At 42.0% G+C, this 72089-nt stretch overlaps 1 protein-coding gene across 5 annotated transcripts; it reads left to right on the plus strand.

Annotated features, from left to right (window-relative positions):
• The first annotated feature begins 21615 nt into the window (after positions 1 to 21615).
• IRF4 (interferon regulatory factor 4) lies at positions 21616 to 46020 on the plus strand. 5 transcript variants are annotated; one of them, XM_035030705.1, is made up of 9 exons: positions 21616 to 21692; positions 23031 to 23302; positions 24589 to 24775; positions 25556 to 25644; positions 26363 to 26507; positions 29286 to 29393; positions 31821 to 32174; positions 35341 to 35453; positions 37717 to 39165. In XM_035030705.1, exons 2-9 carry the CDS (start codon positions 23087 to 23089, stop codon positions 37858 to 37860), a joined length of 1356 nt encoding a protein of 451 aa, XP_034886596.1. In that variant the 5' UTR covers positions 21616 to 21692; positions 23031 to 23086; the 3' UTR covers positions 37861 to 39165. The 5 variants fall into 5 exon arrangements, with proteins under 5 accessions (XP_034886596.1, XP_034886599.1, XP_034886595.1 ...); XM_035030708.1 differs by lacking the exon at positions 37717 to 39165 and adding an exon at positions 44144 to 46020 and having other exon boundaries at positions 21616 to 23302; XM_035030704.1 differs by having other exon boundaries at positions 21618 to 23302.
• Positions 46021 to 72089: the final 26069 nt, after the last annotated feature.

Genomic DNA, 72089 nt, shown 5'->3' on the forward strand with positions numbered 1-72089 from the left:
TACAGATGTGTAGCAATCTCCTTCCCAGGACAGTGGGATTCACTTGGAAACCACAAGGTCTGTAGGCAATTTCTGGGAGGTTCATCGGGCATTTGTTACAGTCCTTCAGCTCCCTGGGAGAAGCTATGTGGCCCATGGGCCATGGACAATGGGATGTGTGTGGAACAGTTTGACAGAGTCAGGTGGCCACAAACATGTGCCCTTCTCAATAGCCTGCCGCTGTCCTTCCTGGGACATTTTGCTGTCCCTGCAGTATACTGTATATCCTAGAGCTTCCTTGATGAGTTGACCCCTCAGTGTGGCCTGCTTCTGTCTCAGAGGGAGGTCCACTGAGCCCCCTCTCCTCTAGGACTTATCTCCTCATCCCCTGAACCCTCCCTGCTTCCCCACTACATCCTTTGTTGCACCCACAGAACTTCATCCTGCAGGAACTTTCTGTCATTTCACTTGTCACACTGTGTTATGCAGTGTGTGTGCATGTGTGTGCATGTGTGGAGAGCCCCTTGAGGCTGATTTGGGGTCTTATCTCAGCACCCCCAACTTCTAACATGTTGCCTGGCATAAGGGTAATGAATCATACATTCGATGAGTGTAGGATTGGGGTGATTCTAACCTGTGTACTTCAAACTTTTACATAATGCATTTCTGTCGAAGGGGAAAAACTTAAGCTCACCCTTCCCATCCCCTGGGATAGGGTTGAAATCATTAGCTAATATCTTAGAGTAAAACATGTATCTAGTATGAAGTTCAATGTTAATGACAGAGGGTGGAAATATATTGTATTCATTTACTTGAGCTTCTGTAACCAACTACCACAGACTTGGTGACTTAAAAAATAAACATTTATTTCTCATGTTTCTGGAGTTTGGGAAGTCTAAGATCAAGGCACCAGCAAATTTGATGTCTGGTAAGAACCCTCTTCCTGGCTCACTATGTCTTCACATGATAGAAGGGGCTGGAGTCTATTTTATAAGATACTAATTCCATTCATGAAGGCTCCACCCTTATGACCTGATCACCTCCTAAAGGCCCCACCTCCTATTACCATCACACTGGGCATTGGGGTTTCAACATATGCATTTTGTGAGGATATAGCCATTAATTCTACAGCCACTATATTTTGTTTGTTTTTATTTTTTAATTTAATTTTATTATGTTATGTTAATCACCATACAGTACATCATTAGTTTTTGATGTAGTGATCCATGATTCATTGTTTTCGTATAGCACCCAGTGCTCCATGCAGTACATGCCCTCCTTAATACCCATCACTGGGCTAACCCATCCACTGAACCCCTCCTCTCTAAAACCCTCAGTTTTTTTCTCAGAGTCCATAGTCTCTCATGGTTCATCTCTCCCTCTGATTTCCTCCCCTTCATTCTTCCCTTCCTTCTCCTAATGTCCTCCATGCTATTCCTTATGTTCCACACATAAGTGAAACCATATGATAATTGACTATCTCTGCTTGACTTATTTCACTTAGCATAATCTCCTCCAGTCCCATCCATGTTGATGGAAAAGTTGGGTATTCATCCTTTCTGATGGCTGAGTAATATTCCATTGTATATATGGACCACATTTTTATCCATTCATCTGTTGAAGGGCATCTCGGCTCTTTCCACAGTTTGGCTATTGCAGACATTGCTCCTATGAACATTGGGGTGCATGTGGCCCTTCTTTTCACTACATCTGTGTCTTTGGGGTAAATATCCAGTAGTGCAATTGTATAGCAACTATATTTTAAATAGCCATTTTGAAACTCTTAAATGTAGGGGGTTGATTTCTTGTCAGATCTTGTCATATTAGTACCAAATGTTTTTAACCTGAAAAGGCAGCTGACAAAGAGCTTGTACTCAGGGGAAAACAGGCTCTGCCATTTTCTATTTGCTTGCTCTTTTTTACTACTGTTTTTTATTCATAGTTTCTTTCCAAATAATTCTTTCTGAGGTTGTCTACTTAACACCAGAAGATTTTACCTACAAATCCACTTAGGGAGGTCCCTGCAGTGCACTGAGATCACCAGGGAAGTTACCATTGCCAGCATCTGCCTCAGGAAGGCCCACCTCCTGTTACAACCCTGCTGTGTGGATCACAGAGCATGGTGGCCACCTGGATGGCCAAAATGGGACCATTGTCACTAAGCGAAGGATGAGTTCAGCATTAAAAAAAATAGAAACAGATATTCTAATATATTCTTTTGAGACCCCTTTCATGCTCTGCTCACTAACAATGTAAGCTCTAAGGGGGCCAGGAGTTGCCCTATACCTACTGCATACCAGCCCCTAGAATAGTACTTGGCATGTGGTAGATACTCAATACATGCTTCCTGAAGGAGCAAAGGTATTTGGATTGAAATCAACTTTTCATGAACCAAAGACTGACATAGAAGCAGGTAATAAAGATTCAGGTGGAGTCCTGACTTCATGTCTAGACCAGTCTTCTCAAGGCCGGAGCTCCTTCTAATCTGAGAGGACCTCGGACCAACTCCCCAGACTCTCACACACTGCATCCATTGAGTTTGAACAAGTTCCCTATAAATTAACAGAGGGGGTTATGGAGTGGCTAGTATCCAATTTGGAGGCCTTCAGATTCACAAAGAATTCACTAAAAACAAAAGTTTGGGGGGCTCCTGGGTGGCTCAGTCAGTTAAGCATCCAACTCTTAATTTTGGCTCAGGTCATGATCTCAGGGTTGTGGGATCAGGCCCTGCATCAGGCTCCGCATTCAGTAAGAGCCTGCTTGAGGATTCTCTCCCTCTTCCTCTGCCCCTCCCCCGGCTTGTTCTCACTCTCTCTCTCTCTCAAATAAATAAGATATATCTTAAAAAAAAACTTCGGTTATAGTTTCCCAAATGGGGATAAAGGCATAAAAGTAATAGTCACAGCAGCAGCAGCAGAAGTAGCAATAAGAGTAGCAACGATGGCAGTGGTAGAAGTAGCAGTGGTGGTGGTAGCAGAGGGATAGTTGTAGTAGTTGCTGGAGTAGAGATAGCAGCACTAGAAGTGGTAGCAGTCGAAGTAGCAGTGGTGGTGGCAGCGGTAACAGTAGTAGCAGCAGCAACAGTAATTATGGTAGCAACAGCATCAGTAGATATGGTGGCAGAATGGCAGCTGTAGTCACCCTTTATTGAATACTTCCTATGTGCAAAACACTATCCTAGATGTAATCGAGTTTAATCCTAAAAATCTCCATGTTAAAAATGCTTAGAAGCTTCAGTTGCCTTCAAAATCATGTCTGAGCTCCTTAACTGGACTTCCCACACCAGCATCTAGCCCCACGTAGCTGTCCTCTAGCCTCATGCTACACTGGCACTCAACCTGTGTCCTTCTTTCAGTTCCTCTGCACATCCTGTCCACTCCCCTGTGCATGATACATGGGAATAGGCACCAGTCCTTACCATTTCCAGCCCCCTAGCCCATCCCTTATTCCACAGGCTTAGCATATAGGCAATCCTATCAGATGAAAGCACCTCAGGCATGGTAGTGCTGTGTTGTTGTAATTGCTCATTTAACACTTTATCTCCTCCTATGGAGTCAGAAAAGGATGAAGCACTCAAAAAAGAATGGGGACATACCAAAAGGGCATAAAAGTCAACCTGATAGAGCTCCCAATGGCAAGAGTGGGAAGAGCTGAGAGAAGAAAAATAATTATAATCATAATATTGGTTCTAATACATAGAATAAAATAAATGTCCGTGGGTCTCTATTAATATAAAAATTGTAGCAATTACAATTACTCATGACTAAGTAATGAGTCTCAGACTCGTAAGTCTAAGAGTGACTTATGCTCCCCTAGATTCTGTTGCATTTAAAACTGTTTTTAGAAAAATGAGTACAGAGAGTTGGTTCCTAGTTTCAGGCTCCCCAGGCTGGCAAAAACTGGAATTGCTCCAAAGCCACCAATTTCTTTGATGGCCAATCACCAGAATTCTCTACTGGGTAAAGAGAAGTCCCCAAAGGAGATGGGAGTGGGCTCCTAAACTGTGTGAGGGGCTGCTTTGGGTGGTATGAAAATAGCCATGACCAGACAAGCAAGGTCCCCACTCTCCTGGGGCCAAAGTCTCCATGAGAAGTTGGTGACTGGAATGCAACTATGATTGGGAAGCAGAGATTTAAAAATGTAGAGATGGATTTTGTGGAGAAGTGGTTGATTCCAATATACAATGGAATATTATTCAGCCATAAAAAAGAAAAATCTTGCCATTTGCAAAGACATGGGTGGAGCCAGAGAGTATAATGCTAAGTGAAATAAGTCAGAGAAAGACAAATACTAATTGATTTCACTCATAGGTGGAATTTAAGAAACAAAACAAACCAACAAAGGAGAAAAAAGAGAGAGAGAGAGAAAGCAACAAACAGACTCAACTATAGAGAAAAAACTGATGGTAACCAGAGGGGAGGAGGTGAGGGAAAGTTAAGTAGGTGTGGGGGATTAAGGAGTGCCCTTGTCGTGATGAGTACCAGGTGATGTTTGGAATTGTTGAACCACTATATTGTACTCCTGAAGCTAATATGACACTGTATTTTAACTATACTGGAATTAAATTTAAAGAAAAGAAGAGGTAGTTGATTCCAGGTTTGGAGCAGGGAAAATGCCAGATAAACCTGAGACTTGTGGGGCCAGAAAATAGGAAAGTGTTTGAAAAAGAAAGGGAAGGAACAAGACACAATTTGAATGAGCTCCCATTGGCCAAAATTGGAATAATTTGAGATTAAGGGATAATCCCACAAATAAATAATGGATTCTAATACATACAAGTAATGTATTCTAATCCACAGAAAAAAATATTCATGAGTCTATAGTGATGTAGATATATAGGTAAATGACAGAGAAGGAGCAACTCTTCCTTACATAAGAATTCAAGTTAATAAATATGGAAGGAATAAGGGAAATACAAAATCACCAATAGACAAATATGATCGTAATAATCATTGCAAGCAAGATTCTCTGATGGATACAAAAATCACTGGGCTAAGCCTGAGAAGAAACAGGATGTATTCAGTCTCAACTTATTTCCCCAAAGAGATTGATCAGTTAGAAAGAGAAAAATAGTAACTTTGCAGTGGAGAAACTCCGAAGCCACCTTAACGAAGTGCTTAAGGAAACATCACCAAGGAGATCTATCAGCTGGCATACCCCTGATATGAATGCACAGAGGAGGATGCAGCATCATTTCCATGGGATCCCTGCCAAAAATGCATCATCTCCATATAATCAGTAATGAGAAAACATCAGACAAATCCAAATTTTGAGACATTCTATAAACTGACTAGCACCATCAAAAGTGTCAAGGCCATGAAAAGCAAGTTAAGACTGAGGAAACATCAAAAAAACATTTCTGGTGATCTGCTCTCTGAAAAACAAAATAGGAAGAGTTGGATAAAGAGATGCTTAATCTTAAACTCTGGCAGGAATTGGTTATCATATGGAAAGCTTGAGAGTCAAGTAAAATGTATCTCTGAGGTTTCTATAGGGATAACATGAAGTATCAGAGAAAAAGCACCTGAATTTGGCCAGTGTAGATGGACAGTTAAGATAGTGCAAACCCAAATATCTTATTTGTCTCAATAGCAGGTTGAAAAAATAATCTTTATTTGAAAAATTTCCCAAGTTCTCATTTTCCCTGTCAGGTAGCTTACTTTGTACAGAATGCTATTTTAAGTCCTATGGAAAATAACAAAGACATAGAAAACACAACTCTTGCTCTTAGAACTTTTAGGGGGAAGAAGGATATTACAAGAGAAATACACAAATCAAAGATTAAAAACATGCCTATATTGAATGGATAAAGAAAATATGGTATATACATACAATGGAATATTATTCAGCCTTTAAAAAAGAAGGAAATTCTGCCATATGTGACAGCATGGATGGGTCTGGAGGACATTAGGCTAAGTGAGATAAGCCAGGTGCAGAAAGACAAATACTGTATGATCTCAATAATAATTAGAATCTAAAATAGTCAAACTGATAAAAGCAGCAAGTAGAATGGTAATCGCCAGGAGCTGGGAGGAGGGGGACAGAGGGAGGTGGTGGTCAAAGGGTACAAAGTTTCAGTTATTCAAGATGAGTAAGTTCTAGAGTCCCACTATACAGCATAGTGCCTATAGCTAATAATACTGTACTGCATACTTAAACTTTGCTAAGAGGACGAATGATCTTATGTTAAGTGTTTTTTTTTTTTTTAAGATTTTATTTATTAGTAAAAGAGAGAGAAAGCATAAGAAGAGGAAGTGGCAGGCAGAGAGAGATATTATTATATCTCTGATTATATCCCCGCTGAGCAAGAAGCCCGATGTGGAACTCGATCCCAGGACCCTAAGATCATGACCTGAGCCTAAGACAGAAGCTTAACCAACTGAGCCACCCAGGCATCCCATATGTTAAGTGTTCTTACCACAAAATAATAATGATAATAATAATAATAATGGATGGGAGGAAACTTTGGGAGGCGATGCATGTATTTATAGCCTTGATTGTGATGATGATTTCACAGGTGTGAAACCTGTCCCCAAACTCAAGTCATATACATTAAATATATATAGCTTTTTACATGTCAATCATACCTCAATAAGGTGGTTTTTAAAATAAATAAATAAAAACTGACTTAAAAAAACATGTCCATACACCTGGGTAGCTCAGTCGGCTAAACGTCTGCCTTCAGCTCAGGTCATGATCCTGGAGGTCCCAGATCGAGCCCTGCATCATGCTCCCTGCTCAGCAGCGAGCCTGCCTCTCCCTCGGCCCCTCACCCTGCTTGTGCTCTCTCTCTCTCTCTGTCTCTGCCTCTCTTTCCCTCTCTCTCAAATAAATAAATCCAATCTTTAAAAAAAAATGCCCACAGATAGTACACATATTCTGAGATATAACCTCGTGCAAAGAAAAGGGACAGCCTATTAAAGGTGAGTGGGACAGGCAGGATCAGTCTAGGAAGAGGAAGTTGAAAGCTGTGGTTCAGTGGTTGAATTATGGCTGTGAAGAGAATATTCCCAGATGCAGAGAGACCTGCCTTTTCCTGCTGAAGACAGAGCACTTGAATTTTTAAGATATAAGGGTATGGTAGAGGTTAGAGGCAAACTTTGAGGTTTATTTTTTTGGTTGAAGAGGGCAGCATAGGCCACTGGGCCCAAGGTTATGAGAGTAATTGGTGTCGTGAAGATAAACATCTTTGAAGTACTTGGTCAGATAATTGGGGTTGATTCAAGAACATTGTGAGGCCTAAAGATTCTGAGAAGCAGGAAAGGAGTTCAGTTAGAGCCCAAAGGATTATGAAAGCTATGGTTAAGGGTGCAGAATGCTGCTGAAGACCAGACTAGGTGGGATGTCACAGAGAAGGGGCTGGTCAGTATAAGCAGAGAAGCTCACAGGCCCAGAGGCTCAGAAAAGGGATGAGGCCTTTGGATTTTTGCCAAAGAATATCATTGGTGGTTTAATAAAAGTAGTTCCTCCAAGGTAAAGACCAGAGAACTAGAGTTACCCAACTGAAAATTTACTGAGGGAAGGAACCATGCTCTAATATATCTTTGTATTTCCCCAAAATACCTAACCCAGAATGTCATCTTCGAATTTTGACAAAGGAGTTCTAGATTTCCCTGCCAAGAGCTTCAATGCAAACCACATTGCAAGCAATCCAGAAAAAGACACATATGTGAAAATAGGAGTAATTTGCATCAAAGATGTGTTTAAGGAATGAATTTTATAGTAAGAAAGAAAAAAATGGAGGGCTGGTGTAGATTGAGGGATTGAGTAAAAGTGAAGGTCAAGAGATATTGTCATAACATTTGACATAAATCAACATGGTCAGTCAATCTTAATATGTGTTAACTTTCTGTTCTTAAGAAACTGTTTGATGGTTTCGATTATAATATCTTTCTATGCCCCTAAAAGTATAAACGTCAGAAAAAAAAATGGAGATAAAAACAATTTATATAAATAATGTGTGACCTCACCACACATGTTGGGGTTTTCCCTAACTCTTGTGCGTTTTTCTCAGTTAAGATTGTATCACGCATACGATTTTGCATTCTGCTCTTTTCCCTTAACTTTATATCATAAGCATTTCCCCCAAATTAACAAAAATTTTCATAAATAAATTTCCCAACTGTGTGAAAGTACTAACATCTATTTAATTGTTCCTCAATGATTAGATATTTAAATTAATTCCAAGTTTTATAGTAACAAATGCTGAGATGAACATTTTGAAGAATGTTCAGTTGCTTTCTAGAAAGAGTGTTTATTTCAGCCATACAGGTGTTGTTTCATATGGTATCATTTTTTATTTATTTATTATTTAATTTAAATTCAAGTTGCCAAGGTATAGTACATCATTAGTTTTTTATACAATGTTCAATGATTTATTAGTTGAATATAACACTCATTGCTCATCATATCACATGCCCTCTTTAATTCTCATCACCCAGTTACCCCATCGCCCCACCCACCTCCCTTTCTGCAACCCTCAGTTTGTTTCCTGGAGTCAAGAGTATCACATGGTTTGTCTCTGGTCTCATTTAAATGGGCATGAATTTTCTCTTTTTAATGATCATTTACTCATTTATTCAGAAAACATTTATTGAGTATCTAATATGAGTGGAAATTGTTCTATGTGCTGGCTATGCCAGTTGGCAAGAGCATCAAAGTCCCTACCTTCACGGGGCTCATGTTTTAGTAAGCCGAGATAAGCCATCAACAATGTCAACAAATGTTGGAGAGGATGTGGAGAAAGGAGAACCCTCTTACACTGTTGGTGGGAATGCAAGCTGATGTAACCACCCTGGAAAACAGTATGGAGGTTCCTCAAGATGTTAAAAATAGAGCTACCCTAAGACCCAAAATTTGCACTACTGGGTATTTACCCCAAAGATACAGATGTAGTGAAAAGAAGGGGCACCTTTACCCCAATGTTCATAATAGCAATGTTCACAATAGCCAAACTGTGGAAGGAGCCAAGATGCCTTTCAACAGATGACTGGATAAAGAAGATGTGGTCCATATATACAATGGAATATTACTCAGCCATCAGAAAGGATGAATACCCACCATTTGCATCAACATAGATGGAACTGGAGGGGATTATGCTCAGTGAAATAAGTCAAGCGGAGAAAGACAATTATCATATAGTTTCACTCATATGTGGAACATAAGGAATAACACAGTGGACCATAAGGGAAGGAACGGAAAACTGAAGGGGGAGAAATCGGAGAGGGAGATGAACCATGAGATACTCTGGACTCTGGGAAACAAACAGGGTTTCAGAGGGGAGGGGGGTTGGGGGATGGGGTAGCTGGGGGATGGGTATTAAGGAGGGCACATGTTGTGATGAGTACTAGGTGTTATATGCAACTAATGAATCATTGAACACTACATCAAAAACTAATGATGTACTATACAGTGGCTAACTGAACATAATAAAAATAAATAAATAAATAAATAAATAAATAATAAAGTAAATAAAATAAAATAAAATGTTAACATTTTGTTTTAGGTGTATGGGAAGTCTCTGTACTATTTTTTGCAACTCTTCTGTTAAATCTAAAATAAAAAAGTTAAAAAAAAAACCAGTGTCAACAAGTTACGGAAGTAGATTGTGAAGAACCATGTGCAAAGATTAGGCAAGTGTCTAAGTGTTGGCTCGGAGGGTAACCCTGTATAGTGATCTTTGAGTAAAGGCCTGATGAAAGGCGGGGAGCAGGCACAGATAAGTGCAGAGTTTTCCAGACAGAAGAGTTATTAGTGAAGCTGAACATTTTTTTCAATATTAATAATATTGGGCTCATTTCATAATGAGGCATTTGGCTAAGGGCTGTCTTCACTGCTCAGCTCTTTCTGTTGACATCAGGCACCTCAGCTCATAATGTCCACTTCACTTCTCCACCAGGTTATAGTGACACATGATTGAAGAATCAGTGAAGAAAGCCACACTTAGTAAGCTGTAGACCAGATGTTAGGTTGGCTTCTTTGCAGTTTGCTGCAGAACAGATCCAAAGTGGCAATTTGTGGAGACTTCTAACCTCCCCCACAGTGCACCTAGACCAGGCAAACAGGTCCCTGACTGAATGCATGGCTCCCAGCCTCTCTCATTCCTGGGCAAGGTAGAACATTTTCATGTTTCAAGAACAGTTTGGGAGAAGAATCCTCCAAAAAGTCACTGTATTCACAGGAAGCTCCCCCAACTTCCTTCCTTTGCCTGCTCACACTTGGCACCTGACTGTTTTCCTTCTTTCCCTCACAGCTCCCAACAAGTCTGCTCTGACTGGGCATGGCATAGAGCAGCACTACCTTCCAGGGCAAAGGAACCTACAGCAGCCTTTAAAGGAAGTTACCTCGGGTCGTTCCCACCCAGAGCCACTCCACAGCCGCACTGAATGAAACCTCCTTGGAGGGAAGTGATCAGCATCCATGGTCAGAGGAAACCTAGTTCCTCCTGACCTCCCACTGCCCCCAACTTTACAAGTTTGGGGCAGGCAAATAGAGAAGCCTGCTGTTAACTGAAATAACCACTGTGTTTAAGATAGTTAATGAGTCCTCCGCTATCTCCCTGTCTGCCAGTGGGCCATATATGCCTCGTCCCCTACCTAACCTGCTTCCAAAGTTGAATTCCAACTACTTTTTACAGGACAATCTGCCCAAACATCCTTCTAGTGCCTCAAGCCCCAATTCCCAAGACACAGTTAACACCCTCCATCCTATATGTCACTCTTTGTCATCATTTCCTGTTCCTTGTTCTCAGTATGTCTGGTGTCTCCCTCTTTTGCCCATGCCTCAGTGAGCCATGACTCTCTGCTCCAGTGCCTCCTTCTCTGTGACCTCCTTGGTCCTCAGGGCCTGCCCCAGACCCAGAAACACCTAGACCTTCCACCTGCATGCTCTTGTACCTCCAATCTATGTTGTACCCACTGCAAAGTTGTCTTCCTGAAACTTGAGTTGGGTTGAGGCACCTCCTGCTCCAAAACTGTTAATGTACCTCCCTGCTGCCCCATGTTGTCCAAAGTGTGTGGTCCTGGAACCTCTGAATCAAAATTCCCACTGTCTGATGGAAATGCAGATTCCTAGGCCTGCTGACTGAGTCTGAATCTCTAGGATCACAGTGATGATAAAGAACCAACATTCTGCCAATAAAATACAAATTTCTTGGGGCGCCTGGGTGGCTCAGTTGGTTAAGCGACTGCCTTCGGCTCAGGTCATGATCCTGGAGTCTCGGGATCGAGTCCCGCATCGGACTCCCTGCTCAGCAGGGAGTCTGCTTCTCCCTCTGATCCTCCCCCCTCTCATATTCTCTCTCTCTGTCTCATTCTCTCTCTCAAATAAATAAATAAAATCTTAAAAAAAAAATACAAATTTCTTAGTTGGTCTCAAGACCTTCCATGGTCTCCCTTAATGGGCTTTAACTCTCGTTTCTGTCCCTTTTACCCTGAGTCCTTACCTCTACCCTGGACTATGCTCTTTTACCAACATCCCCTCTGTCATATTTCAGGACTTTGTTCTCATTGGTCTCAGCCTAGAGTGTCCTTTTCTCTTCTTCTATGATATTGAAACCTTGTGATTTCAAGGTTCAGGTCAAATGCCATCTCCATGATGCTCTCTAATTTTCTCAGTTGCCCTTCTCCTTTTCCATTTTGTCATAATTATATTTCATTCTGCTTTGTGTTTCCTCCTGTGGGTAAATGGTGTGGGCACAGTCCAGGCCCATAATGTGGTGGGCTCCATGTAGTGGTTATCCTTATGTCTTCCTTGGTGCCTGGTGCTGTGTCTCATAAAAGCACCTTATCTGAAATAAACCACAGAGTCTCAGAAGAAAATCATGCTTTGTTGAGATTCAGGATGTAATTCAGCTTGAAATGGGTACAAGAGAAATGTTGTGTCCTTGCTGCCAATTTCAGGACTCTGCTCTAGCAAGCTCTGCCTCCCCAGGAGAGGGAGGGAACCTGTAGCAGAATGTCTTATTGAGAGAGGATGGGTGCCCTAGACAGTTCACACAACCACTCTGGAGAAGGGACTCGAAAAACACAGTGGAATGTTTACTGCCACGTGGAGAGAACAGCCCATGACACCATTAAAGAGGGAATGAATGGTGTGGTGGGTGAGTGGGACTTACAGTGCCCCGAAATCACACAATGAAGGCAGCTGCTTATATTTCTGTAAGAGACCTGGTCTCACAGTGGGGTTTGCAGCCCCTAGAAAAATAAGTGCCTCCTGTGGTTATACTTTTGCACATTAAGATATCTCAACTGGACAAATGGAAAAGTGAACAGAAATCTCTCTCAGACAGTCAGAAAGAGCTATGAGGCTGGGGGTGTGGGCTGAATACACCTCAGCAGAGTTCATGGAGTCCCATCACAAAATACTAGGGAGACATGTATCTACAAAACCCATGGTGAAGAGAGTGCTAAAATTCCTGAGATCTATGCATGATAATTCAATATTTCAATAATAGACTTTTTTTTTCCTGAAAATTATTTGATAGGTTAATGCAAAAACAGCACCTACAAAATATACATTCATCTAAGGGGTGTTTTAGCATGGGAATCAAACATATCCTGGAGCTTAATTTTATTGATGGACCTTAAACTTGATTTTCAAAAGGAAGAAACACTGAAGGAATTGGGAAATTTCCATGAAAAAAAAAAAAAAGAATATCGATCTCAAATTTATAAAGATGGTGGCAAAAAAGAGTGTATTGGGGGGACTTTTGTTACAAATGCTACAGAAATAAGCCAATAAACAGTAAAAGTTTACCCAAACAAGGTACAGCATATTAATTTATAAAATAAAAAAGTTCATATAATCACAGACTCACAAAACACAGCATGTTAAGCCTCCCAAAAGTTCTATGTAGGTCGCCCAGGATGAACACACCCAAGTACAACCTGTAAGAATTCATTTATGAACTGTGACTCCGTAGTTAGGGACTATAGTGACACATTGATTGTTCAAGATAAAAGCAAAGTACATCTGCCAAAGAAGCTTAATTAAAATGTTCACAGCATAGCCCCTCTGATGCCTTATCTTTTATAGAAGTTGGTTCCTTTTTACACTTGACAGATGATACCAAATAAAAACAGAGTATCAAATTCAGTGAGCAGAAAAGGACAGACAAGTCCATGGGATTATTCAAAATGTACTGCCTACTTGCTTTGAATAATATTTTGCAAAGAGTTGAAGAAAAGACCCACAACATTTAGAGGAAAAGGGGAATTTTTGAAGGGAGTTTCAAAACCACAATTTCAGTTTAAACTGGATGAAGGACACAGGTTAGTTCACTAACAGAGGTTAGTTATTTCTGTGAGCTGGATGCCTGGGAGGTGTTGCAGGAGTACAAAGACAGCCTGAATAGCGGGGTGGGGGGGGGCGGCTAACAGAGGACACATAGGGATGGGAGGAGAGAAGGGCTGATGAGGCACTCACAAGGTCAGCAGGGAGGAGGGCTCACATCTCACTGGAGATCTTGGGAATTCCTGAGCAGAATCAGCCTCCTAAAAGCCCTCTGCTGTTCATAAAAAGTGCCATTATCTGGTGCTGTAGGATAAGTGTTATGGAAAACAACTTACAACAACACATGCCCTTCAAGAATGCCCAAATATTTTGTGCAACTGTACCTGTCAGTTGAATGCCACCAACATGATTTATGTTCATCCCTGCAGGTCCGCGAGTCCCTTCACTAGTCTTACTACCCTGCTCATACGTACCCTTTCAAAACTTTGAAGGTTTGAGGTGAAATGGCTAGGCAGAGTCCAAACATATATCTTACCAAGCACCTGGGCCTGACTGCAATGGATGCTCAGAGGGAAACAGAACAAGCATCGTGGTGGCGCCTCCAGTCATTCCTTTACTCACTCATTTGGCTGTATCAACAAGTTGTAAGTGGAAGCAGTAACTCCCTCTGGGACAGGAGGACAGGGTGGAAAGGAAGTTGACTGGGCAATCGCATCTCCTGCCTTGTCTTCTCTGCAGGGGAAGGAGGTAGAGGTGACGGGCAAGTGGGGCAAAATCATGTAGCACTCCGCACTGTGAGGAGTAAGTTAGCAAGAAAAATGCAGGGGGCAAAAGCCAAGCCTGCAGGACTACCAAAACACAAGAAAGGACAAGTGTGTGTGGCTTTGTTTCCTCAGGACCACCCTGAGGAGAGAAGGGAAGCAAATGGAGGTGGCAGAGGTGATAATCTTGGGAAGGGACCGGCAAAATGGGTCGGTGCCAAGTCAAAAACAGGGGGTTGCGGACATCAGCAAGACATGACCGAGGGCTGTCTTCACTGCCCAGGTCCTTCTGTTGACATTAGCACCTCTAAAAACCCCTTGATCTCAAATGTTCCTCTCTAAAGTGGAGTCATAATGCCTGCTTAACTTCTCCCTTGGATTATAGTGAAAAATGATTGAGGAAACGATATTCAAATATGTCACAAGCCTCTCTGAAGTAGCAGAAATGAGGCCTGGCATTGCCAGCAGGCTGACACTGGTTGACAAGAGTCTAGTGGGAAAATTCCAAGCTTCACCAGTGAACTTGAAAGGACAGAAGTTCTAATCTGCAATCAGAACACGTCTGGGGAGTGGGATGGGCTTCCAAACCAGACGGGGCAGGCCTGGTGTTGCCCTCTGTCCTCCTCACAAATATCCAGACTTGAATGAGTGTGTGGCCTTGTGGGCATGTGCCATGCCTTAGGGGAATACCCACTCCCCCCCAGGCAGACACAGAAGGCCCTTGGAGGGTCAGCCCTTTATTCTAGGTCAAGATCCAAAGCAGGGATCTCACATCAAACTTCCAAAGGTGTCCATTTTGAGCTTCTGGCGGCTTTACAGGATAGGTGGAGAACACATCAAAACCACTGTCCAAATCCAATTGCCAAGTGACTTAGCCAGGATAGCTCCCTCACACTTCTGAAACAGGACAAATGAGCTACCTTTATTAATGCCTTGGAACATTAAAAAGAAAATATTTTTTAAGCTAAACATAGGTAGAGGAGTGTTGAAAAGAGGATTTTTTGAGTTTCCTAATATCCAAGGTAAAATAAACTTAGTCACTCTTGCTAAAAACCACTTAATGTGTGTAAAGCCCTTAAACTCCTGTGTGATAGAGGCCATTCTAGCATATAAAGTATGGAGCAAAGGAGGAACCAACAGTTTCTCACTCTAAAATACCCTCTGTGAATCCTCCCCAAATAGCCAGAGGGATGACTCTCCTCTCCCACCCACTCCTCCTCCACCAGCTCCAAGTGCCAAACCTTCCTCCAGTTCCTACACCAGGTCTTGGGTTCTCTAGCCTGTTGGTCATTGTCCACAGTTCCCCTACCTGCAATATACTTCCACCCTGCCCTGCCTGGGAAATCCCAGCTCTCCCATCAGAGTTCTGTTCTAAGATCACTTCTTCCATTAAACCTCTCTGAAACATTGGCTGAGGCCTTTCTAGTAGGCATTGCATCTTAGCTTCTCTTCCTGCCCCTCCTGCTTCCTTCTCCTGACTCCATAGGTATTTAGCCTGTGGGTATTTACTCCCTAATTCCTATAAGTCCCACAACCTAACCTCCATTTTCAGGTTTGCTGCTGTTTCACCATTTAGAAACTCCTCAGTCTTCAACTGAGGATCCCATTGTATTCTTGTCCCCAAAAGCATCCCCTTAAAGGCAAGACACATTCATTTTTAGAGCTCATTGCTATAAGACACTCAGCACATTTAGATGCTATGGTTCAAAGATGAGCAAGAGATAATTCTGTGCTTCCAAATGCTAAGGGATCAAAGAGACAGTGACCCCAAAGGAAATACAGCACTTAAGCCTGGATGTTGGGATGTCATTTCAAATGTCCCCTGTCTACTCTCCCATAAACCTCTTCCTCCTCCAGACTTCTTTATTTAGGTTCTTGGTCATATCATTCCTCCAATCTCTGAGTTTGGAAACTCTAGTTATCTCTGACTCCTACCTTGTCATACCACATCCACAGAACCTTTTATGTACTCTTCTTTCTTCTAATTACCTCTCCACCTGCCCCTGTCTGAGAACTCCTTGTCTCTCACCTGGGTCCTTCAAGGACTTCTGGGCAGGCATTGCCTGCTACTCCCAGGCAATTCTTCCTTCAGTGTAGTTCTTACCTCATAACGGGAACACAAGTCACGGTGATGTAAAGCTTATGAATCAGTTATGTGGCTTTACCTGTATCATTACTCTATGGTATGTGACCAGGAATGTACTAGATAGATGCTGCTTTGTTGCGCTGGATTCTCAGAGTAGTGATAACCAGCCAGTGGATAACTCATGTAAACAAGAAGTAGTCCTGCATGGTTGTAAGCCCCTGAGATTTCGGGGATTTGCTACCAGAGCATAATCTAACATTCCCTGAAGATATACTCTACCACTCAAAATCCCCCAACTCTCAGAAGTAGTACTTCATTTAAAAATAATGGTGTGTTTTTTCACAGTATTCAACTGAAAAGACAGTTCATGAACTTTAGTATAGCCCAACATGATGAACTGGTACAAATGGGTGGAATTAGATAAACCTATTTGGTTTTCACCTATTGCTTCAATTTTCAGAAAACACCCAGAGTTATTGCATTTGCATTTTGGTTGGCTTGGTGAAGGGAGTTGGCAATATCAAGTGGTCCCTTGCTAAAAACCACGTCATTACTCATGTAGAGAGCATAACAAGTCAGTGAGAAAAGAAATGTTACAAGGAAGCTTCTTGGAATACTGGCAAGAAGAGGAGACAAAAAGGGAACAGTTGTTTATAAACAAAGGGAAAGGAGACGACATTGCCTTAGCGTCTTTGACTTTGTGACTTTTTATTACATAATTGATTAAAATGACCAGTCCAATTTCCTACAAGCCTGAAAGTGGGTTATACTCTGCCTAGGGAAAAACCACATGTATTAGCTCTGTGGCCTAAAAGAGTTCACAAGCTAGTCTTGAACAGCCTGTGTTCTGGAAATGCTCATGATGGAGCTCTGCAAAGTTCTTTCCTTGAAGGAACTCAAAGCACTTTGCAAATTAAATTAGGAAAGTGTATGCAACTCTGTATGAAAAAAAATCATATTTACATACCATATTGGTATTAGAATTTATCACTTTACAAAGAAAGATCAGTACAATTCCTTTAAACTGGGTGTTCAGTGAAAGCATTTAACATATAATTTCATTTCCAGAGTATTCCATCCCAACTCCTCTCCTATGTAAGTTGCTTATAAGTTTAGTTTTTTTTTTTTTTTTTCCCAAAGGATTAAATACTTGAGAGTAGTGGCTGAGAAGCAGTACCTTTTCCTTCAGTTTCCTCAAAGTGAATATAGCTTCATGAAGAAGAATGAAGACCAGTGGTTAGGTCACTGACTTAAAAAAAAAAAAAGGAAAACACAGCTTTTCTTACTCCGAATTTACCATAACCAAAAAGGCCACTGGACTGTCATTAATGGTTTTAAGTTAAAGCAGAAATAAGAAAACAATTTATTTAGGGTTGGAAGAAGGTTTAGTGGTTGCCTGCTGCCAGCCTCCACTTCACAGACAAGGAGAACAGGTCAGGAAGATTGCCTCTTACCCAAGTTGTCCTAACCAGTGAGTGCCCAACTGGAATGAAAATGCCACGTCCAGACTGACAGGCCTGCACTCAGAGGCTGATTCTGAAATATCAGTGCAAGCAGCTAAATACCTGTAGACTAGGAGAAAGAACTGTTGGTCAGAATGTGTCCTTAGGCAAACCATTGGACCTCAGTGGACCTCTTTCCTTATCTGTACAATGGGGCTGAATATTGCCTGCCCTGCCCACTAGGCAGATATGTGGTTGGGAGATCAAACGAGATAAAGTCTATGAAACTTCTTAAATGTTGAAGCACAACATAAATAATAATAATCCCAATTTGTTGAACACTTGGGACATGCCAAGCATTGTGCTAAGCATCATTTCATTATCATAGCACATTATCACAGGCAAGAAAGCCATTACCTTCTTTGCATATATGAAAGTAAGACTTTGGTTAAATAGTTCACCCAAGACCTCATGGATTTGAACCAAATCTAGCTGACCCTCATACTTGAGTATTTAATTATCAATAGTACCATACAATAATCATGCTATAATACTATATAATGTAATACAATAATACTATATTATATTACTATAGTATATCAAATAGTATAACACATATATAGTGTATATTACTATATTACTATAGCATATTGTATATTACTATACTAGTATCTGTATACTATTATATAATACCATTAGTACTACATATAATACATATAATATTACAAATATAATATATAGTATTATTATATAATAATATAATAATACAATAATAGTATAATAATATTGCATTACAAGATGCATGGTTAATAGTAATACTTAACATTGCATACACATATTGCCAAGGAGGAGATATTTATCCTAGATGATTCTACATCATAACAACAAAATATGTTTAGTATTTTCCTGATTTTTCATAAGTAGTTATAAATGATTGCCCTTTAAACTATTTCAAGCATATAGTTCCATTATTTTTAACAAACTGTAGTGCCACCCCCTTTAAAAAATGAATTAGGGATAAAATAGCTTTAACAAAAACAAGATTTCAAGGGTGCCTGGGTGGCTCAGTTGGTCAAGCATCTGTCTTCTGCTCAGGTCATGATCCCTGGGTCCTGGAATCCAGCCCCAAGCTCAGCAGGGAGTCTGCTTCTTCCACTCCCTCTGCCTCTCCCCTTGCTTGTGCTCTCTCTCGCTCACTCTCTCAAATAAATAAATAAAAAATCTTAAAAAAAAACAACAACCCAAGATTCCAATAATTTATTGTTTTGTCTAGGATGGGTTTTTAAAAATATTTTTCTTGGGGCATCTGGGTGGCTCAGTTGGTTAAGCGTCTACCTTTGGTTCAGGTCATGAACCCTGGGGTTCTGGGACATGATCTGGGGTCCTGGAATTGAGCCCTGCATGGGGCTCACTGCTCAGTGAGGAGCCTGCTTCTCTCTCTCCCTCTGCCCCTCCCACTGCTCATGCTCTCTCTCACTCACTCTTTCTCTCTCTCAAATAAATAAAATTTTATTTTATTTTATTTTATTTTATTTTATTTTATTTTATTATTTATTTATTTTTTTTTAATATTTTATTTATTTGACAGAGAGAGACACAGCAAGAGAGGGAACACAGCAGGGGGAGTGGGAGAGGGAGAAGCAGGCTTCCCACTCAGCAGGGAGCCCGATGTGGGGCTCGATCCCAGGACCCTGGGATCATGGCCTGAGCCGAAGGCAGACGCCTAATGACTGAGCCACCCAGGCACCCCTAAATAAAATTTTTAAAAATATTTTTCTTGAATATGAATTTAAAAAAATTAACTTGTTAACATATTGAATCTAAGTAAATGTAACCTGTCTTACAGTCTTTTTATGGTCATGTAAATTGAAAATTGCAATGCACCATTCAGATTGGGCTCCAGTTACAACTTCTGGAAACTCACTGAAATAACCTCCTCACGGAATATAATGATCAGCTCCTGTTTTGGATAGACACTCAATTAACTGATTTCCTATTTGTTTTCACTTTTTAACAGGTTGTGACATTTGAAGATAAATGTCTAGTCTTTTACCGTTACTGAAGAGCCCTTTGGTTTACTCAAGTGTATGTATGGGGGGGAATGCTCAACTTTTAAAAACTTTTGTCATTTTTGTTTCAACTATGACTAAGATGTAAGTCTTTGCTGAGTAACTGGCAACTCCTACCTATTTACTCCCTCCCCTTCACCAGGGGTAATGAGGACATCAAGAGTTTTAGTGTTTGAAATATATTATTCTTTGTATTCACCTCATCATTAAAACAAAACAAAAATCACTTCTAGCAGATCAATATGACAAATGAGTAAACCAGAAGATGGCGTTGAAGATTAGCAATCACATTTTAAAGCAAGGTAGATGTGAAGTCTCAGAAAGTTTCATACAATGACTGTTGTTTTGCACTTCTAAAAGTAGATGAGTGAAGAAAATGTTGAAACTTTCTAAACCTGGTGCAGAAGACACAGGAGGAAAGGCAAAAAGCTCATTTGCCGTTTTTGTTTTTAGCAATCTCTTTCTGTTTGTTGAGAACATTTTGGGGTAAAGTAACCCACTGATTAAAATGTAATCAACATGAAGGCAATGATCTTTGCTGTGTTCACTTAAGTATCCCAAGTGCTTACAACAGTTTCTGACATGTGGCAGGTGCTCAAAAAATATTTGTTGAATGAATGAATCTGTGAAAGGAAAAGAAAGGAAGAAAAACAGGTTGTGACTAGAATTTTCTTTGAACAAAACTGTTATTTATTACATAGACTCTGATAATGGAAAACTTGCTTGGGTGAATAAAAATATGGCATCCTGTTAATTTCTGAGAAAGTCCGTTAGTTTTAGGAAAAACATACCTAATCTGTGCCTCACTGCCTGTTTTACTCTAGCCTAAATTTAGTTTTTTCTCTGGATAGGAGACATTGACCTAACATGTAAGTTTAAAAGAGAAAAACTGAGAAGTAAGTGAAATCAAAAGCTTTTCAAAAGTTGCAAGTTGACCTAGGGTGGTGGTGGTCTAAAATCATATAGAAACCGGTGATCTGACGGTTTACCTGAAATTGCTAAGTACATAAACATGCTGGAAGCATACAAGATGCTCTGGTGAAAGCTTAGTGGGCAGATGCACAGGGAGTTAATTTTAATATTAAGGACATCTTGGAAAATTAAGTAAAATCTCAGGTCTTTTAAAATATTATTTCTATTCTGGACATTTATATCTCACTAGAAAATTGCTTCCTACCAGACTGATGTTAAAACTATGTCATTTTAAGGTGAACTGAAGTCCAGAAGCAATTAAGCATTTGGATACTTCGAGACCCCTCCCCCCCACTCTTTTATGTTGCCATAACTGAAACTTTGGGGGCAATGCATTGTCTTTCTGAGTAACCTCAATTCACCAGTTTAATAAATGCAGAAGTCTGTGAGCATTTCAAACATATGGACAGACATTATTTGAGCCACAGTTTATAGCTCAAAGTATCCGAGGCGTGATTATTGCTAATTAATGAGTAGGATGTTCTCTAGGACTCTGCTCTAGGAAGAGTCTAGGACTCTGCTCTAGGAAGGCAGGGCTTTCAGCAATAGCTGCGATTCCAAGGGTGCCCGCCACCCACCCACAATTCTACGATGTGGACAATTCCTCCGTTTTTGGTTACATGCTCTTCAAGTGAAGTCCCCCTCACTCCAGATTCCCGCTCCTACACGCCCCCACTTCCCGTCCTAACCACATCGCAGTTGTTTCGCTGTTATTAGTTATTATCAACCGGCCTCCCGCAGGACCTGGCGCTGAGGCGAGGTCCCCATTTCGCGCCTTGCCCTTTGCAGGAAACCTGCCCACATTAAGGTCCCCGCGGCCGCGCACGCCCGACTCGAGGTGCGCTCGCCCCGCGCAACGCGAGGTGGATCGCAGCGGGTGCTAGGGCCCCCAGCCTGGCCGCAGCAGACCCCCCAACACACGCTCCTTCTAGTATTGGCCCCGGGGCTCTCCCGCGGCGCCCCAGTCTCCGCTCACAGCGCCCCCCTGGCCCCAACCGGGCAGGCGCTTTCGTACCCGCCCAGCCCCGCCCCAGGCTCCGCCCCAGCGGGCTTTTAAGCTTTATAAGTTCCTCTTTCCCACCTCCGATACTTAGTTTCACCAGTTGAACTTGGGACCCACTGCTGCCCTCAGCTCCGAGTTGGGGGCGAGGTAAGGCTTGGGATCGGGTAGGAGAACGGATGTGAGGCTGGCACAATAGAGAACCGGGAGCACGAGACTAGAGGTTCAGGGGTCCATCTCGAGGGCAGCGCAGGCGACCCCAGCTTAGGACCCGAGAGGGAGCATGCCCCTTGAAGGAGCCCCGACTCCCACTACGTCTGCTCTGGGCCCCGGGACCTTTGTGTGGGCTCTGTGGTGGGCCAGCCGGGACAATGCCCAAGCATTGCCCTCACCACTCTGTGGTTCGGCCCCGCCCAGGCCCGGGAGGCCACGCGCTGGACGGGATGGGATAAAGAGGCTGTCAGGGCCCCAGAAGTGGCCAAGGCGGGGCCATCGAAAGGACCTACACAGGACGGCGGGCTTTCCTGAGGGAGGACAGCCTCTTACTCTAGAGGCTTCAGTCTGAGGCTCCTTATCCTGCCGCCCCTAAGGGCCCAAACTCACCTTCGCCTCCCGCGCATTGCTCCCCGACTGGTGGTGGAGGAGGAGGAGCTCCGAATTTGGGCCACTTGGGGCCCTGCGCTCTGCTGCCTCAACCCCGTGTTCTCTGAGAACCCTCCTGGCATCCTCCCCGCCTCCGCTCTCTCGCGCGGGCCTCCGGGGTCCGGCTGATGCTCTGCGCGCCAGAATCTCCCGCTATTTGGCTGCGCTCCTCGCCTCCGGCCGGGTCTCTGCCGCGTGTTGCTCCCACGGCCCACTTAATCCTTGCTAGCTGCCGAAGGCTCAGGGATTCTCTTGGGGCAGAGAGTGCAGGTATGGGAGAAGGCCCGAGCAGGAGTTGCTGATGCTGAGCACCTGGAACGTCCAGACCGCAGGCGTTCGTTCCCACGTGCGAGATGCTTGGCGCGCGGGGCCCACCAAAGGAGTGGGCACGAGTGGTAACTGACAATGAAGGGAGAAATGTACTGGCAACCGTTTGGGAATGGGCAAAGAAGAGCGGGAACTAAGAGTGAGCACGCAAACGGTGCCAGAGTGTGGTGGTGGCTGGATTTCGCAGTGTGCACAAAGGCACGAGTTGTGTTGCCTGGGCAGCGTTTGGCCTGTGGGGTGTGTAACAAGAATGGAGAGTCCAGAAGGTGGGGTAGGAGGATGAACTCCGCGGGAGGCACGCTCGGGAGGCTGAGGACCGGGCGTGCCAAGGGGATGAGACCGGGCCAGCTGAGAAGGTGCTTTCTCTCAGGGGCCTTGGGCGACACGGACTTTTGCAGAGCGCTCCTAGCTGTCTCGGAGACTCCAGGGCCTCGTGGTCATTGTCAGAAGGGTTTGAGAAGGGTGCCCCGAGCGCTGTGCTGGGGTGGCTAAAGGCTGGCCCTCCTCTCTGCCGCGCAGAGCGAGTGCAGGAGGCGGATCCTGGGCGCGTGAGGGCGACAGTCGGCGCGCTGGGCATGAACCTGGAGGGCAGCGGCCGAGGCGGAGAGTTCGGCATGAGCTCGGTGAGCTGCGGCAACGGGAAACTCCGCCAGTGGCTGATCGACCAGATCGACAGCGGCAAGTACCCAGGGCTGGTGTGGGAGAACGAGGAGAAGAGCATCTTCCGCATCCCCTGGAAGCACGCGGGCAAGCAAGACTACAACCGCGAGGAGGACGCCGCCCTCTTCAAGGTTACTAGCACGAGGGGAGCCCAGCCAAGGTCGGGGTGGAGGGAAGGCCCCAGAGAGCTTGGTGGATCCCTAACCCAGACTCCGTGGCCATCCCAGTCCGCGCCTGGCGGTTCTGAGGAAAGGGGACCGCGAGGGAAGGACGGGATGGGATGAGCCCCGCAGGGCGGGCGGTCCGGGAGCATCAGGTGGCAATTCGTAGAAGCTGGGGGAGGAGAGAGGTTTCAACCTTTGTAGTGTTTTTAGAAACGGGGGACCAGGTACTAATCCTGAACGTGTGGCATGAGCAGTACCAGGGGAGTCAGATGGCTCCAGCAGCAGGGAAATAGATATCTGGCGGGGAGAGCAGCGCTGACTTGAGTGTTCCTGTTTGCATTTATGTGGGTTCCTCTGTCTCCATCGGAGCCTCATTCTGTACCTCTGGATACCACCGTGCCGTCTTTGATCAACATGTGTCTCTCTTTGTCTCCCTGTTTCTTTTCTTTAAGCACCCTTAGGTGGGCTTGAGTTTGTGCCTGTTTTCCTGTCCCTCTCACTCACTACGTTTGTCTGTCTTCCTCTGTTTCACTGTTTTTCTCTGGAGGTCTTTCTCTCTGGATATTTTTATTTTCTTTAGTTCAATCTCTGTTGGGCTCTCTATCTTTCTAGCTCTCCTTGATCCTTCCATATGTGTTTCTCTCTATCTCTGTTTCTGTCTGATTCCCTCTTTCCAAGTCTCTCTTTAGATATTTTTCTCTAGGTCTCTCTCTCTCTCTCTCTCTCTCTCTCTCTCTCTCTCTGTGTGTGTGTGAGATGCTTGTTTTCCCCTAGAGCAGTTTACCCAATGAACTGTGCATTAGGACCCAGCCCCACCACCTGCGGGCAGAACAGGCGAAGGGGACTTCCTCTGGAATTTGCTCTTAGAATATCTGACCATTCAGATGTACTCTATGGGTAGCAGCTCACCCCTAGTTCCAGTGGAACTCACTTCAGACACTGTGAGGGGAGGGGGTGGTTAGGGGCCCTTTCCAGGGACCCTCCCCATCTCACCTACCTCTTATAAATACCTAGAGAATGCTCAAACCATTTGTTTTCAATTCAGCAAAGATAGAGTCCAACGGGGAAAGTATTTTACCTAGTGGAGACCCAGTGTCTTTCTGTCCCATGTTTTGAGCAACGATATAAATCTGAGGCACCTAAGCATCATTCTTTCCTTTAGAACTACAATCCTCAGGTTCTTTTCTTTCTTTTTTTTTTTTAAAGACCTTTTTTTTCCCCCCCCCCCCCCCCCCCCGCTTCTTTCCCACAAGGCTTGGGCACTATTTAAAGGAAAGTTCCGAGAAGGCATAGATAAGCCAGACCCTCCTACCTGGAAGACCCGTTTGCGATGTGCTTTGAACAAGAGCAACGACTTCGAGGAACTGGTAGAGAGGAGCCAGCTGGACATCTCAGACCCCTACAAAGTGTACAGGATTGTTCCTGAGGGCGCAAAAAAAGGTGGGACCTCCTGGACTGGGGTCACAGAATATAACCTGCCTTCCTCCTGCCTCATGTTCAAGCCCAACAGGCTCTTTGCCCAAGTTCTCAGGGTCATAAATTGAAATTCTTGTGGTATTAGGGTAGGACGATTTCTCAGATTCCAACTCTCTACCTGTGGGTGTATGCACATGCATGTGTGTGCACATGTTTTTCAGTTAGTTCTGTTGGCGTAAGATATGGGCCAAAATTTTCAAACAAAATATGGAAAACTTGTTCAGAGATTTATCTTTACTTATCAGTGTTTCATGATTAACCATTCTGTAGAAAGGAAGCATACATATATCCATATACTGTTACTCTTTATAGTAATAAAAATGTCAACTTTTAGAGTATACTGTGGTCAGCTTGGAGGCTTTCTGAAATTCAGATCTTCTCTTTCCAAGTTTCTGACCAGTGTGTCAGAGTAGAGCCCAAGAATCTGCATTTAAAACAAACCATACAGATGACTTCACTTGTGGAACATCTTGCTGGTGGGGCCCTTTATGTGACAAAGTGCATTCACACACAGCATTTCATCTCCTTCTCTACCTGTCCTACATAAGTCAGACCTTGTAGAAATCAGTTTAATGGCCTGAACAAGTAATTGCCCATGGGAATTGCTAAAAAAGTGCCTTATTTGTCAACACCGTTATGCATTCTAGGAATTAAACTCTCAGGTATTTTTCTAAGATTTCACTTTTAGTTATGACAGTTCCTTTATTTCACACTTTACCATTTGCCTTTTGCCCAAACACATAGGAGCAAAGCAGCTCACCCTGGAGGACCCACAGATGACCATGAGCCACCCCTACACCATGACGGCTCCTTATACCTCACTCCCAGCTCAGGTATGGTGGAGGGTACAGGGCTTCTAGAAGGGGAGGCTGGGTCTGGGTGAGGCCACGTGAGCTGGCTAGTCCCACATAGCAGGAAAAATACACAAACAAAACAGCAGTGCTTTGTTTTTGTTATTAGTCAATCAGCCAAACCAAATCCCCAGTCATTGGATGAGTGTCTTACTTTCTACCTGGTGTTACTATCAGTGTTGGTTTTAAGGAGTGGAGAGGTGGATGTGTCTGCCTGCTAGCATGGACTTCTACTACTGATTCTGAAATCTGGGAAACAGATCTTTTGTGGAAGATGAAAATTTTGGAAGTAGTGCTTTATCATGTGAAACCACAGGGCAGCTGATCTCTTCAGATTTTTCTGATGTGAATTACAGCTCTGTTTTATTCACTTTGGTGGGTAAAAGAAGGCAAATTTCCCTGCAGTACTTTTGGTGCCAGGTTTAACCATATGATGAAGCTTTACACAAATCATTACTTTATAACACTGTCTTCATTGTGCTTTTTGATTCTTTATGGCTACTTTCCACCTAGTGTGATGAGCTATTCACTCCAAAGTCTTTTGAGATGATAAAATGATTTGGCTGTCAGCCAAATTAAAGATGCTGTGAGGAGTCTGACTATAAAAGAATCTGCACCCCACCCCTTTCCCCATGCCAACCAATTGATCTTTGCCAAGCTGGTTGCCTTTCATCTCAGCTGCTCCTTCATATTCCTTTAGCAGGTTCATAACTACATGATGCCACCCCACGACCGAACCTGGAGGGACTACGTCCCTGATCAGCCCCACCCAGAAATCCCGTATCAATGTCCTGTAACATTTGGATCCCGCAGCCACCACTGGCAAGGCCCGTCTTGTGAAAATGGTAAGGAGTATGCTGGGGCTGGTTTTTATGGCTGTGGCTCACCCAGCAGAACAAACCTGGCCAAAGGGTCCTGGTCTCTCCTGATCTGTCCTTCTGGGCAGTACCCCAGTTCTTTCCCCTTCTCAGAGCTGCTAGGAAAGACGTCACATGCAGTGAAGGAGAGAGCGAAGGTCGTCAGGGGGAGGACTCCAGGGTTTACTGACTCCTGGCCTACTTGTGCCAGGACCTATGCTGGGAACTGCCTTACGTGAAATCTTTTTTTTTTTTTTAATTTAATTTTATTATATTAGTCACCATACATTACATCATTAGTTTTTGACGTAGTGTTCCATGATTCATTGTTTGTGTATAACACCCAGTGCTCCATGCAGTACATGCCCTCCTTAATACCCATCACAGGGCTAACCCATCCCCCCATCCCCGTCCCCTCTAAAACCCTCAGTTTGTTTCTCAGACTCCATAGTCACATGAGATCTTATTTAAACATCACAGAAAGGGGTGCCTGGGTCCCTCAGTTGGTTAAGTGTCTGCCTTCGGCTCAGGTCATGGTCCCCGGGATCCCCCAGAGATTCCCCAGGGTCTGGGATTGAGAATCAGGCTCCCTGCTCAGTGGGGAGTCTGCTTCTCCTTCTCCCTCTGCACCCCCCCACTCATGCTCTCTCTCTCAAGTAAATGAATAAAAAAATAAAAAATAAACTTCACAGAAAAAAATAAAGGGGAACACTAATCTCAAAATAAGTAAATAAATAAAAATAACAAAATAAACATCACAGAGATCCATCCCAAGCAACTAAAAACTGCCCCCCCTTTTTTGAGGCTAACTCACGGAATGTAAGGAATGCTCAAAGTTACCCAGTGGAAGTGAGGGGCTGGAGTTCAACCTCAGATCTCCTCTTTCATTTAAGACAGAGGATCTCAGATGTCAAACTGGTTGGCCATATTTTTTTAATTATCTGTTTGATAGGTTAATATTTTTCATCCTCCCTGAATAATCTTTGGCAAAAAGTAATAGATTTTGTCAGTCTTCCCTCCTGGATTGTCCCTTAATGTTGATTGGGCCAGTAATCTCACCGGTCTGTTTCTTTCTACATATCTGTAAAACGGGCATACCATAGCTGTGTCCAAACCTTCTCTCTATAGGAACATCAGGAGATTATTGACCTAGTATATTTCTCTTAAACAAGTGTGCCCAAGGGGCACCTGGCTGGCTTAGTTGGTAGAGCATGCCACTCTTGATCTTGGGGTCGTGAGTTTGAGCCCCACATCAGGGGTAGAGTTTACTTAAAAACAACAACAACAATAGTGTAGTTATTTTGGGGCTTAGAAATGATAGTAAGAATGGAATGAATAAATACTAAGAAAGCAGTCTCCATAAGGTGACTAGTGCCGGTGTTGGGGTCCAAAGAACTTTGTTCATTCTGGATTAGATGTGGTCCCATTCTCACAGGAGTTTCCCAGACGTGAAAATGAGATCACTCAGTGGAAGCACTAGTTAGCTAAGTGCAAAGAAAACTTCATACAGTGTATCAAACACAGCAAAACACAAGCTTCTAGGACTTTTGAGTTAGATATTTAAATAGAAATCCTGAGATGGGTCAAGACTCAGGTCCTTCTGTATGTTCTAGGAATATTTCGTTCGTCACAATTTGGTCAGTCCCCCTTTTTCTAATCATGTTCAGGTCACTTTTGGCTTTTATGAAATTGACGAAGTATACCATCATTTAAAATTGTTTTTAGTGTCATGTTTACAAAAAAGCTCAGAGTTTGGTTTTATTAGCTTTTCAAGAGTGATTTGCAACAAAGGTTACTTTCCGTTCCATAGTGGAGGAGTTAGTTAACATTAAACTGGTTTCTGAAATTCAGACTTGTGTCTAATACATCGGGCTCTATTGAACTAAGAACCTTAGTAACAAGGCAATGTCTCAAACTACACAAAAATATGGAATAGGTGGACGTATTTTGAAGCATAGTTGACATTAAAAGAAGTGCCACCAGAATTATGTTCTTTGAGATATTCTTTCTCTATTACTGTTTGATGTGACCCACAGCTATTATGCTGCCAAAACACATGGTTCAATTTTCTTCCTGAAGCCAGAAATAGAAAGCTAAATAAATGTAGACTAAACAATTTGTAAGTTTTTAATTGGGCTCTTTGGCATCAGAACTCAGGTAAACCTGAGCTCACAGCTCTCCTGCCAACTTGCTGCGTGAACAAGGATAAATCTCTCTGAGCCTAAGTTATCCTGTTTATCAGGGTAATTATGGAGGGATGTTGCTCAAAGTGTACCAACTTCCAATTATAAGACGAATAAGTTCTGGGGATCTAAAGTACATGGTGACTGTATTTAGCAATACTCTATTGTATTAAAAGTGGCTAAGAGAGCACATCTTAAATATTCCCACTATACAACACATACACACACACACAGATGCACACACACACACAGTGGTAATTATGTGAGGTAATTAAGGTGTCAACTAACTTAAAAAAAAAAAAGAAAGAAAAAATTATAGAGGGATTATTTCAAGTTTCCTTCCAAAGCTATGAAAAGGCTTCTTCCTCTTTCAATCTTGTTTTTTCTGATTGGACTTCAACTTGTCTTTGTCCCTTGAGAATGCCACCGGTCAGTTCTAGAGGGCCCTTGGCCCCTCCCTTCCAGGGTTGGTGCACCCCTCAGGGGCTGAGTGGCTACGTCCCAGGGAGAGGAGACCTTCCTGTGTGTCGTCAGTTGGACAGACTCTGTTTAGACATCATCTGATTCTTATTTACAAATGCAGGTTGCCAGGTGACAGGAACCTTTTATGCTTGTGCCCCGCCTGAGTCCCAGGCCCCTGGAATCCCCATAGAGCCAAGCATAAGGTCTGCTGAAGCCTTGGCGCTCTCAGGTGAGTGCAGTGTTCCCTTCTAGAGGCCCCCACAGGAGGCTGGCTTCTGCTGTGGCTCCACCCTCACCTTTGGGTATACTTGATTGGGTGGGGGTGCGGAATCCCTGAGCACAGCCCATGGGCACTGGCTTTCTTCCATCTGGGGACTAGAGTGGGTATGGACACATCTGACTCCCAACCTCTTTGAATGAGGACATCATTAGAATATTTGGCTCTAAGAAGCCAGCTTTTGATTCTGATGCCAATTCTAAATGCTGGTTTGAATTGAGTCATTTTAGGGTTTCCACTGACATCTATCTGAATTTCCAGGAATATGCAAACACCTCAGCTTTATATACCAAGGGCCCCCCTTCAGCCAAAATTTTCACAATGTAGTATAATTTCTTAGAAAAATACACGAGGGTTTCTCATTTTGAAAAGCTGATCATCCTTCCAGGTTTAGCTACAAATAGGTCTTCCTCTCTGTCATCCTGAGGACAAGAGTTCTGGCTCCTTTCCATTCATATGCCTAAAAGTAGTGAGACTTGAGGTCAGTCTTCGTCTAAAATTTGATAGGTTTTGCAAAAAATTTGGGTTAGAGCTGATTTTTAAAGTTTCATTTCTAAAAGAATCCCTGCAAGCTCAAAGATCGTACCTGTTTTAAGGAAGACACCTCAAGGTTTGCTAAGCATATGTAGTGTGTATATATTTATTTTTTAGATCGTATTCTGGGTTGTTTTAAAATGGGACTTATAATTACATTAAAAATGAATAGCTTAAGCCTCAGAATTCTCACCTTGCCCCTTGGGCTTTTTAAAAATCAATGATAGAAAGTATAAAGTAAATTCTCAAGATTTCAAAGAGTTGTGGTCACCTTTCTTGCTTCCAGGTTCACCATTTATTTCTTTTCAGTTCTGAAGTTCTGAATGAGGCTTGCTGCCTCTCTTCTTAGATGCTCCTAAATGATGGAGGGGAGATGTTTCTGAGCAGAAAGCCTTGTGCTTGTTTTTAGAAACTTTCTAGCCCTTCTCTTAAGCACCTAAGACCTGTGTAGGTGCCTGGAAAGTAGGAAATAAACAGCTGTTTATGTCACTGTGACCTCGTGATTTCTGATGACGTTAAATGAAATGAAACTTGCCCTGCAAGTCACCTCAAATGGCCAACACTCACTGTCATCAAGGTACACTGTCTGAGCTTGCTCTCTGCTAGTGTGTTTACAGCAGCAGAAATTGAAGTGGAGAATTGAGACAGTGATGTGGGTTGTTTAAGTCTCAAAACCTGCCGCTGAGGAATAAGAGGGTTTTGTGGGTTTCTTTTTTTGGTATGCATAGTACAGATTAATTATCAACCTTGAGCACATTTGTTGGAGAACTGCGATTCCCATTCATTTTTAAATCCCATGCAGTTATGGATGGGTAGCTATTGCCTATGCATGAAGCCCTTTTGCATTTCAGTTAAGGGGTCCTTTGCAAACCCAGCTTTGTCCTTTCAGTTTGTGGGTCCTATTCTGAAGAAAAATTTCATAAGTGAACTCATCTCGTTAAATGTTTTAGAAAGCACAGTTATTTTCAAGGCAGATTTTGAAAGCCTAGTGGGACTTTAGCCTTAGAACATTTTTTTTCATTGATTCTTTTCTTTCCAAGTGAATTAATTTTATTATACAAGTAGTATATACACACATAGCATAAAAACTAATGTGACAATCAGAAAAGCAAAAAAGGAAAATAAAACATCACATTCCTACCACCCAGAGATCACCACTGTTAAAGTCTTAGTGTTTATCTTTGCTGAAACTTCAATGTGCACTTGTATGTATATATATATTTTTTTCTATGTAAGTGACATCATATTGATATTTTAGGGTGGTTTCCGATGTAAACATTTTTGTTTATTTTTTGAAACACCATTATATTCTTTTTGCTAGTAGAAATTAAACTTAGGGTTTACTTCCTCCAAAATCAAAACTGATTGTCATGCTTAAAGATGAATTTTGTTCAGTGGTACATGACTTAGTATTTTAGACATAATTGTTGTCATCATTGCTATAATCATCACCAAACAATGACACACAATGTTCTTAACCAGTGGTGCTCTCTAATACAAGTCAAATATACTGTGCAGAAAACTAGTGTAAAGTGTGATTCCCCCTCCACAAAAAAAAATCTATGGTCACACAAATTTGGAAAATGCTGAGTTAGACAACATTAAATAGATTTCTTGCAGGATTTCCTTAATATCTCTTACTGTCTATGACTCCATGAGGGACATGAGGGTATGCAGCGTTTCCTACACTTTCTTGACCCTGGAACTTTCTACTTTTTATGGAGTATTCTGGGACACCAGTGTCCCACCAAATACACATGTTCTGATTGAATAGTTTGGCATCCTGATGTGTATCCAGTGCTCCTTGGTCCCTTAGCACTGACCATGAAATCTCTGTGTTTACAGACTGCCGGCTCCACATCTGCTTGTACTACCGGGAGATCCTGGTGAAAGAGCTGACCACGTCTAGCCCAGAAGGCTGTCGGATCTCCCACGGGCACACCTACGATGCCAGTAACCTGGACCAGGTCCTTTTCCCCTACCCAGAGGACAATGGCCAGAGGAAAAACATCGAGAAACTTCTGAGCCACCTGGAAAGGGGTGTGGTCCTCTGGATGGCCCCCGACGGGCTTTATGCCAAAAGACTGTGCCAGAGCAGGATCTACTGGGATGGGCCCCTGGCACTGTGCAGTGACCGGCCCAATAAACTGGAGAGGGACCAGACCTGCAAGCTCTTTGACACACAGCAGTTTTTAGCAGGTAATGTACCAAATTATCTGTTAGAATGGAGCATCCCACACCTGTGAGCCTAAGAGACAGAATGGAGGGGGTGACACTGTATCTGCTACAGTGGTCCAAACAGGTCACTCCCATCCCAGACAGAGGTCTTCCTTCTATTAATCCCTGAGCCTGCGTGATCTGAGAATAGGTTTCCTGTTTGTTCATCTCTCACCTCTGCCTCTACCACCTGCTCCTTTCCAAAAGCAAAGGGGTGTGAAGAGGAGGAAGATTGCTCAAGGGGATTGTGGTTCAGGCTGATATCTTGAAATTCTGGTATTCAACAAATAGTCACAGACTGATAAGGTTTACACTTTATTGGCAGTATGATCTCAGCAAGCATGTCTGCTGATGTTTCAGCTTTTTTAGGGTTCCTAAGAAAATCATAAGGTTAGAAGTGTATTGTTAAGATTCTTGGTTATGAGATGTGTTACCCCTAAGCAGATGCTCTCCAGCAGGTGAGACCAAGGACAGAGTATGTGGAACTGATTTTGCAAAGGGGAAATTATGAGAAGGCTTTGAATTATCTCTATGATATGCATGTTTCAAATAATATTTTCTAAAACCAATAAGTTTTGTTTTTCTAGTTTTGATTTCATGACAATTAAATTAGCCCCAGACTGGCTTTTGTGAAACCACTGGCCACATTATTGTTGAAGCTTCATCCAGAGTATTCATTTGACTATCTATATTGATGATACCTCTTTTGGAGGGAGAAAGCTGTTCTGTCAGCTGCCAACTCTTTCTGTACCTTATTCTGTACCTTGTCCTTTAGCTATTCTTTTATAAGTGCCCCTTCAGAAACACTCTATGTCTTTGGATTTTCATATGCCTCTCCTTTCCCTGCATATGCTTCCTGATTCAATTTATTTAAATTAAAAATATGAAACATCTATGTGCTTTGACACCGTTGACATTTGCTTAGCCTTTTGGGTTTAAGTTGCCCAAATTCTTGTAGGCTCATCCAAATTCTCTTTTGGTGCCCCTAAACAAATATGTCCTTATATGACTAACCCTTGACTAAGAGGTGTGACAAGAGGAAGAGGGAGAACTGAGCCTCTGGTTCTCCAAGGCAGCACCAGGGTGAGAAAGGCATGTGGGCCTGAACACCCCTCCCTCCCTCTGAGCTACAGAACTGCCTCCAAATCTGCGCCATGACTGTTTTGTCCATTCTGGGGTCCAGGGTGGTAATCATGGTGGGCACCCAAGGAAGAGTCAGGAGCTACTGAGGGGCATCTTGTGTGCACCTCTTATGTCTGCAAAAGCGTCTGAAAGGGTCCATGGGGGTTTGGATCACCTCAGAGACTATGAATCTTGGTCTCTTTGGATTCAGAAGCCACAGGGCTAGGGCTTTAGTTAAGGTATCCCAGGGGAATGACACTTGCTTCTGTGAGTTTCTCTCACTATGTGTGTTTTAGGAGTTTGAATCCTACCATTCTAAGTAGGCTATAAGTTACACTTTGAGTCACAGTCACTGAGAGCTGGATACAGGCAAGAAGCAGAAAGGCATGATGTACCAGCTATGAATATCTGCAGGTTGTGAATTCACTTGCCTAGAATTTAATATTTATCTGTGAGCAAGAGTTGTTTTTTTTTCTTCCTCTGTAACCAAGGACTGTGCTTTTTGCTCACTGCAACCTCTTATCTTGAAGTATTCACTGAGGTTCAAGGAGGAACCTGTGAACTTAAAAACTGCAGCTGTGTAAACCAGCTTCTGCATAATCAAGGATTCCCACAGAATGTTCTCATGTTATCAAGCATTTGAGACATGACTTTTTCGGAGAATTGTGCCAACTCGCCACTCTGATTAGCTTGTGTAGGTGTAGTCTCAGACCTCAGTAGTGTGAACGCCTTTTACACATTCTGACTAAGTCAGTTAGGTTTGATTTGAATTCTGGAAGAAAAAAAAAAAAGCAGGAAGTCAAACAGTCCAGTGAGTTAGTTAGAAACTTTTCTTCAGTTGAAGAGAACAGTGAAGATCTTTGATATCTCCCCATTCAGGATTTGCAAACTACTAGGGACAGCCCCTAAAGGCAAAGCCCAAGGGTGCATATCTGATCAAGATGCATGTGCATACTGTTCTGCAGAAGTTGTAGCAGCAACCATGTGTGTTTCTTTTGCAGAAATGACATTTAACTCTAGTGGAAAGGAAAGAATAGGAGCAGTTAGAGCTTAAGAGTCATCTTGAATATGGGCAAAGGGACATGGATCAATGTCAGGGATTATACATGTGTCTTTCCAACAGTCTTTGTTCTGCATCTTTAGGGTAGGAGTGGTGCCTTCAGGATAAACATATCCACAAATGTGGGGACCCCTAGTGTTTCATCACTACCTTTTTCATTTCAAATCAGTATCAGTCCCACAAGATGGACAAGAAGTCAGCTCAAAGTCCCACAGTTTAGGCTTAGTGCCAAGTAGGAGACAGCTGGTGCTCAGTCTCCAAGATAACAGTAAAGCATTTTCAGTGATGCCTGAATCATGGAAAGGTCCTGAGTGGCACGGATATTGGATAATGAGGGCTCAGCAGTTTTGAGATAACATTTTGAAGTAATCAGAAAATTTTGATTTTTTAAATGAAATTTCTCCTTTGTATAAATTATTTTTTTGCCTCAACATGGCTGCATTTCTTTTCCTTTTTCTTCATCCTTCACTCCCCTCTGCTACCCTTTGTGCTCTCATGGGTCCAGTGCTGCAGATCAAGGTTTCTTAATCTGCAAAGCATATTTCCCTTAAAGAATCAAGTGAGGCGCTTGGGTGGCTCAGTTGGTTAAGCATCTGCCTTCACCTTGGGATCGAGCCCTGTGTTGGGCTCCCTGCTCAGTGGGGAGCCTGCTTCTCCCTCTCCCTGCTCAAGCTTTCTCTCTCATTCTCTCTCTCTCTCAAATAAATAAATAAAATTTAAAAAAAAAGAATCAAGTGAAACCTGGAGCCCTCTCAGGAAAAGCACACCTATGAACACGTACATGTAATTCTATATCTGGGGTCTAAAAGTTAAGAACCCCACTTAGAGAAATAAAGAATACTCACTCCTATTTTAGTTTTCCAAATCAACAGTGAGCTTTTGCTTCCTGCTTTAACCTGGCACGTGCAATGATGGTTTCTGATCAGGATTTTGTTTTGTTTTGTTTTTCTCATGGGGCTTCTCCAGAGCTGCAAGCTTTTGCTCACCATGGCCGTCCCCTGCCAAGATTCCAGGTGACTCTGTGCTTCGGAGAAGAATTTCCAGATCCTCAGAGGCAAAGGAAGCTCATCACTGCTCACGTGAGTATTTAGTCACATTCAAATGATTGAGTTTCCCTGTTTTTCATCAAGGGCGGGGTCTCAATTAGAAAAGTCTCAAATGAGGGCGCCTGGGTGGCTCAGTTGGTTAAGCGACTGCCTTCAGCTCAGGTCATGATCCTGGAGTCCCAGGATCGAGTCCCATATCGGGCTCCTTGCTCAGCAGGGGGTCTGCTTCTCCCTCTGACCCTCCCCCCTCTCATGTGCTCTCTCTATCTCATTCTCTCTCTCAAATAAATAAATAAAATCTTAAAAAAAAAAAAGAAAGAAAAGTCTCAAATGAAAAGTATATGTCAAGTGACAGGAAAATCATGAAGGAGGAAGCATGGCCCAGTGAATGGTGCAGGAAGCACAGCCCAGGGACCCACATGTTTTTACCAGCTCTAGAGGTCTACTCATCACAAACCTGCAACCATGGGCTTCATTCGTCCCATCTTGTGTATAGATCAAGACGTTGTCCTATTCCCATTTTATAAGGATTTAAAAGGACTAGTGATAAAAGTTGCCCTTTAAAATTTTTTATATTTAATATTGCTTTTAAAATGCTGTCTAGCTGACCTTCACTTGATGGAGAAGCTTTTCCCAAATGGGAAGCTGTCCATTGACCTATGTATTTTGCAGTCCCCCCAATTTTTTCCCAAGTCCTCTTTTATTTCTAGATTTGTAGAAATTATTTAACTAATGGAAACCAAGGGTCATGTGTTATTTGGAGGAATTTATGTCAAGGAAATTAAGTAGATCAGTGTTCTCTAGCAGAGTTTAAAATAGGGTCAACTGTAGCACGTAAACATCTTTTTTATAAAAAGTTTATAGAGATGACATTTGGAATAAATTTGCCACAGAAAACAGAGTTTTGAATACCCAAGATTTTGAATTTGAAAACTTTACATTGCTACATACCTTTCAGAGTTATTATTGGGCCTAGACAAAAGCAGTAACAGGTACGAAAAAAATCAGTCTGACCCCAGAAAGTGTTCCATTCTGGGAGATGTTAGGAATCAATCCACTGGCTGTGTGGAGACCTACCCTGGGGCCCGAGCTGAGGGTGAGCTCTAGGGTGAAGCTCAGGGTTAGGGTTTGGTTATAGAAACATTCAGGTCATATTTTAGTTCTCATAATGTTTTTTATTGATAACTGAAATAAAACACTATCTAATTTTAAACACACAGTACTCCTCCTTGATTGTAAAATCAGAAACCAACCAACCAAAAGACTTTAGAGCTTTTTCTTGAATTCTGTCCAGTAATTGATATAATAATTGATATCTTCTTAACACCTAGGATTGTTAAATGACTAAATAAACTTGGTATTGATAAATAATATCTTGAAAGTTGGTGAAAAACTCCTGCATCAGTCTGACTTTAAGGGTTTTTTGGGTGCACTAGCCCTCCTCTGAGTTAGGCAACTATGTGTTCCTCAAGCAAGGGTCCCTGGAATTGAGTTGTCTGGGATGGAAAAGAAAAATTGATATGTGTACACCCAAGAGTCCCTACTCCTTTTTATTATGGATTTAATTTATTTCAGGTATTTTATATGAATTATGCTTAAGTTTCTATATATCAAGTAACATAAAAGCTCAATTTAGTAGCAGAATTGATTAACAAAGTATTCAATATTCTTAGATGCTGTAAATTAAGGAAATTCTGAAAGCTGAATTTATTTTAGTGAATATGATCCACATAAATAGCCAAACTAGATGAACTTGAGGTCAATTAACCTCTCTTTCCCCATAATAACAGTGTTGTTGTTTGTATAGATTTTGCTCCTTCTTTTTTCCTTTATCTTAGAAATATACAGATTATCAAGGTCATCCAGGAATTGTAAATTGTTCAGGATTTACACCCTCATCCCTGTCATACTGTGGTTGTGGAAAAATTTATTGGCCTAAATTATTCTGAGTTACCTCAAAGTTCATTAATCACCTCAAATTTCCTTTTAATTTGGTCATTTTACCTGATTTGCTTATGCTTAGTTAAACATAAATTTTAAGCAGCTATTAATTTAAAAATACCATCTTTGACTTTAACTATAGTAAAAACTCAGAATTAAGTAGAGTCGGTTTTCAGGTTGGTATACATAAGGGCTAACAAAAAATTGCGTCTTCAGAATGTTTTGATTTGGATAGCACCTAACCTTGGATTTAACTTTACCATATCTTCAGATATTGAGTTATTTAGTGATAAGCCAATTGCAGGATGTTAAAAAGAATATTTCAAAAATATCTTTTTAAAATCTCTTATTAAAGGTCGAACCTCTCCTAGCCAGACAACTATATTATTTTGCTCAGCAAAACAGTGGACATTTCCTGAGGAGCTATGATTTACCTGAACACATTAGCAGTCCAGAGGATTATCACAGATCTATTCGCCACTCCTCCATTCAAGAATGAAAAATGTCAAGACAAGTGATTTTGTTTCATTGTAAATATCTGACTTTGACAGGAACAGCTGACTGAACTCCCTCTTTTTCTTTTGAGAAACTTGGAAATTGGGGCTTCAATTCAACACTTGAGGAGAATCTCAACAGGAATGAGTGTAAAAAAACCAGCTCCATCTAATTGACAGATGAGCTTATTCCAAAAGGAAGGACAGTTTTCAGGGTCTGCTGTAGACTGCCATCTTTGATGATTACTGTGAAAATTGACCAAAGGGTGTGTTTACATTTACTCAAATGCTATCTTTAATTTGATGTGGATTATTTCTTGCTTGAAAACTGAGAAAACTTGTGTTTCAGTATTGACCACTAACTAGAGGGATAAAAGCACATAAGTGTTGTACTATTTCTCAGGGAAATAATATCTAAATTTGAGGTGACTCTGCCCACAAAAGAAATGTATTAATGCACATAGAAGATGTTGCTCTTGTAGAAAATGCTTGCTGTTAGAAAGAGAATCTTTGACTGAGGTTGGACCACAGTGCCTCCAGCTTTGGGGTGGCTGATCACTCCACCTGGCCTGGGTCTCACCCCGGCACGGACTTCCCTGCCCTATCTCACACTGCCTCCCATTTGCTCTCTCTCCTTGGGTGCCCCTAGAAGCCAGTTGGTGTTTTCTGGAACCAAGAAGCATTAGGACTACCCTTGATTAGCATATTTTTGTAAGTTCTACAATCTTTTAATGGCTACTTAAGATATTTTTTGTTTGTCTTTTTGTCTCTCATTCTGTAGAAATTGTTGCCAAAACTTTTTTCTTAAAAAAGAAAAAAAGATCAACAATCCAAGTACTAAAGATATATTTTTGAAACTTGGTGACATTTCCCCTCTTACCCTGTTTGTTTTGTTTGGCTATCAGTTAGTTATCCATGACAACACTAAAGAGGAGGAGCTGATGCTTTTCAATTTGGTGAACTCTGTTAGGAAAGATGATGACAGGATTTCACTGATTGCATAACTGCAGATTCAGGGGGCTGTTTTTGCTTATTTTGTATATTATATGCTTCCTCCTGCCAATATGGTTTGACAGGGCCTTAAAATTACTGGGCTTTTTCCAAATACATCTTTTTATAGAATCACTAAGATCTCCAGTTGCTTAAGTAAACCTGATCACTTCCTTGTTGATTGTTTTGGAAAAGTACAGATGTTTAGACTGATGCTGGCAACTGATATTTTTATCATACTACAGAAAAATAGCTATTACTTTCAGGTTTGGCAAAAGGCTTAGTAGTTCTCAAATATATGCCACTCTTTTTTTTTTTTTTAAATTTTATTATGTTAGTCACCATACAATATATCATTAGTTTTTGATGTGGTGATCCACTATCCATTGTTTTCATATAACACCCAGTGCTCCATGCAGTATGTGCCCTCCTTAATACCCATCACTGGGCTAACCAATCCCCCCTCCCCTCTCCCCTCTAAAACCCTGTTTGTTTCTCAGAGTCCATAGTCTCTCATGGTTCATCTCTCCCTCTGATTTCCCTCCCTTCATTTTTCCCTTCCTTCTCCTAATGTCCTCCATGCTATTCTTTATGTTCCACAAATAAGTGAAACCATATGATAATTGACTTTCTCTGCTGATCTATTTCACTTAGCATAATCTCTTATTCTAATCTATATTTTTAATTCATTCAACAAACTGTATCCTTTGCATTAGACAGATTATATATAGTCTTTATCCAGTTTAGTAAGCAATGAAGCATTGGAATGTTATTTTTTTAACTTCTAAAAGGAGTTTTTTTTAAAGGATTTTATTTACTTGAGAGAGAGCGAAAGAGCAAACGAGAGAGAGAGCACAAGCAGGGAGGAGGGGCAGAGGGAGAGGGAGAAGCAGGCTCTCCGCTGAGCAGGGAGCCCGATGTGGGACTAGATCCCAGGACCCCAGGATCATGACCTGAGCAGAAGGTAGACGCTTAACTGACTGAGCCACCCAGGTGCCCCAAGGAGTTTTTAATGATAGCGTAATACATATTAACGACAGAAAATGTAAGTAATATAGACAGGCAAAAATGAAGCAACATCCTCTTTCTTTTTCCCAGCCCAAATCCTGCTCCCTTGAAATATCCACAAGAAGAGTTTGACTTATTCTTCCAATACATTTCACTTCTCTGTAGATATACGTCAGCTCAAAAAACCTCATAGGATCATCTTGCAGCCACTTTCATGCAGTGCTCTCTTAACCTAACAGTACAGATTTACCTCAGTCTTTTTAGAGGCATTGCTGTTGTAGAACTCCACCACCATGCAGTCCATAGCACAGTTTAAGGAATTTCATCAGCCGCTAAAAGTGAATACACATGGACAGCAGATTATATTTTGTGAATTGTAGTAATTTATACATCTTATAGATGCAAAGTATTTTAGGGTATATTATCCTAAGGGGGATTTGAAAGCAAAATTAGAACCACTGTGACACAAGCCCCAGTGTATGTGGCCCTCTTGCCTGGAGAATATTTAACCCCATGCCAGCGCTTCAGAGAAGTTCTCTGGTGTCAGTCCCAGGGGTGCTGTGTCTTCTGAATTCTCAAAGTAGATGCCTGATTTCTATTGCTGTTGCAAACTCTTTTCTTTCGTCTTTCTTTTTTAATATTAAGCTGCTTTAACACTGGAGTTACATTTTCTGGAAAATACTCTTGGCTTGGGCCACTTCCCCCTTTCTCATGTTTAGTCCCATATACTTTGACTTTTTATTATTATTTTTTTAATTTGGAGGAATCCAGACTATGAGCTAGTGAATGAATTATGAAATAATCAGGGTAAAGAATCCTGACAGCTGTCTCAGGATTTTGAAAATGAATGATTGCCTCATTTCTTGACTTGATAAGTAGAATTTAGTTTGTTCTCAATTGAAGATACGATAGAAGAGTTTAGGCATTTATTATGCTAAAAAGCTTTAGATGGCAAGGTTAAAAAATGTGTAAGTCTCACAGGTGCATGTTCTAATGGCTTGTTTCTTGTTCTTTGGATTTAGTAAAACAGTGGGCGGTTGTTGATGTCTTCTGGAACACTGTAAAGAACCAGGGTGACCAACCCATTTAAAACCCAAACCTTGGAACCCCCTCAGTCCCAGGCAAAACAGGACAGTTATCGCCCTATAGAGAACCCAGCAAGACTGTTGCCTGGAGCTAGGAAGACACTGTTCCATTGGGAGATAAAATTTAAAATCCTGCATGGAATAAGCAACATGACAATATGGTTATCACTAAAGCACAGATATGCCCAGGTTTGCATTTAGAAAAAGACACACACTGGGCTAAGGTATGAACAAGGTTGTCTTTGCATGTCACTGTGTGTAAACCCCAGAGTTGTTCCAACTCTGGGGGTCTTGGTGCAGGATCTGGCATGGGCTTTTGCTTGAGAGGCTGAGCAACAGGTGGACATGCATCCCCAGAGAATCCTTGCTTCTGTGTTGGCTGTACCAGTAAACATCAATTTTTTTTCTAGCAAATATTTTTTTAGTTCAGACTCCGTTTCATTCCTCCTTGATCACATTTCTCCCCTTTCTTCACAGGTAAATGTTTTCCTGGAAGTGGTGAGCTTCCTTAAAGTCTATATTTTTACTATCTATCTCCCTAGTTTATAGCTGACTGGCATCTATTTAAATGTTGCATTAGGGCTGTCCTGCCATATGCATTGTTCTGCAACTTACTTTTCTCATAGCTCCATCTTTGAGATTGATCAGTCCCTCAATGTAGGTGGGTCTCATCCATCTCTTGCTAACTAGTGTCAAATAACTTGTGACATGAATGCAGAGAAGGTTGATTTTCCTGGTATTTATTTTTACTGCCTTTAGGAAAGCACGTAGGTGAAGTGTAGTTGAAGTGAAGGAAAAGAAAGATGGGATGTGGACAAGAACTGCAAGTCCAGCAGGCCAGTCCTCCTCCAGTATAAACTCATGTTTTGCTTTAGCCTCTGAGATGGAAGGAACCTAATGGGTAGTGGGATTCATTTCCCTGCACTCCATCTGTCTAAGTGGCTAGGACCAAGCAGCTCCCTTGACGTCAATCCAAAGCTATGCTGGTTCCATCTTGCTGTTAGGCCTCCCAGGCAAGGGTGTCTAGAGAACTAGGCAGATCATTCCGTGGAAAATGATTGTACATAATAATGTCATAAATTTTGGTGTAAATTGCTTTTCAAAAGATTGATATTCATGACAATCTGGTGTTTTACGTAGTTGTTAAATAAAGACTTTTTAAAAAATTAATCTGTTATGAGCTGTGTGTGTTATTAAACACTCATCTTGCTAGCTTTTAAAATACTTCCTCTTTCTGTTGTGTTCTTTCAGAGAGGTTGCTTCGGCAGCCTGCTTCCTTCCTGGTTGTCATATGCGTCCGTAAAATCAGATCTCAAAGTGCTCTGCTAGTTTTAAAAAAAACAGCAAAACTTGTCCCAGCATAGGGCAGTTTCTCCAGCCCATGGAAACACATCTAAGGAGAGTACTGAACAATCCTTTCCTTCTTCTTCCTTGTGTGTTTTAAAAGGTCTAGTAGACCCAAAGAAATTGTTGTTTCCTTTTATATTCATAGCTTCTTTGATTTTGTCGTTGTTGTTAAAGAGGAGGAGATGTAGGTTAACCAGCATCCGGAATGTGAAATATAACATAAAACTCTGTGTAGCAAAAGAGCCTATCAACTGCTTACAAGTCTAGTGGGAACACTAGAAGGACAGGACTGCAGCTTGTGGTGTTAAAAACCTTGCAGCCAAAGACTTCGTGGAACTGTGAGAAATGTTTGTAATCTGTGTCTAGGAGCCCCAGAATATTAGCTTAGAATAATTTTGAATTTTTAAAGTGGTAATCAAATAAAGCTAGTGGGAATATAAACTATCATACTGCTTTTTGGGGTTTTATCTGCTCAACAAGTGTGCATGAACTTGAGTCAGTATATATAAGCAAATTTTTTCAAATAGTATCTCGACTCCTTATGTCTAAAAAATAATTTCAAAGAGATTTTTTAAAAAAGATTTTATTTATTTATTTGACACAGAGAGAGCACAAGTAGGCAAAGTGACAGGCAGATGGAGAGGGAGAAACAGGCTCTCCGCTGAGCAGGAAGCCAGATGTGGGGCTCGATCCCAAGACCCCAGGATCATGACCTGAGCGGAAAGCAGCCGCTTAACGGACTGAGCCACCCAGGCGCCCCAAGAATTTCAAAGAGATTTTGAGCCCTTGAACTTGTTTAAGTAATTTCACACCTCCCTCAGGTACCGATGTTTTCAAGCCTTTCTTTATATACAGTGCAAGTTTGACTGTCTTGGGTTTAGTTTCCTTAAAGCAAGTATTACTTTGACAAATAAATAGTTTTACATAAAGTGCACTCCAGTGTTTATTGATGGCAGAAAAACATCATCAAATTCTACATCATCTTCTGGAAAGACACTCCAGGGGTCATAATATCTCATTTTTTTCTAGGACAGTCTATACCTAAATTAACTCAGGCAGATAGATATCTTCAGAATTAGTGAAGAGTTATGAATTATAGGGTGTTATAGGTACCCTTTAGTGACCTCCAGGTTACCTTCCGTGACCCCTGCTCCTGCTAGTTTGACAATATGCTGTGACAGATGGCTGTCTTTAGATATTTCCTCTGTCATCTTTGTTTAGCCCATCTGTCTATCATAATCAATTGTAAAGTTCATTTTATCCCTGTCCTTGAGTGACTGTTCAAAAGTTTGGAATCTGTATAATTCAAATTATGAACATTTTATTATCTTCAAAAGCTGCTGTTTCTCTACTTTAGGTAAATTACAATTCTCGGTTCTTTCCATTTTTTTCATAGGCTTAAGCATGATGGTGGCTTTAAAGAGAATCATTCCAGCAAATATAACTTCCTTTACCTTTGTTTTCCTTCTCTTTCTCAGTCAAGTTTCCATAGCAATCTTTTTCTGGAAGAAAATCAGCAAAAGCATCTGAAGCCTCTACCTTTATTTCTTGCCATCCCCCGTTCTGATTTCACACTCCAGTTCTGCTGAGCTATTGCAGTGCCCAAAGGCACCTCTCCTCTCTCTCCCAGAAGACTTCTCCTGCTGCTGCCTGGTCACCTGGCTAACACCCTTTTCTCCACTCAGTCTTAGCCATGACATCTTCTCTTTCTGGAAACATTTCTCCAACTTCTATGACTAGGTTAGTAGGCTTTTTTATTTGTGCCTTCTGTTTGGCTCTGTAAAGGATCATGTTGTTGGAGTATTGAGAAAAGAGTTCCCCACTATTTACACTCTCCCCTCTGATTATTCCCAAGCAGTTAGGCAATCACTGCTGCAGAGCAGAAAGAAAATAACCTGGCTGTCTGCTCCTGGCATTCATCTTCTACAGGTACTGTTTCTGGGGACAAAAAAAAAAAAAAAAAAAAAAAATAGAGGACTCAAGGAAGCCGGGCATTTACGCAAGATAAACCTTTTCAACCCTGTCTGGTCTCCCACCCCAGACTAGAGAAAGATGCTCAGAACATCAAAGAAGAAGAATGAGAAGAAATGAATGTAGGGACTTCAGCAGCTCCCTGATAATGGAGAACTATCCACTGCCTCCTGGAGAAAGCCCTTAGAGAATAGTAAACCTGAGAAAAATCTGTGGAAAGGAAGGGTGGGGAAGCACAGGTTATGGAATGGTGGGCGGTGGGGGGGACTGAAATAGGGCTCCATGGTAACCTGTTTTGGCCAGTGACCATCAGACTGGATGGTGGGCATCCCAGGATGTGTTTGAGTGAAGATCGCCCTGAGGAATAGACCCCCTCCTCACTTTCTCCCCCCCTACCACTTGCCTGGGTGCCAAAGAAGCAATGCCAAATTTAGTACCAACTCAAGGGAAGAGGAGAGATACAAAATTAATTGACACTGAGTTTTCATTATCCTAATGGAATAAGAGCTAAAATGAAAATTACATTGTTAAAAAAATATGAATGAGATTTCTTAAAAATTTTCACTATGGACTTAGATTTGTACCTATACAAATCTGTAACCTGTAATTGCCTGTTTATTAATTTTTCTTCCCTAACATAAACTCCCTGAAGATAGAAGCTGGGTTTGCCATTGTATACACAGTACCTGGAGCAGCGTCTGGCCCTTGGTAGATACCAGAGGCATGAACTCACATGGATCTGCCTAATATGCCCAACAGTGCCCAAAGAGGTATTAACTAAATGATGGGGCATCTATAGAATGAAATGTTATATAACCATTTAAAAATTTGTATGGCATACAAGTGTTTTATGACACAGGAAAATGTATGTTACTTTGTTAAGAGAAAAGAAAGCAAGTTTCAAAACAATGTGATAGATTCTTTTAAAATGGTGGAGTGATGGCAATTTTAAAGTTTCTTGTGTCTCTTTTGTATTTTCCAAAATTTCTCCAATGATCACTTATTTTGTTATCAGAAGAAAAAAAAAGCACAAAATGTAATTCTTTTAAGTTTGTATGTCTCTTTAAACTTGTGTGTGTGTTGCCTGTGTGTCTATTTCCTTTCTTACATTTCTGTGTGGGGTCCCCAGTGGACCCCATAGACTCATTGCCTTTCCAGGGGACACAGCATGTGAGTGAACTTTCTCTGCCACAGGAAGTTCCTCCCTGGCTTGCGGGGAGAGAAAAGGAGAGAACTCTTTCTTTCCTGCCTTCTCTGGGGTTCAGTTCTTTTGCCCATTTCCCCTTGGGTGCCCTTTCCCTCCCACTCATCTCCTCTCCCAGATGAATGGTCTGTCCCTCCCAGCTATCATATTGAAGATGAACCCTTTCTTGACTTCCTGGCTATGGCTGTCGCCCTCTCTCACCTCCATCCCCCACCCTCCCTGGGGAGACTTCCCTCTATCATCCCCCGTCCTCTTTACTCCTCTAGGCCCCACACTCTGCCTTTGGCTCCACTGTTTACCTTCATATGAATGTCGAGGCTTGGGGTTGCTTGAGAACAGGAAGGAAAAGAACAGTTTATTCATTCATTCATTCATTCCAGTACAGTTAATGTACAGTGTTACATTAATTTCAGGTGCACATTATAATGAGTCAACAATTCTATACATTTCTCAGTGCTCATCAGGATAAGTGTGCTTTTAATCTTTATCTATATCACCCACTCCCCCCCACCTTTCTGGTAACCACCAGTTTGTTCCTTATATTTGAGTCTGGTTTTTTGTTGATCTGGCTTTTTCTTGGTTTGGTCATTGATTTTTTTTTTTTTAAAGATTTTATTTATTTATTTGACAGACAGAGGGAGAGAGACAGCAAGAGAGGGAACACAAGCTGGGGGAGCGGGAGAGGGAGAAGCAGGCTCCCCACCGAGCAAGGAGCCCGATGTGTGGCTGGATCCCAGGACCCCGGGACCATGACCCAAGCCAAAGGCAGACGCTTAATGACTGAGCCACCCAGGCGCCCCTGGTCATTGATTTTGTTTCTTAAATTCCACATATGAGTGAAATTGTATGGTATTTGTCTTTCTCTGACTTATTTCACTTAGCATAATACCCTCTAGACCCATCCATGTTGTTGCAAATGACAAGATTTCATTCTTTTTTATGGCCGAATAATATTCATATAATATATAATATTCATATAATATTCAATAATATATATATTGGAATATATATATATATATCACATCTTCTTTATCCATTTATCTATCTATGGACACTTGAATTGCTTCTGTATCTTGGCTAATGTAATGTAAATGATGCTGGAATATACATAGGTATGCATATATCTTTTCAAATTAGTCTTTTTGTTTTCTTTGGGTAGATATCCAGTAGTGGAATTACTAGATTGTATGGTAATTCCATTTTTAATTTTTTGAAGAAACTCCACCCTGTTTTCCACAATGGCTGCATAGTTTGCATTCCCACCAACAGTGTACCAGTATTCCTTTTTCTCCACATCCTCATCAACACTTGTTATTTCTTGTGTTTTTGACTTTAGCCATTCTGATAGGTGTAAAATGATATCCCATTGTAGTTTTAATTTGCATTTCCCTGTTGATTGGTGATGTTGAACATTTTTTCATTATCTATTGGCCATCTATATGTCTTCTTTGGAAAAAAGTCTATTCAGGTCCTCTGCCCATTTTTAATTGGATTATTTGGGTTTTTTTTTTTTTTTGGTGTTGAGTTGTATAGTTTTTTATATATTTTGGATATTAACCTCTTATCAGTTATATCATTTGCAAGTATCATCTCTCACTCAATAGGTTGCTTTTTTGTTTTGTTGATGGTTTCCTTTGTTGTATGAAAGCTTTTTATTTTGGTGTAGTCCCAGTAGTTTAATTTTGTTTTTGTTTCTCTTGCCAGAGGTTGATATACATTTTTAATGGTGGCAAACTTCACCAAAAAATAAATGTACCATTTTCAAGTGTACAATTCAGTGGTACTAAGTACATTCACATTGTTGTGCAACCACCACCACAGAACTCTTTTCATCTTATAAAACTGAAACTCTGCACTCATTAAACATTCACTCCCTTCTCACCTCCCCCCAGCCTCTGGTAACCCCCATTCTACTTTCTGTCTCTGTAAATTTGACTATTCTAGGTACCTCGTGTAAGTGGAATCATACAGTATTTGTCCTTTTGTGACTAGCTTATTTCACTGAGCATAATGTCCTCAAAGTTCATCCATGTTGTAACATGTGTCAGACTTTCCTTCTTTTAAAGGCTAAATATTGCTTTGTATGTATATACCATATTTTGTTTATCATTCACCCTTCTATGGGTGGACATTTGGGTTGCTCCCAACTTTTGGCTATTGTGAATGATGCTGCTATGAACACGGGGTTACAAATATCTGTTCAAGACCCTTCTTTCAATTCTTTGGGATATATGTGGAATTGCTAGATCATATGGTAACTCTATGTTTAAATTTTTGAAGACTCTACATGCTTTCAACAGTGGCTGCACCATTTCACATTCCTATCCACAAACAATGCAAAAGGGTTCCAATTTCTCCACATCCTCTCAAACACTCTTGTTACTCTCTGAAGAGCAGTTTTTTAAAAGATTTTATTTATTTGACAGAGAGAGACACAGCGAGAGAAGGAACACAAGCAGGGGGAGTGGGAGAGGGAGAAGCAGGCTTCCCGCGGAGCAGGAAGCCCGATGCAGGGCTCGATCCCAGGACCCTGGGATCGTGACCTGAGCCGAAGGCAGACGCTTAATGACTGAGCCACCCAGGCGCCCCTGAAGAGCATTTTAAAAAAAATTTATTAATTCAACAAATATCTTCTGAAGATCCACCATGTCCCTGATCCTCTGCTGGTTTCCAGGGATACAAAACTTCAACAGGACAACATCCTGGCCTTGAGGGTATCATGGGATAGGAGGTGGCTCACACTACGTAGGTGATGTTAGCAGGGCATATTCATCAGCCAGGGGTGGGAGTGGTCAGTGATGACCTCTGAGAAGGAGTTATTTTCATCCCCATTTTTAAGGTGAAGAAACTGAGGCTCAGAAACCTGAAGTTACTAGCCTAATGTTGAACAACTACTAAGAAGCAAAGCCAGGATTCTAATCCAGATCTTTCTAATTTCAAAACCTCACCTGTCAAGTCTGATGCCAAGGTGTAGTTGAGGGAATGAGTCAGAGATATGACAGTTTACCCAGTTCACATGGCTGGTGAGCTGCCCACCAGCATCAAACCTAGACTTTCTAAGACCTTTGACCTCTTTTCAACAAGAGGAGTCGCACAGATGGGAGCCCATCCCTTTAGATGGCGAAAGAGACCAGAAGCAAAGAGAACACTAAGACTTCCAGAAAGAGAGAAAAATCCAAGGATTTGAGATTGTGCATTAGGATCTGGCTAACTCCCATTTAAAATCTCTTTAAATTATCATTTATTGGGTACTAAGTGCTTTAACATGTATCAGCTCATGTGATCTTTGAAGTAATCTTAGAGGACAGACATTGTATTTATCACCTTATCAAAGAAGAAACTGAGGGCCAGGAGGTAAGTACCTTATTAAAGTTTCATGGCTAACAGGTGTCAGGGAAATGACACAACCCCAGCTCATCTTATGCCAGGTACTCGACCTTCCTGCTCTACAACTCTCTTTCAGTTTATTCTGTAAAATGGATAAAGTGCCAAGAATAATGTCTGGGGCATAGTTAGTGCTACAGAACTATTATTATTATTATGATTATTATTATTATTATTATTTTAAACTCAGTATTTATTATAAACTCCTTTGAGAGTAGAGAAGGTAGCTTATTTCAATGTTTCCTAAATTTTAGTCACATACCGCATTCAAAATTTTATGATTTTTATATGTTACTAATTAAAATTTATGACAAATGTTATTTATTCATTCAATATCTATTTAAAATGTGACTTCTCAAAATGTGTTTTAAAGTATTGTTATTTTCTTAAAATATTCAGGTGGACTCACTTTTCAAATTTAAATGTTTACTTTAGCATCACAGAAAGCAATAAAAATTGGCAAAAGACACAAAGTTGGTGTGCTTGTTGTATATACATTTTCCAGTATCCATTTAAAATAAATAATAATGACTGATGGGACGCCTGGGTGGCTTGATTGGTTAAGCATCTGCCTTTGGCTCAGGTCATGGTCCCAGGGTCCTGGGATCGAGTCCTGCCTCGGGCTCCTTGCTCAGCAAGGAGCCTGCTTCTCCCTCTGCCTACCATTCCCCCAGTTTGTGTTTCCTTTCTCTGATAAATAAATAAATAACAAATAAATAAATAAATAAATAAATCATCTTTAAAAAATATAATATGATTGAAATAAAAATGCCCATCACTGCACCATCTAAAACACTCCTCACACTACTTGTGGAACCACCGCTCCTTGGGGAGACACAAAATACATCTGTCTGCCCGTCTCCCCACAGCACCTGACATGACGCTTTGTGGCAGTGTTTACCAAATAAATGGCAGATTTTTTTTGTTTGTTTGTTTGTTTTTTTGGTGTTTTTTTTTTTTAATTTTATTTATTTATTTTGAGAGAGAGAGAATGAGAGAGAACACATGAGAGGGGATAGGGTCAGAGGGCAAAGCAGACTCCCCGCCGAGCAGGGAGCCCGATGCGGGACTCGATCCAGGGACTCCAGGATCATGACCTGAGCCGAAGGCAGTCGCCCAACCAACTGAGCCACCCAGACGCCCTAAATGGCAGATTTAATTAATTAAGAAGAATTAGCTTCTTGATTGATTATTAACTTCATGGGAGATTTTCCATCGTTTACCCTGTAACCTCAATCAATTATATCTTATATTAATGAAAATAGTACAATACATTTAAGTTTTTTTTTTTTTTTAAATGCAGTTCAAGGAGTAAATTTGCAAAACTGGAGCATTGCAGGCCCTACAGAAAATCCCCCCTGCCCCCAAATGACCAAGCAAGCTCTGCCCACTGGAATCTAGAGTAACTGGTAACTCCCTCCACCTTCCACCATCTGATGGCCAGATTATAAAGACTAGAAGGGAGCATTTACTCTTTAGAAAACATTTTCTCTAACCGACCATAAATCTCAAGCAAATAAGCAAGTCCCTCTTTGAAACCTGGCTGGATCCCTTTGTGCAATTCCAATCTTGTTGAGAAGCATGCAGATGCAGTTCAGCCCAGGGTTTCTTGAATGCTGCCTTTCTTCTGGGTAAGAAATGTAACTAAATGTTCATGGTTAGTCTCATGTACTGACTTACATTTTTTTCATGTTGCTAAAACATTACTTTTCTCTGTAAATGATGACATGTTAGAGACTTTTCCTGGCAAAAAGACCAAGAAATGCAAACATTAAAGCTGAGACATTAAATTAAGAAGCGTGCAAACGTTTCAGTCATTCCTGTCAATGTGTTGCTCAGGCAATCTCACCCCGGGTCTTACTCACCACTGTGTGATTTGGTTATCACATCACTCCTGCCCGGTGCTTCAATGATTCCTGTAATGGAGCTAAATGGGCTGGTTTCCATCATATTAAAAAACAGCAAGGCAAAATTCAAAGTTTTCTGACATTTAGGATCCCAGTCATTATAGGCAACATTAAACTTAAAAAAAAAAACGTTTAGGTTCAGACAAAAGTATTATTTTATCTTCTACTTTTGAAGAAAAAGTGGGGAGGAAGCAGAGTGAGTGTTCTCTGTGTGAACTTCGCCCTCAGCTGTGGCAGGCCTTGATGGGCCCTTCCAGTCATTTGTCCGTTTCTTCTATAATAGACCAGCTGCCCTGTGCATCCTTCCAGCTAGAACATGGCTCTAATTCATGAGACTCTCATCTCCACAATGACCAAAATGGGTTAAAAGGGGAGAAGATTTCTTAGGAGAGTTCTTTCTTGCTTGAGAAACTTCGAATGGGGAGAAAGGACTCATGTACTGAGGAAAGTGGGTTCACGGTTAGCCTGAGCAGGCCTCTCTGCATGCTGGCTACTCTCCTCAAACATGGGCCTGAGCCCCAGGGGGTAGGCAGGGTGTGAGGAGCAAGGGAATGCCCTCTTTACTTCCTAATTCCGGATTCTTTCTTCAGCTCTGAGAGACTTCGGGTAGGTTAGGTGGCCACCTACACTTTAGCGAGAAGACACACAGCCCTCAAAAAGTCCCATTGGAAATGCAGAAGAAAAGCTCAGCTGTTTAGCACAGCTATTTAGAGAGTGGAAAGAGATTTGTGGTATCAGAAAATTTGAATGAGAATTGGGTGGACAGGCAGAAGTTTCTGCCTGAGAGACATTGGGAAGGATTATTGTCCTTGAAGAATGGGCATGGCCAAAGTGGAAAAGAGAGTGGAGAAAAGAATGGAGGAGCACACCAAGGGTAAGCTTTGGGGTAGAAGCATGGGAACTCCAAAGTCAAACTTGGGCCTTCAGTCAATTTCACGTAATGAGTTAAAAGAAACTTTCAGCATTTTCCATTGGCGCAGGGTTGGAGAGATCTGGCAACTGCCAGGTGATGTTAAGACTCTGTTAGCCCCCACCCCTCACTAGCCCTGCCCCACATGTTAGCCCATCTGTGGACACCAAAGGTCAGAGAGAAGTCATGAGGTGTTTAATTGTATTTGTGAAGGGCATAGCATACGGTTTGTAAGAAATTATATGCAGTTTGCTTACTTTTCCTACGTACAGGACAAAAAAAGTTCTCCCAGGGCCCTGTCTTGCTATAGGCCTGAGCAAATGCAAGAAACCTGGCCAGCCTATTCCTGGTAAGCCCAGCAAATTCCCCACCAGTCCAGAATGATGAATAACTTCTTTGCAATTAGAGCACAACACCAGCAACAGAAGCAAAACCTCTGGTCAGGGGAAAAACAAACCTTTACTCATCTGACAACTGAGTTCTTGGACCTCTCCTGGTGCCTGCAGCATGTGCTCCCACAGAGCTCTGCATCCCTGGGGCCACCACTTGTCAGGCTGCAGTAGGCCTCGTTGTGGGGACTGGTGAGTCCTGGGGCAGGAGCCCCTCCTGCCCTTGCCAGTTGACTAACATGTCCCCCAATTCAAGGTTCTGTTGATTTTTCCTCTCACTGCTGCCACTCTCCAGCTCTGGGTCTTTTCCAGGTGTCTGGATGTAGCTCTCTCCCTAGGAATGAGAGAGGCATTGGAGATCTGTGGAAGCTTGCAGGATTTCTCAAGCCATGTGGCTTCCCATGGTGGTGGCTAAGGTATCTACTCCCTGGGCAGGAAGACCCCCACAGCTGAAAGGCTGGGAGCTTCTGTGGGGCAGAAGAGGAGAGGGGAGCTTCAGCCTGCATGGGGTGGGCCTGAGGGGATGCATATAGGGCCTGTAGAGAGGGCAAAGGTAGCTACAGAGAGGGATGGGAAGCTGAGCTGGGATGAAAAGGAGGAGCACAGATCTGAGGGGCAGGAGTTGGGCAGCTGCTGGGAGGGCTGCCCTAGGGTTACTGGGCAAAGGCCTGGGCAGAGATGGACTTTTTTTTAAAAAGATTTTTATTTTTTATTTATTCATGAGAGAGAGAAAGAGAGAGGCATAGGGAGAAGCAGGCTCTCCGAGGAGCAGGGAGCCCGATGTGGGACTTGATTCCAAGACCCTGGGATCATGACCTGAGCTGAAGGCAGATGCTTTCACCCAGGTGTCCCAGAGATGGACTTTCAGAGCCAAGGCCTGTGGAAGCCAGTCTGGGACCCAACATGTGGAAGCTCTCGCAACATCTCAGGCTGAACAGAAACCAAAAAACTCCCAGATCTGCTTCCTCAGGTGCATGTTTTCATGTCCCCTAGTGTCACTGTTGCCTCCTTACAGGGAGGAGAAAGTGGTGATTGCATAGTGGGGTTTCCTGTGAGTCTCTTGTGTTCTCTCTGCCCTGAGAAATAGCCCCTGAGTTCTACACTTTATATAGGGGGGTGAGGGGCACAGAAGGAGGAAGGTGGCCAAATGGGATGCCCTTGACATGTTGAGCATCACGGACACACCTTTAGCCTCTTTTCTTGTCCCATGGCTGGGGCCATGATATACTGGAGCTGGCTCAAGCTGGCTTTCGATAGCCAAGTGTCCACTTTTCAGTGGTCATCAAACAAAGCCATGATTGGAAACTAAACTGTATAAATGTATAATAAGTTACATTAAACACAAAGGTAACAAATCCTCAAAATACTCATTACTTCCAAATTCTTTGACTAAATTTACTATTATCTCTGCTTTAGGCATTATTTCATATTTTGTATTTGTATGGTGCTACTGAACACATTTTCCCAACTCCACTTCTGTGGCATCACGTTGTAGCCTGAAACTGACCACGGTGGAAGTGTTTATACCACAGGAATCAGTAAAAACTGCAAATTAGGGCTTCCCCTCCATGCTCCCTTCCAGTCTGTTGTAAACCATGTAAACCATTTACCAGCACACCACTGGGTGGAGTTTGGCTTGCTCTTTCACTCTCTGCTTCCCCCCCTTTTGGTTTTAGTTGCTTTGGGGGGTATTGGGGCTGAGAGGAAGGATAGCAGATAACAGTGAGAGAAGGGCCCACAGGACACCGGACACTCCACCTCATACTCCCCTTGGAGAAATGGACGTTGTGAGCACATTCTCACAGGGCCAGAAGCCCCTGGGAGGAGGTGATGCAAGCTGACCTCTACCCATGGAATATCTCTGATGGGCCCCAGGGCCCTGGGTGAGGTCAGGCGCAGGAGAAACTTGTTATGATGACTTGGACTCACAAGTTCCACGCACTGAGTTACCTGCTCACCTAGTTAAAGGTGAGTCATCCGGGCCCAGCAGAGCCCTTCTCATCACAACAGCCTTCAAACACTTGGCCCCTACTCTCCTGTCCTGGATGAGCCTTCTTTTCGTCAAATCTAACAAGGTAGGGAAGAGGGTATGAATTAAAAAAAAATTCAAGGGAAAGGTAGCCAAAATGGTAGGCTCCATCCCACTTCCCTTCGCTCATTGCCATTATACCATCCACTAATTCTCTTTCATCTGGTTTGAGTATGTTATCTATTAATTCTCTTTCTTATGCATGTCACTCAGGCTTGAGAAAAATCCCTTTAATATCATAGAAGGCACATAGAAATGAGATACCCCAGTTGAGTGGATTGATATTCTGGAGTAAAGATGTGGGTGGGGGCAGTCCTTGACCCCAAGAGAAGCATCATCACCTTCGAGTGAATTGTGCAGACTACATGGATGAACTAATTTCTGTCCCCTCTCTCATATCCTGCTCCCAAAATACTCAATGTCAAGCCTGATTCTTCAGGTGTTAACTGAGCACCACAGAACAAAGAAGGACTATCACTTTGCTGTTTCTAGATACCATATTTCTAAGAAGGCAGCTAAAATAATATGCAAGCTACTATGTAAATGGAGAGTGCCTATTTCATAAGGTATGTGTCTGGAATCAAATGGAAAGTATTGCAATGGGTATAATGTTTTTCTACACCTTTATTCCAATGATGTTATTCTCTTAATTTAGACATCTTACATTCAACTTCATGTCCACACCACTGTTATGTCATTATTAGTAATTCCAATTTCTTGTTTAATTTCCATGCAAGATAGGGCTTGCCTGTAAAATATATTGACAGAGACAGTGTTCTATATTTAGTGAAAGAGATGTTATCTATAAATTACAGGGAAATGATTACATCAAGGTCCTCTATTGATGAAATAAACCACAAGAAAGAAACAAGCGTATGAGAGGAACAACATCCTAAAAGTCACTAAGAACCAAAGGGGCTTGACTTTCTTGCATCTGAAGATTCCTTCGCCCACAAGTATCCTCCAAGTGAATGAGCAACATGGCCTTTGTGCCCTTGGTGGGGGTGGGAGGGAGGTTAAAAGAACAGCAACAGTGTTAATAACTATTTCTTCTACGTCTTAAGAAAATGATTTTCTCTATTGTATGGTTATGTATCTAAATCGCAAAACCACAGGGTAATTGGATGTATATCAAGGGAGGATAAGAAGCATGGCACAAATGTCCCTTTGGCTTCCATAAAACTTAGAGTTGAGAGATAATTTATTGCCACCTATCCTGGCCATCTTTTCACTTTTCTAAATAAGGAAACTGAGGCAGAGAATGGGATAGGGGCCTTCTTCCTAGGACCAGATTTCTGACTGAGCTGGGACTACACCAAGTCTTCAGCCTCCCTGTCCCATTCTTCCCATCAAGGAAAATGAACTCTCTCAGCTTCTCCTAGCAATCAGGGCTGTCCAGGAGAAGCACAGTGCAAGGTCCATTGTGCTATCCATTAAAATATAATAGAACCCACAAAAGTGAATCACTTATGCAATTTTAGATTTCCTAGTAGCCACATTTAAACAAAGAATAAAAAGAAACAGATAGAATTAGTTTTAATAATATATTCTATATAAAATCCAGTCTATCCAACATTATCTTTCTAATGTACTCAATATGAAACAATTGTTAATGAGATATTTTACATTCTTTTTTTTTCTTTTTTATTCTTATGTTAATCCCCATACATTACATCATTAGTTTTAGATGAAGTGTTCCATGATTCATTGCTTGTGCACAACACCCAGTGCTCCATGCAGAATGTGCCCTCCTCAATACCCACCACCAGGCTAACCCATCCTCCCACCCCCTCCCCTCTAGAACCCTGTTTGTTTTTCAGAGTCCATCGTCTCTCATGGTTCGTCTACCCCTCCGATTTCCCCTGCTTCATTCTTCCCCTACCGCTACCTTCTTCTTCTTCTTCTTTTTTTTTTTCTTAACATATATTGCATTATTTGTTTCAGAGGTACAGATCTGAGATTCAACAGTCTTGCACAATTCACAGCGCTTACCAGAGCACATACCCTCCCCAGTGTCTATCACCCAATCACCCCATCCCTCCCACCCCACCCCCCACTCCAACAACCCTCAGTTTGAATCCTGCAATTAAGAATTCCTCATATCAGTGAGATCATATTTACATTCTTTTTTATGCATGCATATCTCAATGCAGGCTAACCACATTTCAGGTACTCCATGGTGACATGTGGCCAGTGGCTATTGTATTAGGCTGTGAACATATAGACAGAGACTTGGCTCAGGGCTTGTGAGCCCTGGTTTCCCATTCCGGTACTGCCACTACATATATAATTTTAGACAATTTCCTAATCTTCTTGAACTCAGGTCTCCTCAAGCGTAAAATGAGGAAATGATCAAACCAAATCCAAGATGTCCAGGAAGCAGCCTTCTTGTTTGCTGGCCCCTAGTAACATGTCTAAATCTATTACTATCACTAAGGCTAGTGTTCTCATTAGGTAAAGTTCCTACCATTCAGGTAATTCAAGGCCACACTCTGGTAGAGATCACTGGTGGTGAGTAACTTCATTCAATTATTTAAAAAAAATTTGTATTGAAAACCTGTGTTCCAAACCTTGGGCTTAGATAAGGGAGCTTGATGTTTATAAAGACACAGTTCCGCTATAGGGGATGGAGTGGGGGGAAGGCAGCATTTAGGAACTTTCTGTACTCTCCGTGTAATATTTCTGTAAACCTAAACTTCCTTTAAAAAATAAAGCCTATATATTAAAAAGAAGACAGTGTCGTTCAAGATCGTTCACAATCAGCACCACTGTTAGCCTGACTGGACCTCTGTGCAAGTTAGAAAAAGGCACCACTTTCTTAAAGTATTTTATCATCAACAAACAGAAAGTTGTACTAACAAATATATAAATATTATATATGTGTATATTTATAAATACAGCTCCATTAACTATGAGATGAATGTGCCCTTAGAGTTGTGTAGTGTAAAACCTTCACAACAGTGCACAGTGGCCCTGCTTTACCATTGGTCCACTGGGGAGGTAGACATACAAATTAGTTACTAGACTAAATGATAAAACAAGTCCAATTACAGGGAGAAGATAAAACCATGGGAAGGCAGAGGATAAAGAAGGTACAAGCTTGGGGAGACAAGTGGAAGAGGTCAGGAAAGAAATGGGGGAAGTAGATGAATGACATAGTCATCTGTACTAGATTTCAGCTCGATGCTCTGGCCCACTGTGACTCATCCATGATTCCGTTATCACTGTTTTGTGCAAGTTGAGCATCTGTTGCTGGGTTCCTGAGCCTGTCTCTGAGGACTGAGGATGTCTCACTTGCACCACAAATCCATGTGAATGTGAGACACCTAGTTAAGCCTTATAACTCTCCTAGGATAACATTTATACCAGGAAATGATTCTTCTCTCCTCTGGGTGTCACCACCACCTAAAACAGGCCTTGAAACATGCTGGACTCCCACAAAGGCTAAAACCTTGACCTACTAGTACTAAGGCTTGAGCAAAGTTGTTTTCCCAGTGATGGGTGACTTTGGGCTCTTTCATACATGCCCTTCTGCCCAGATGCCCATGGAAACATATATTTTGCAGATAGCTAACTCCTGGTTGGTACCCATTGGTTTCAATGCCATGGCATTACCTTTATTCACCAGACAAATCCACTAACCCAGCCTCAGCTCCATGGAGAATTGCCACCACAATCCATTTTCATATGAGTCTTTCCTAATGAGTTACAGAAGTTCAAGCTTGAGGCACAGGACTCAAAGCCACAGTAAAGGTGAAAGTGGAGTGTGGAGCCCTGAAGTCTACATCCTGTTGCAGTGCAGTAGGAGAAGGGGAGTTCCAGAGAACCTTGCCTCTAGCATTCATGCAGTCAGGGTCAAATCCAGTAGCTACCTCAAACCACACCCTCATAGGAACAGTCATGGCCTTGCAAAGAACTGAGAAGAGACAGTTTGGTGAGGCCACATCCACCAGAGGTTACACTCACATCCTAGCCACCATGCAAACAGACAAACTACAGGAGAAAATCAGAGCTGCTAAACAACAGAACAGACATAGCCTTGCCAATCTCATAGAGGCTGTCAGAAGACATGGGCTTGAAGAGGTAAGTCTTTAAAATGGGTGGCAATCTCCACTTCCATTGTATTTTTCCAGAAATAATCCATTTTCATCCTACCCCTCCAGCTATATTATTTGTGGGTGTCTACAAAAGTAGTAAGTGAACAAAAATATTCATGGGAATTATACACATCAACTTCAGGGCAGTAGCTAAATCTCATAGATGTTAGTGGTGGATAGGCAGATGGACATCTCTTCTATTAGTATCTGTGTGTTTGAGGTATTTCATTAACAAATAAACTTCCACCAAAGAAGATACATGGATGGCAAATAAGCACATACAAAGATGTTCTATAAAATTAGTCGTCAGAGAAACTCAGATTCAAACTACAAAGAGTTCTATATACCTATTAGAATGGCTAAAATAAGAAATAAAAAACCTGACAAAAATAATGTTGACAAAGATATAGAGAAACAAAAACCCCCATATGTTGTTGGTAAGAAGACAAAAATGCTACAACCACTTTGGAAAACAGTTTGCTGTTTTTTTTTTTTTTTATAAGGTTAAACATGCACTTAATATATGACCAAAACAACCTACTCCTAGGCATTTAACCAAGAAAACAGAAAACTTATCTTCACATACACATGAATTAACCTTAAATGATTTTTTTTAAGTAAAAGAAGCAAGACTCAAAAGCTACCTACTGGATGATTCCACTTACATGACATTCTGGAAAAGGCAACAAATTATCAGGACAGAGAAGAAATCAGTGGATGCTGGGGTGAGAACAGAGGGGAAGTTTTGGAGAATGATGGGACTGTCCAGACTCCTAACTGGTGGCAGTTACTCAATTCTACACATTTGTACACCAGAAAGAGTGAATTTTACTGCATGTAATTTTTTTATTATTAATCTACATCAAAAGTAGTTAATTCTGGTGGCTTCAGATCTCAGAAAAATTATTTTCCCTTCTGAAGAATGTCATAGAATTCTATTCTTCTAGTAGATAGTATTCTTAGAAGAACCAAACGTAAATTTAAAAAAGAAAAACAAAGGAAAAGACAGAAGCTGATGTCACCAGCAAGTTTTGCAGAGCTTATATGTTTCAGGGTCAAGAAATCATCAGAAAACAAAAGCAAACCTCTAAGCAGGCCATGGCAGAGTACCTTAAAATGCAGAAGTTTGCATTGGAAGGTACCTCAAAGATCAAATGCTAATTTGTTTGTTCTTCATAGATGTGGAAGCCGAGGCCACATTTGAACAGCATAACGTTGGGCCTGGACATCAGCTCTTAGAGGCCAAGACTGCCAAGTAGTGTGCTGTGGGGTGGGGTGGGGCAGAGGAAGGAGGGAGGAAGGGGTATGGCAGGGGACAGGTACCTAGTACACCTAGTGCTGTTTTTGCATCTGTCATCAACCCTCATGGTCCTTTCTCCTTCCTTGGCATTTCTAGCTTGCTGAACAAAGTTTCAAAATGCCAGGACCCAGGAAATCTTCAGCAGCCCCAGCCAGGTATTCTCAAGAAAAGTCAAAATCCCACAGTCACTTTCCTTGGCCCACCCTCCTGCTGGCTTCCCCAAGAGGTGTAGAAACGGAGCTTTGGTTGGGAGATGCAGTGGGGACCCTAGCCATTCAGTATTTTCTTTCCACTTTATTTTATTATGTCATGTTAATCGCCATACATTACATCATTAGTTTTGGATGCAGTATTCCACGATTCATTGTTTGCGTATAGCACCCAGTGCTCCGTGCAGAACATGCCCTCCTCAATACCCACCACCAGGCTTTCCACTTTTATACTTGGAGCTGCCATGGGTATGGGCTTCGTCTTACTCATTCGATATCCCCGGCCACCAACAAACGGTGTGAGATATCACTGACAATTAATAAAGATGGGCAGAGTAACTGGGCTTGCACTGCTGTCCTTGGCTCTGCCCCACAAATGAAGGAGGGGAAACTCCGGAGACATTAAAAGATGACATCTTTCTGGGGAGAGGTAACTAATCTTAGATGGATTATTTGCACAGCACCTCAGGTCACATGCACTCAGAATATTTTATAGTTAAAATTGTGGAATGAGCAAAATGATTTCTAAAGGGAATAAGTTCAATTCACTTTGGCCCAGCAAGAATACACAGGGACCCTTTCTTTGCTGTGCTCTATCTGTTCCTTGTGCCAGTGAGGTTGTCTATGAGACCCTCCTAGTTGTGCAAAGCAACAAAGACAGACCAATAGAGAGGTAGCTGTCCCACAGCCAAGATGAGTGGTCAGAGAGCAGTGACTCATTCCTCCACCAATGTTCATTTTTCATGCAGACTTGATCAACTGCCCACTTTCACAGGGAAAACGCCCAGGTCAAACACAGTTCTTTAGTTATTAGAAATGCTGTGTGGTTTCCCCAAAATCCTTGGCCTTATTCATTGGCATAAGCTGAAACGCAAGAGGCGATTTGCCCACATGCTGGCTTCATTTGTTTTTGATTAACACTTACTTTGGGTTAGAAAGAGAAAGAAACAAATTTTTATGAATACAAGGTATTATGACCCACTGTTCAGGTTTGCAAAGCTGCAGACGCAGGACTTCTGACTCCAGAGGCTCAGATGGAGTAAAGCCAGCAGGCGTCGGATGCCACCTTGAGAGTCAGAGAACTAAACCCTGCATATAGGATTGGGAAGCCCTCTAGGAAAGTGCCCGTGCCCTTTGACCTCTGGGCCCCCATCAGGGCCTGGTCCTGGGCTCCTGGCCTAGGAGACACTTGTTCCATGAATGAAGCTGCAAACACTGTGTGGTGGTCACACATGTGAGCGTCTGCTTCTGGGCTCTACAGTTGCATCACTTCCTTGCCACGCATGACTTCTGAACTAAACACTCTCTGTTGATTTGACCCTGAGTAATATTTGGCTGTTTCTTCAAATCAATTTCATTGGCAACTACTGTGAATATTCAAAAGAACATGTTACATTCTGCTCTGGAAAGCGTTCCAAAGGAGGATACCAGGCTCTGAGCCAGGTGCGGAGGAGAGGGAGATGAAGGAAACTTGGACTTTAATCTTTTTCTTTAATACACATAACATAAAATTTACCATTTACCATTTTCAAGTGTACAGTTCAGTGGTATTAAGTACATTCACACTGTTGTGCAACCAACACCACAGACTCTTTTCATCCTGCAGAACTGAAACTCTGTATCCACTAACTCTTCATTCCTCGCCCCACCCCCAGCCCCTGGCAACCACTATTCTACTTCCTGTGTCTATGAATTTGACTACTCTAGGTACCTCATATGAATGGAATCATATAGTTTTTGTCCTTTTGTGTTTGGCTTATTTCACTGAGCATAATATCTTCAAAGTTCATGCTTGTTCTGTAGTGCAATCCAGCAATTGCACTACTAGGTATTTACCCATTAAATCCTATATGTCAGAATTTCCTTCCTTGTTAAGATGGAATACTATTCCATTATAAGCATGTACCACATTATCCTACAGTGGATAGACACTTGGGCTATTTCACCTTTTAACCATTATGAGTAATGCTGCTATGAAGATGAGGACACAAACCTCTCTTCAAGGTCCCGCTTTCATGTCTTTTGGGTATATGTCCAGAAGTGGAATTCCTTGATCGTATGTTAATTCTATGTGTAATTTTTTGAGGGACCACCATATTGTTTTCCACAGTGGTTGTACCGTTCTACACTCCCACTCTGTCTTAGTCCATTTGGGCTAGTATAATAAAGTACCACAGACTAGGTAGCTTACAAACAGCAAACATTTATTTTCTCACAGTTCTGGAGGTTGGAAAGTCCAAGATCATGATGCTGGCAGTTGTGGTGTTGTGTAAGATGAAATAAAATGGAAACCCCCTACATTTATGTCAAGGGGTTTTAAAATGGAGCTGGGAAGCCATGAAGGAGATGGGCCTTATGTACATCCTCCCAGGAGGAACCATGAACTTTTGAACTGGGCCAAACTGCAAATATTCCACTGACTCGGACCAAAAGTTATACCTGTAACTTTCTACAGTAGGAGACTTTGCTTAGTGACCGCCTTAGCAACCAATTATATTCAGTCAAGATTAGTTTTTTGCTGCCAACTCCAATCCAAATTCTTTGTAAATAACCTCGGCCATAGCAGCTTCTTACTAGACACGTCACCAGAGGCAAGAGAAACAAAAACAAAAATGATTTATTGGGACTTCATCAAGATAAAAAGCTTCTGCACAACGAAGGAAAACAATCAACAAAAGTGAAAGGTAGCCTATGGAATGGGAGAAGATATTTACAAATGACATATCAGATAAAGAGTTAGTATCCAAAATCTATAAAGAACTTAATAAACTCAACACCCGAAAAACAAATAATCCAGTTAAGAAATGGGCATAAGACATGAATAGATATTTTTCCAAAGAAGACAAACAGATGGCTAACAGACACATGAAAAAATGTTCAACATCACTCATCATCAGGGAAATACAAATTAAAGTCACAATGAGATACCATCTCACAGCTGTCAGAATGGCTAAAATTAACAACACAAGAAACAACAGGTATTGGCGAGGATGTGGAGCAAGGGGAACCCTCTTGCACTGTTGGTGGGAATGCAAACTGGTGCAGCCACTTCCTCAAAAAGTTAAAAGTAGAATTACCCTACAATCCAGCAATTGCACTACTAGGTATTTACCCAAAGGATACAAAAATACAGATTTGAAGGGGCACATGCACCCTGATGTTTATAGCAGTATTATCAACAGTAGCCAAACTATGGAAAGAGCCCAAATGTCCATTGGCTGATGAATAGATAAAGATGAATAGATAAATTGTATATATACACACAATGAAATACTACTCAGCCATTAAAAAGAATGAAATCTTGTAATTTGCAATGACATGGATGGAGCTAGAGTGTATTATGCTAAGCAAAATAAGTCATTCAGAGAAATACAAATACTGTATGATTTCCCTCTTATGTGGAATTTAAGAAACAATACAGATGAACATAAGGGAAGGGGAAAAAAGAGAGAGGAAACAAACCATAACAGACTCTTAAAGGTAGAGAACAAATTGAGGGTTGCTGGAGGGGAGGTGGGCAGGGAGATGGGCTCAATGGGTAATGGGTATTGAAGAGGGTACTGGGGCGCCTGGGTGGCTCAGCCGGTTGAGCATCTGCCTTCAGCTCAGGTCACAATCCCGGGGTCCTGGGATCGAGCCCTGCATTGGGCTTCCTGCTCCGCGGGGAGCCTGCTTCTCCCTCTCCCACTCCCCCTGCTTGTGTCCCCTCTCGCTGTGTCTCTCTCTGTCAAATAAATAAAAAAAAAATAAAATCTTTAAGGAGGGTACTTGCTATGATGAGCACTGGGTGTTGTATGAAAGGGATGAATCACTGAATTCTACTCCTGAAACCAATATTGCACTGTATGTTAACTGGAATTTAAGTAAAAAATTGAAGAAAACAAAACAAAACAAAACAAAACCCAACAAATTCTTTCTAAATAATATATACCATACTCCCTTTTGTCTTTAAAAACCCTTAGCTTTTATACCCCAAGGGGTCACTATGTGGGTTGCTATTCAAATCTGTGCTTGTCAAATCACAATTCTGAGACCCCAAATCATTGCTTTATTTTTATTTTAGCTCTGCTTCTTTTCTTGGTGACATTGTCTAGTGGGAGTTCCCTGCTTCATAGACAGCTGTCTTCTTGCTGTGTCCTCACATGGTGGAAGGGTAGAGGGTGCTCTCTGGGGTCTCTTTTATAGGACACTAATCCCATGAGTGTGGAGACCTCATGACCTAATCAAAGGCCCCACCTCCTCACACCATCACCTTGGGGGTTAGGGTTTCAGCATGTGAATTTGAGGGGGACACAAGCATTCTTCCTATAGCACACCAGGACTTTATTTTCTTTAAGTTGGATACAGACAGATGTAAGATGCGATTTTAACCTAATAGAGTTCTTGGAAAGGAGGGATGTGTGCAGTGACAGCAGGAGCCCAGAGCAAGTGCACCAGTCTGCAGGCATTTTCAGGGCAGGCTTCTTCAAAGAGATGTGTCCTTAGTCACATTTCGAAGGAGGGCACATTGACAGGAGACAATGGTGAAAACAAACACACTCTGCATGGACCTCCCCAGAGGAGTGCCCAGAGAGGGACCCCTGCATTTGTGTCCCAGGGAGCCCCAGCATCCAATGGTTGCTGTTCCTTGGCGATGTCAGGGAGATCCTGTTATATGAAAGCTGCAGCAGCTTGAACCTGGCAAGAGTCACAGAGTTCAATGTTCCTTTTGGACAGATTAGATTTGGGGGGAGCGGGGAGGTCAAGGAAGGTAGATCTAGGAAAATCAACTGAAGGGATGTTGATTGCACTCTGCTGTTAGTGCTGTCAGCACTCTGCTGACATGAGTTCAGACTGCTTTGAGGATAATAATCATAGCAACATATGAAAAGCAATTATTTACAGGTATTAACTTATCAATTCATGAAAACAACTCCATGATGGAAGTACTATCATCATCCCATTTTACAGATGTGCCACAGAGAGGTCAGATAAATTACCCAAGTTCAAACAGTTTATAAGGAGGAACTCAGATTCAACTCCAGGCAGCCTGGCTCCAAAGTCCACGGTCTTCTTGCACTTTTTCGTCCTCTCTGCAGAAGAAAGAGTGTTAAACAACCAGACACCTGCCCTCAAGGTACTTGCAATGTAGTTGGGGAATAAGATAATAAAGAAACAAATAAATAAGTAGCTATGATATATATATATGTGTGTATATATATATACACACATTATATATCATAATATGTATATAGCACAAGGGGTGGCAAATGTTTTCTATAACGTTCCAGATAGTAAATATTTTAGGTTTTGCAGGCCAAGACAGAAAACTGAGGATACCATGTAAGTCTCTGTTGCAGCTACTCGAGGGCACTATCGGAGCGTGAAAGCAACCGTGGACAACATGTAATCGAATGAGCATGGCTCCCACTGAACTTTATTAGTGGATGTTAAATTTTCTGTTTTATGAGACTGGGCACAAGAATGGGGCTGCTATGCTGACTGGGGGTGACTCATGCCTTCATTTTTGTCTTAGACTCGTCTCTACGTGATATTTTATCAAAAGTCTGCAAACTTCAGCTCATGGGTCAAACCCAGGCCACTGGATTTGATGATTTTTTTTTATACCATTAAAAAAACATGAAAACTATTCTTAGCCCCTTGGTATTGGACCTCATTAAACACTTTTCATTACCGACAGTGGCACCAGGAATTGCCTTAAATGAACCTATCTGCTCAAAGTGTAAATACAATGACTTTTAAATGATTTATTATATTTCAAGCATATACTACCATAGAGAGGATAGCTCAGTGACCCTATGCTCTCATTGCCAGCTCCAGTAATTCTCTACTCATGGCCAGTTTTGTTCCTTTTGTGAGCATCCCAACACCCCCCAGCCCCAGGATTATTTTGAAATAAATCCGTGTCATCACACTGAGAAATAAATTAATTTTAAACGCACGCATACCTTGGGGCGCTTGGGCGGCTCAGTCAGTTAAGCGTCTGCCTTCGGCTCAGGTCATGATCCCAGGGTCCTGTGATCGAGTTCCGCATCGGGCTCCCTGCTCAGCGAGGAGTCTGCTTCTCCCTCTGCCTTCCCCCTGCTCATGCTCGCTCTCACTCACTCTCTTTCTCAAAGAAATAAAATCTTAAAAAAAACTCATACCTGAAAAAACACTTTTAATTTAACATAAATATTTCATGAATATCAATTGAAGATTGTATTAAATATCTATCAGTTTGCATTGTTTAGATTCATCTGGGTTTACCAGAAAAAACAAAACCTTAATATTTCCTCATATAAAAGCACCAAATACATTCTGCTGATCTAGTTGCATTGAAAATTAAATTCTAGTGCATATTCATTTTCCAAAAATATGGCCAAAAAGAGCATCACGCAATACTAGAAAAAAGGAAATTTTAATTTCCCAGGAGAGCTCTATTGATCTGCTGATAGGGGTGTAACAAAACCACTCCCTGCCAAAGTTGCTTGTAGAAACTGAAGGAAACCCAAGTAAAGAGTTTTTGCCGCAGCTCTTCTGAAAAGACAGTTCCAACAAGACGGACTCGATATAGCCACCATGCAATGTAGCTGAGATCAAAATCTAATATAATAATTAGCACTTTGCAACCTGTAAACTCTGACTTGGATAATAATGGCATATCTAACATTTGTCCCACACATTTCACCCAGCAAAGCACTTTTACTTACATTATCTCACTGCTTGCCTTTATTTCTATCCCTTGGGGTTCACAAGAGGAATCTTGTATCAAAACGTAGGTGCAGTTCAGATCACAGCACATTCGTCCAAACTACCCAGTCTGGGTACATCCTATTCCCTCTCCTGAGAGTGTCTTTTCTTATCACATCTTCCTGGTGAGCTACCTTTATCCTAAACATCCTGGCCAGCTCAAGAAAGGCCTTTGTCCTCAGGGAGATAAGGCTGGCTAAGGCAGTCACCAGGGACTCGGAGAGGAACAGATGGGCCTAACTGTGTCACTCCTGGGCTAAGAGCTCTGTGGGGCTGACCCCAGCCCTTGGGGAGCAGGCTTCCATTCTGCAGGTGCCTTGAGAAGCTGGGTTGTCGGTCAGGCTATGGACACCCTGCCACTTATGGTTTGGAGGCATTGTCTTTCCTCTTAGGCAAGCCCTTCCCATCACTGAAGACAAAATTAATTTCCTCTTATGGAAATTATTCACGCTGTTGACAAATGCTCTGGTTCTTCACCTCGCAAGCACCAGGTAAGAGTGTACTCCCTTGCCATCTTTGCACACTAGCAAAACTACACTCCTTACTTGGATGAGGTGTGAGAACAGGTGACACATGTCAACTCCAGGTGGACATTTTAAGAGCTAGTATGAAATTTGCCACATTCTCTTTTCCCTAGCCAAAGGGATCCCGGAAGCTTGTGTGTGGACGAGAGCTTCTTCCACCTGGTCCCCCAGTGACCATGATAGCCAAGTTCTGCTGCCAGCTGCCTTGGGATTCCTTCCTCTGATCCTTCTGCCTCTCCAGCCAAGCAACCCGTGTCCTGCTCCTGTCCTCAAGCTGCAGAGAGCTCCCTGGTTTAGCTCCAAATGTGCTTTTCTACCTCTTATACGCTTAGGGGGAAGATTAAATGAGTCCATAAAACAGGGTGGTTTGAGGAGGGCAGACAGGGCTGAGTGATAGTTAGCTCCAGACCTGCCCTTTGTGCACCAGGTTGGGGATGCAGTTGCTGTCCTCCCCTGTGATGTTTGACATGAGTCTTAGTTTGGTTTGCATTTTTTGTTGGTACTTCCTCCACACCAAGACATGCCACCACTAGGATCTCTCATAGATGTAGGGCGACCAACATCCCAGATTGCCCAGGACTGACTGAAGAGGTTCTGAGATTCAGGAATTTCTGTTTTGTTTGTTTGTTTTGTTTTGTTTTAAGATTTATTTGTTTATTTTAGAGAGAGAGAGAGAGAGAGAGCACAAGCAGGAGGGGCAGAGGGAGAGGGGATCTCAAGCAGACTCTGCGTGATCTCAAGATCCTGAGATTACGACCTGAACCAAAACCAAGAGTCAGATGCTTAACCGACTGTGCCACCCAGGTAATCCAGGAATTTCTGTTTTAAAAATGGGAAGGTCCCAGGCCAATCAGGACAAGTCAATCACTCTCCTCATGTGTCTGTGGCCCCCATCGCTGCGTTTGTCATAGGCATAGTTAACTCTTCCAGTTTTCATATTTCTTTTCTTCCCCCTATAATATGCCTTTTCCTTTGCTTTTTTCCTCAGAATAAAAAGCAATATATATGGTAAGAAGCACAGTCCCTCTGCTTCAGAAAACTGTGGGGCACACTGTGACCACAAAGGGCCATGAAGAACCAGACTCAAACCATTCCTCCTGGGGCCCATGGATGCTCGTGGTACTGTGAGAACCAATTATACTTGCCTGCCACAAGCAGGGGATAGAAAATGTCCCTTGTCCCTGGGAGTCCAATAGGTCACAAAGATAGTGAAACTAAGCAAAGCAGGCAACGCAAATAAATGTCTCCCTCCCACCTTCCATCTGCTCCCAGGTTGTGGTTATACAGTTGGAAAAATGGGAAGAATAAATGCTAAGTGACCTTCCCAGGTAGCTTATATTCAAGTAATCAGAGAAATTGGGGGCAAGATTAGCCATGTCCTCAAGCTTTCTAATAGGTAAAAGGTTGGTAGGAGTGCTACTTTCGGGAGAAAAGATTCCTCAAAGCCCCTGAATTACACCGAAGGGCCCTGGGTAGGCTCTCATTCTCTGACAGTACCATGTCCATACTAGAATATGCTACCACTAGGATTTCTCAAATGTGTAGGATGACCAACTATCCCACTTTGCCCAAGACTGAGGGATTTCCTGAGACTTACTCTGGCCTGCCATAAATCCTTTCTTCCAATCTCCTTCAATCCTCTACTTTCAAGGAATGACCTCTTCATTGTCCAGCATCCATTGTTCTGGGGGCAGACCCAGCCTCTCCAAATGGTGTGGCCCATTAGTCACATCCTGTTTGCAGATGTTTAAAGTGTAAGTGGGAAGCAGGTTCAGAGTAGACTGCCTGGCTGCCTTCTGGGAGAGGCCCAGACCTGAGGACAGGCAGTGAGTTTAGCAGGCAGAAGCAGGTGTTTCTGATTTTCCCCTTAGTGACTCCCTTGGGGCAGGTTATTGCAGCTCTTTCCAGATGTATCCATCTCCAGTGCATGATGAGGTCAATGCATGGAACAGGATGGAACTTACTTCAGGGAAACTCTATCCCGTACCACTACTACCAGCTGAAAAGCACCAGTGAGAAGTAATCCTGCCTGTGGACCTAGTGTGCTGCCCAAGCAGGCAACCTCCCAGCTTAGGGCTCCACTAGGCAAAGGTCTGGAGTAATTCCCAAAGATGTAGGAGCACCCTCTGTGCTGTCCCCATTCAAGCTCAGAGACTCTCCTCTTAGCTGTAGGGTCCTGCCCATATCCTCTATGTGCTCCCCATTGGCTTCTGATCCAAGATCCCCCTGTATGCAGGATGGCAGAGAGGGAACCCCCAGGCAGCAGCATGTGGGAATGGAGAACAAATACCCTAGCTTCCTTGCATTCAGTGGTAGGATGGATTCAGAGACCTCCAACTACTTGCAGTGTCCTAGGCACCTCCACAACTGACCTTCTCCCTCCCTCCCCTGCCTCGCTCTCCACTTTCCATCCTGCATCACCTCCCAGACACTTGCTCACAATTCTTGTCTCTGTGTCAGCATCTGAAGACAACAGTCCCTCCCTCAGTCATCATGGATGAGTCTATTATTGGGTCAGTGTATCTAAAGTTTTGAGAACCCATTTTGTTTTTTTGTTTTTAAAAATTGTATTTGTTTATTTGACAGAGAGAGAGAGGGAGAGAGAGAACACAGGCAGAGGGAGAAGTAGGCTCCCAACTGAGAAGAGAGCCCAACATGGGGCTCGATCCCAGGACCCTGAGATCATGACCTGAGCCAAAGGCAGACGCTTAACTGACTGAGCCACCCAGGTGCCCTGAAAACCTATTTGTATATTCATATTTTAGAACTCTCTGGGCAAATAAAGTTCACAATTTCACTGCATAATTTGTGAAATACTCCTTTCTAAATCTGTCTCTTCCAGCCTTCAACCCCACAGTCACCTCCTAACTGCAAGGATAGCCATTCTTAGTCTTCATGTTTCCTCATCAGAAACTTTTTTTTTATTATGTTATGTTAATCACCATACATTACATCATTAGTTTTTGATGTAGTGTTCCATGATTCATTGTTTGCGTATAACACCCAGTGCTCCATGCAGAACGTGCCCTCCTCAACACCCATCACCAGGCCAACCCAACCTCCCACCCCCCTCCCCTCTAGAACCCTCAGTTTGTTTTTCAGAGTCCATTGTCTCTCATGGTTCGTCTCCCCCTCCGATTTCCCCCCTTCATTCTTCCCCTCCTGCTATCTTCTTCTTCTTCTTCTTCTTCTTTTTTTTAACATATAATGTTTTATTTGCTTCAGAGGTACAGATCTGTCATTCAACAGAAACTGTCTTAGTCCATTTGAGCCACTATAACAAATTACCACAGACTGGAGGGTTTAAAGAAGAAATATTTATTTCTCACATTTCCAGATGCTGGTAGTTGAAGACCAAGGTGCTGGTTGACCTGGTATCTGGTCCTTCTTCCGGTTCTGTAGACAGCTCACTTCTCTGAGTGTCCTCAAATGTATCCTCAAAAAAAGTTCTTATAAGGGCACTAATCCCACTCATGAAGGCCCCAGTGACCTGATCACCTCCCAAAGGCCCTACATACCATCACATTGGGGGGTCAGGCTTCACCGTATAAATTTTGGGGGGACAAATGCACCCCATAACAAAGACTATTCCTCTTTTAAAAAAGTTTTCGTGAAGAAAATGCCATGGCGTCCTCATCCTTTCCCGTGCGGTTCTTAGCACAGTCACAATGGCATTAAACCTGTCACTAAATCCTAAGCCCCAAGAGTGCAGAGCTGTTTCTCCTGGCTCCCGTAGTGCTTGGGACAGCATGGGGGCTTAAAAGTTTTTGAATGGAGAAATGAATGAAAGTTTAGAACACAGCCTCCCATTATACACTTCCTAACACAACAAATATTTTCCTTTCTTTATACCTTTCCAGTTATTGTCCATATTCATGTATTTTTGCATAGCTAGAATTGTAGTATAAATCATAATATAAATGTAATTTTATTGTCTGTTTGTAATATAATAAGCATTTTCCATTTTGCTACAGTATTCATAACATGTTATAGTGAGATTTAGTACCATATTTCATTACTTAGTTCTCTATTTAACGTTTAGGTTGGCTCTGTTAGATATAGTCATGTATATCAATATTTATTTCCAAAAGAATATATTTTCACAAGTGGAATGAATGGGTCAAAGGCATGCCTGTTGAGTGATTATGTATACATATTGGGGCTTTGCTTTCCCCAAGGGTGGGACGGTCTTCTCTGAGACCAGCACCTTCACCTTGTGTTGCGGTGCTTCAGATTTTCCCTTATAAACCTTCTCCCTCTGTTTAAATGGTATTGCATGGTTCTCATTCGTGTCTTAATTAATTTATTTTTATTTTTGGACTGTTTCTCACATGTTTGTTCTCCCTCTTGTAATAATGACAATATTGCAATACTACTAATACTATTGCTACTACCTGCAACACACGGCTGACAAAATACCTAAATGCACCTTATCTTCCTGACCCTTGCAATGGACTTTGAGAGGGTAGGCAAGGCAAGTAGTTATTATCCACAAGGCACAAAACTATTGCCAAGATAATAGCTAATTGCTAGTAACTGGTAAAACCAAGACAAGAAAATTCAGTTTCTCTGATTCTTAGTTCACTGGTCTTTTTTTTTTTTTAATTATCAAGATAATTTATATGTGGTAAATTATCAAAGAAAAAGAGGAGGCCTACAATGGAAAGAAACAGTCCTGGTACATCTCCTTCCCCCAGGTCTGCTTCCCAAAAGCCCTATTTGGCATTATTTCACCTATCCTCCTGGCAAATACCTCCATGTCCCTCTGTAACATTCGAGCAGCACTATTTTCTGGATTATTAATTTTAATGAGTGTTCTAATGACTTCCCCAGTGGACTGGACCTGAGGATTTCTTTTCTTAAACCTGTCTGTGCTCACTCACTCTCTCCTATTGTTGCATCCTTATTTCTAGTTCTCTTACTGGTTATCTCTGTAACTTAAAAAATACACTTGTATTTCTCTCTCATTGAGCTTAGGAAGGAAGCCTTTATCCCCTCATTTGCAGCATACAGAGATCCCCTCCAGCTCCTCTGTAAGTTGCATTGTTACTTTATGTGGTTAAATCAAATACTTTACATTCCCTCTGTGACCAAATTACAACTGATAACACCAACTCTGTTCAGTCACCATAACTCCTGGCCCCTCAG

This window comes from Mirounga leonina, unplaced genomic scaffold (genome assembly GCF_011800145.1).
Source record: "Mirounga leonina isolate KUSES-001 unplaced genomic scaffold, KU_Mleo_1.0 Mir_366, whole genome shotgun sequence".
In the NCBI taxonomy this organism is placed as follows: Eukaryota; Metazoa; Chordata; class Mammalia; order Carnivora; family Phocidae; genus Mirounga; species Mirounga leonina.

Bases quoted from the DNA above. Each gene is read 5' to 3' on its own strand.
- IRF4 (XM_035030705.1), top strand. From the start codon at position 23,087: ATGAACCTGGAGGGCAGCGGCCGAGGCGGAGAGTTCGGCATGAGCTCG. The intron at 23,303-24,588 runs GTTACTAGCACG...CTTTCCCACAAG, and splicing joins AGGACGCCGCCCTCTTCAAG to GCTTGGGCACTATTTAAAGG. The intron at 26,508-29,285 runs GTAAGGAGTATG...TTACAAATGCAG, and splicing joins AGGCCCGTCTTGTGAAAATG to GTTGCCAGGTGACAGGAACC.